The following is a 72,089-nucleotide window of genomic DNA, read 5'->3' as shown; positions in this document are numbered from 1 at the left end:
GAGGGCTACAGATGGCCACATAGCGGTCATAAGCCATGGCTGACAGGATGAAAAGTTCACTGACAATGAATACAATGAAGAAAGCCATCTGTATGCCACATGCAGAATAGGAAATAATATTTTCATCCACAATAAAATTTGCTAGCATCTTGGGACAGATGACAGTAGAATTTCCAAGATCAACTAAAGCCAAGTGCCTGATAAAAAAATACATAGGTATATGCAACTGGGAGTCAAGCTTGGTCAGAATGATCATGCCCAGGTTGCCCACCACTGTGATCAGGTAGATGATGAGAAAGACCCCAAAAAGGGGACGCTGGAGCTCAGGCTGCCTTGTGACTCCCATCAGAATGAATTCAGTCAGCACTGTTAGATTCCGTTGGACCATTTAGTTAAGTTACCTCTTCTAGGAAGAAATAGGAGGGTTGTTAATACCTTTAATGTAGTGTTATATAAATAAATTATAATATTTGTAGATAGAATGAAAGTTTTTGTTTATAATAATGAATATTCATTCCTACATCTGATTTTGGAATGAGAGTAAATGATAGAATTTTTTACTTCCCCAAAGTAGGGATCTAAATGGATACATGCAATATAAATTAAAATATTCGTTGATAAGAAAAACTGCACAGCTGTCAGTGTAGAAATATTAGACTTTATTTCATCTGCACAATCCCATGACAGTTTTTCTTAAGTACACTTTCATTTCTCCTGAATAATTCCAGTGGGATTTTGATGTTCTTAAAGAGAAAGGCATAAATTATATGAACCTAGTGAAGCATGAGGGTTAGGATTCCTTATCAGCACGTCTAAGGATTTTAGTTGTGTACTCACAAAGTGATGTATCTCTTTTAATGTGAAGATAATGTATTTAATCATAATTAAGTAAGCCTGTATTTTCCCATACAAACTTCCATTCTATCACACTAGTATACTGGTGGGTCTATTAGCATTTGTAGAAAACAACTCAGAGAAATTTAGTTAATAATATCATTTAATGTCTAGGAAGTATAGTTTCCAAATCAATAGCATTAATCATTGAATATTACCTATTATGGTGTAATGATGGCTTCTAAGGGCTCTCCTACTACCTGATATCTGAGGTATCCCTGAAATTTTATTAATAAAATTGTTGCACTTATAGATTTTATGATAATTGTGATCTTTAATTTGTTTAAAACTGAGATTTTAAAGTTATTTCTCATATAAACAAATACTCATATTTATATTTATATATTAACATGCATGAATAATTTTATTGATTTTTTTTTAAATAGAAAACCTCAAGATAGACTAAGCTTCAAGAAGCACAAGATATGAATCAATTCCTGCTACAGATATGGTTGTTTCAATCTTAAGAGATATTTAGTTTTTAATTACATATATTATATCTCTTCTACTATAACACTGTAGAGATGATAGGTCCCACAAATCATTTAAAAGCATTTATTTTAGCATTTATGACATTATTATAATTTATTTATGAATTATAAATAGAGCATTTGTAGAGTATAACACAGTGATTTTCAAATATTTTCTTGATTACTACCTCATCATTCATTTCACAAATTTACATTAGACTATTTCTATTTTCACAGCCAATTATTACCTCCTCTGAAGATGACTAGATTATTTTACTAGGTCTGTTCTTCTTATCTGGAAAATGCCTGTTGTTTAAATCTTTACACGTGGTGAAATCAGTTAGAAAATATTTGATGTGTAGGGATTGTTTTCATCATTCCGTAAGAGTTAAGTCATTTTATCATTTGCCAGTCTGCTCAGTGTGCAATGCCGGGTCTTCAAAACGAAGACAGCGGTGAGCATCCAAAAAGAAAGACAAACGACTAAAAACTCTGCAGCGTAGGTAGAAAAATTATTGATGTATATCACATATTGACAGGAAATACTTAAAATATTCTTTTTCAAATATTGCACTGAATATATTAATTCTAAAATAATTTGTTATTTATTAAATATTTCATGGGCCTTATATTGAAACCTATTGTTTATGTGAAAAGTAATTATAACTAGGACTATTGTATTGTATTTTGAAATCCTAATTTTAATAGATTCTAATATATGAAATTGGTGATCAATTTTCTTGTATTTCTTCATTTGCAATGTTCATACACCTGTATCAATACTAATAAATCATATATGTGTTGAACATCTGTTCATTTCCTAGGACTCAATGCTCTACAGTACTACTCCATACAACCCTAATTAACAAGGGAGAAAAAATATTTTTGTGGTTTATTTGAAGGAATTCGCTGTCATTTACCATAAGAAGGTCTATAGTGAAAATCCAGAAGTAATGAGAAATTACCAACAAAATCAATGATAGTTAATATCCACTTACCTTTAATGAAAAATTAAATTTTCTTATATCAGATTACTCTTATGGTTTCTTTGGGCAGAAAGAATTTGTTTCTCTTCTCTCTGTGTGATGATATCTGAGGAAGTAGCATGTAATTCACACAAATTATTACGTCCAAGAAATGTGAGGGACTTGAGAAAACTGCCTTGAAGTGCCTTATAAATACTAGAAAAACCTCCATATTCCCCGGTGAGAAAAATGTCAGGGAAAATTTAAGGAACAGAGAAAAACAACATAAATGATCTGTACAGTCCCACGGAGACCTGTAAGTAGGTATTCACTCACTCACAAAGTCAACACTAAAGTCAGTTTGGACAATAATTTGGTATTAGCTTTAGCCCAGTAAAACTGTAACACTGTCAATGTCATGATGACATTACGACTGACATCATTACTGCATACAATTTTTCTTTGAATGTGTTGTCCAAGTACAAATGTGTAGTGGGAAGTGGGTTAAAAATTTATCCCTTAGCCCTTACATGTGGGATAGATATTACTATTCCCATATTGAAAATAAATCAAGCTCTTATAAACTATGTAACTTGTCCAAAGTCATAAAATTGACAACTGGATTATCTTAAATCAGAGCATCATCTCAGTATATATGATTTTTGCTTTCATATGGCAAATACATTAACAATTATTATAAAGTAATATGTTACAGAAATGACCTCCCAATTACAGTAAGTTGTTTCTCCTGAGTTGGGATCTGACCACTGTTGTATAATGTTCAGTAGCACCTCAGTTTTTAAAATTTCATATTAATATATGAGTACAAACAATTAGGTTATATTGCTTGCATTTGTTAGGTAAAAGTCCAAGTCATAGTTAAGCCCTTACTCGGGAAGTGTTCCATAAACCCCTACATAGCATCCGTTAGGTGAGAGCTACGAAAACCATCTCTTCTCCCCTCTTCTCCCAGTCTCCTCACTACCCTGAATTTAATTGTGCTTTCTTTTTTTCTTGAGTGGGAGTAGTTTCATAGTAGTATTGAGTACATTAATTCCCTTTTCCCCCCATTCTTGTGATACTTTACTTAGGAAGATGTTTTCCAAATCCATCCAGGTAAATACAAAAGATACAAAGTCTCCATCTTTTTTTATGGTTGATAGTATTCCATGGTAAACATATACCTTAGTTTATTTATCCCTTCATGAGTCGACAGGCACTTGGGTTGTTCCCACATCTTGGCAAATTATGGATTGAACTATGATAAACATTCTAGTGTAAATGTCCTTATGGTAAAATGATTATTTTTTTCTTCTTTGTAGATATCTAGTAAATCTAGTAATGAGATTGTGGGATCATATGGAAGGTCTACATTTAGCTTCTTGAGCATTCTTCATACTTCTTTCCAAAAGGGCTATAATGATTTGCAAACCCACCAACAGTGTGTAAGTGTTTCTTCTCTTTATACCCACACCAGCATCTGTGCCTTTGGGACTTCATGATGTGGGCTCTTCTCACTAGGGTTAGGTGATATCTCAAGGTGATTTTCATTTGCATTTTTCTGATGATTAGGGACAATGAGCACTTTTAATTTATTTTTTTAATTTTCTTTTTTATTTTATTTATTTATTTATTCATTTATTTTTATTAAATCATAACTGTGTACATTGATATGATCATGGGGCATCATACACTAGCTTCATATACCATTTGACACATTTTCATCACACTGGTCAACGCAGCCTTCCTGGCATTCTCCCAGTTATTGTGCTAAGACATCAACATTCCACATCTACCAAGTTTCACATGTACCCCTGTAAGATGCACCGCAGGTGTAATCCCACCAATCCCTCTCCCTCCCCTCCCTTCCTCCCTTCCCCTTATTCTTAGGTTGTAACTGGGTCATAGCTTTCATGTGAAAGCCCTAAATTAGTTTCATAGTAGGACTGAGTACATTGGGTACTTTTTCTTCCATTTTTGAGATACTTTACTAAGAAGAATATATTCCAGCTCCATCCATGTAAACATGAAAGAGATAAAGTCTCCATCTTTCTTTAAGGCTGCATAATTAATGAGCACTTTTTCATGGGTTTGTTGGCCATTCATCTGTCTTCTTGGAAGAAGGTTCTGTTCATGTCTCTTGCCCAATGATAAATGGGGTTGTTGGGGTTATCTGTAGATTATTAGGCCTTTGTCAAGTTCATAGCAGGCAAATATCTTCTCCCATTCAAAGGTTGTACCTTTGCTTTAATTATTGTACCTTTAGTGTGCAGAAGATTTGTTGCTTGATCATGTCCCATTTATCTGTTTTTTGATGTTGCTGCAATTGCCAAGGAGGTCTACTTCATAAAGTCTCTTCCCAGGCTGATATTGTCATAAGTTTTTCTCACTCTTTCTTCTAGGATTTTTATCATTTTATGCCTTAGATTTAAGTCTTTTATCCAGTGTGAGTCAATTTTTATAAGTAGTGAGAGATGCAGATGCAGTTTCATTCTTTTGTATATGGCTAGCCAGTTTACCCAACACAATTTATTAAATGTGGATTCTTTTGCTAGTGTATGCTTATGTTTGGTTTATTGAAGATCAGATGGTGATATGTGGTTGGTTTGTATCTCTAGGTTCTCTATTCTATTCCATAGATCTATGTCTCTAATTTTATGCCAGTACCATGCTGTTTTGATCTTCTTAATAGATGCAGAAAAAAACATTCAACAAAATTCAGTATCCTTTTCCGATAAGAACACATAAGAAAGTCGGCATAGACGCTACATATTTAAATTGATTGAAGCCATCTATGGCGAACCCACAACCAATACCATATCAAATAGAGTAAAACTTAAATAGTTTCCACCTAGAACTAGAATCAGACAAGGATGTCCACTGTCACCACTATTCAACATAGTGCTGGAAGCTTTAGCAAATGCAATCAGGAATAGAAGGAGATCATCTTTGCTGATGATATGATCTTAGAAAACCCCAGGGGTTCAACCCCAAGTCTCCTGGAAGTGATCAAAAATACAATAACATCTCGTGATATAAAATCAATTTCCACAAATCAGTAGCCTTCATATATGCCAATTCAGTCAAGCTCAGACTCAAATCAAAGATACAATACTCTTCTCAGAGCTTCAAAGAAAATAAAATACCTGGGAATATGTCAAACAAAGAATATGAAGTATCTCTACAGAGAAAACTGTGAAACCCTTAGAAGAGAAATAACAGAAGACGTTCATAAATGGATGAACATGTTAGCTCATGGCTGTGAAGAATTAACATTGCTACAATGTTCATACCATCTAAAGCAAACTACAGATGTAATGCAATCCCCATTAAGGCACCAATGCCATACTTTGAAGAATTTTGGAAGATAGTTCTTCATTTCATATGGAACCAGAAAAAAAGCCAAATAACCAACACAATTCTAAAAAAATAAAAACAAATCACATTACCAGATTTTAGTGGTCAAAGTCTGTAGTGATCAAAACAGTACAATCTTGTTGAGAGAAAAATCTACTATAAGGCAGTGCACAGATAGACTGTAACAAAGTTACAGTCTACAGTCTATCTGTTAACAGTCTATCTGTGTCCTTTTCCTTTATGACCTTGACACTTATATAGGAATTAATAAAAGTATACACGCAGTGAAACACAGACCTAAATTGTCCAAGTTGATGAGTAAAAAAAATTGTTACATTTATGCCTGTTGTCTAATATCTAATTCAAGATATAGAACATTTTTTCACACCAAAGAAAATCCTCTTATGCTCTAAACACCCCCAAGGTTATTTCCATCATGAGGAAATATACCACCTATCTTAATGCCCAGGCATCATCTCATCCCCAGGCCAGTGAATCCTAACTCTAGACATTTTTTCTCTTCCTTAATTTCACATAATACAGAATCACACAATATATACTCTTGATCTCAGTTCTTTCACTTAGCATATTTATTTTAATTTATGCACTTTTTGTTTCACTGAGTGACAATCCATTGCATGTATATACCACATGTTTTTTTTTTTTTTTTTTTTTTTTCATTTAAGAGTATTGTGAGATAAAAGTGTTTTGGTAACATAGATTGCTGTAATACTGAATGAGTCAAAGTTATAACTGTGCCCATCATCCAGATAGTGCACATTGTACCCATTAGGTATAATTTCACCCATCTCTCTCTACCCCTCCCAACTATTTGAATTCCATTGTGTTTTACTTCCATCTGTGGTGTTTATTTTCTCATTTTTGTGATACTTCCCTTAGGAGACCAATCTCCAGTTCCATCCAGCTTCTTTCAAAGGATATTAAATAATTTTGTTTTATGGCTGAGTAGAACTCCATGATACGCGTATATCACAGGCCACATTGTATTAATCCACTCATGAATTGATGGACACTTTAGTTAATTCCACATCTTTGCAATTGTGCATTATGCTTCAATAAACATTGTAGTAAAATTTCTTTTGATAAAATGACTTTTTTTCCCTTTGGATGAATACTTGGTAGTGGGATTGCTGGACCTAATAGTAGGTCTACTTTTAGTTCTTTGAGGAATCTCCATTCTATTTTCCATAGAAGTTATATTAGTTTGCAGTCCCACTGATAGTGTATAAGTGCTCCTTTCTCTCTGCATCTCCACCAGCATCTATTATTTTGAGACTTCTTGATAAAAGCCATTCTCACTGGAGTAGGGTGATACTTCATGGTGGTTTTGATTTGCATTTCTCTAATGATTAGTGACATTGAGCATTTTTTCATATGTTTATAGGCCTTTAGTCTATCTTCTCTTGAAAAGCTTCTGTTCATACCTATTGCCCACTCTTTAATGGGTTTTTTGGTGTTTTTCTTGATTTGGCTGGGTTTTTTGCATAGTCTTGTTATTAGCCCTTTATTAGATATACAGCATATGAATATTTTCTCATATTCTATAGCTTGTCTGTTTGCTCTGCAGAAGGCACAGAGGTCAAGTGGATCCTTGTGAACTGCATGACTCCAGTGCCTGGGCATTCTGGGTGGGCAGCTTCCCAGACAGAGAGAGAGTGCGTGTCATGATTCTGTAACCATTATTCTATTGATGGGTATTTTAATTTGAGGTTGTTATTGAAAGTCTAGTATAAACATTCTTACACAAGTATATTTGTCTACATATGCACTATTTTTTTCTTTGGCAGGCTCTCTATCCCTGGACTTTGGATTACTGGTGAAATTACTAATGTATATTTAAATTTGGAAGACACTGTCAACTTTTCAAACATATTATAGCATTTTGTATTAACTACAGTTATGTGTGAAGCTCTAATCTTCTCATCCTTGCCAATAAATATTACATGTAGAAGGGTTTTTTTGGTGATTTTCAAAATAGAAATGGCAACTGGCATGAAATGGCATTTCACTATAATTTTAGATTTCATTGACCTGATGACCAATAATAATGAGCAGTTTCCTGTGCATTTGTTGGTCATTCATTTATCTTATCTCATTCATTTATCTAGGAGAGAGCTAATGAAGACAAAAAGCAGACCCACACAGCACCCTCCTAACACTGAGAAGGGAGTCAAAGAATCAAGAACCAATCTCTGTTCCAAATTCAAACATTACTCTAATTTTATTGTACATTTGTGTATCGAGAAATTATGGATTCTATCTTGGACGTTGTGATACGATACTATGAACATGTCTGAAGTTTGTTATATTCTTCTAGAGTGTTTTGTTTTCATTGTCGTTTTCATATTAGAAGGAAATTAACATGGTTTGACTCAGACTACAAACTCTGTTTTGTGGGTGATAATACAAATATTAATTCATATTTTTAACCTTTTCTGGTGTACTGCATCTGCCCCAGACCTACTTGGTTTATGATAATGAATTAGACAGAGTTCCACATGGAAAATGAATATCTCTTTCCCTGTATATATCTTTTCAGAGATTCATCCAAGTGTTTCTGTGATCATGTATGTCATTAACTCTGCTTCTTATTTTTTACTTCAGAAAGACTGAGTTTTTTAAATGAAATTTCTATCTAATGGTCTAGACTTCTATGTTTCCTCAAAATAAAAGTCACAAAATTGAGAAAATCAATCATCCATTCAGTGTCGAATGATTTTGGAATTTGTATTATTGTGTTATTTCCAAAATAATTTGAGGGATTTTTCAAATCCCCCCACATGGGGTGTTTAGTCTTATCACAACTTACTTGATAATTACAAGAAACTAGTTATGAAATCATATATTCTATTCAATTTTAAATTGTATGTTTGCATGAAATAGAGTATATTTTGCTATATTTTCAGTGTTTCAAAATAGGTGCTTACAGAGATTGACAACTACCTTCAGAAATGCATAATTTCAATTTGTCATATCAGTAAAAATTTTGACTGTATTCTAATTTTTCCCATTATGATTACTGTTTTTTCTCTGTGATCTACCCTACAAATTTGAATGTATATTTCTTATGTGTTTAGACCATATTTCTAGACATTCTGTTACATGTTTGGGGGGAAGTATGTTAATTCTGTAATCTTTCTAAAACTGATTATTTCAACATGTTTGGAAGCTCCTTTACCTCTAGTGTATAACATAATTCCTAATGTAGACCATTCATCAGTAACCTTAGTTTGAAGACATAAACATTGAATGTAAACAAACTAAGGTTACTGTGAATAATCTACATTAGGAATTATGCACGTATTGCAAGGGTACAAGTCAAATCTATCAAGTATTTAACATAAATGTCTTAACACTGTGATTAGGTAAATGAGGTGAAAGCTATGTTAATTAGTAGGATGTAAGGACTCCAATTTGAACAAATAATCAACACTTTGAATCCCATAAAGGCATAAATGTATTCATGATCTATGTATATATGACTTAATAAAAAATTAAAATATGAGCAGAGGAACACATGTTGAAATAAAAATAAAATAATTTGTTTACTTTTGGAGAATTTGAGGTATCAATACAAGAAGCATATGGTGGAAAAATATTTGAGGGGTTGGTAATAAGAGTCATCTGAGCTAGAGAATTGTTGGATTTGTGGTTGAAATCTAGTTTTTCATAAACTGATTATCTGTTTAATCAAACATATGTAATCTGTAAAAATGATAACAAGAAACAACCTCTATTTTGTTGATGACTATTTTGTGCAAATATGTATGATAGGTACAATTGTTCCTTATTGTATAAAAATTTATCATTTTCTCAAAGTATTACATTTTGTATATTCATTTATATTTTATCACCAGTGACTCACAGTCATTTAAAACATTCTCAGTGAAAGGATTTCAACATAATATCTGTTATTAATTTTTATATACACTATACCTAATGGCGCCTTAAATATTTTATGACTATGTTTTACACAGATTACCAATATGACAGTATAATTAAAGGCAAAAATTAAGATTAAAAAAATTTTTCCATCAGGCTGCCTCCAAACTCATTATGCATGTTAAAGTGAAAATGAAGATAGACAATCCAAACAGAAGAAAGTTGTTTGAGTCATATGTGTGTGTGTTACTTTTAATAATGACTCTATTTATATTAGCACTGTTCAAATTCATTATCTTATACATGACCATAAAGACGTAGTTGTAATTAATGTAGTAACATCTAACCATTTGTCACTTAGGTAATTAATAATCCTATTGATTCAATTATTTTCAACTACAGTTTTCATTATATTTTACTTCAAGAATCTTCATATGTTGCTTGACTTTTTTTCCAAGTGCTTATAGCATTTTAGTTAATTAAACACTTTAGGGAGATATATGAGTCTTGGGAAATTTCAACATCCCTTAAGAAAAAGTATGTTCTCTAAGGTTTTATTTGTTACTCTATAATGCATGAACAATGATTGAACTTACTAGTGGTTGATGTAATATGATGTATGATACACACACACACACACACACACACACACACATACATATAACCTGCGTATACAGGTCCATTTTTTTCCAAATTTTTCCTCTAGGAGGAAAAAAATAAGTACTTTATGGTTTTATTTATTGCTTTCTTTCTTCTTTTTGTTGTGTATTTAACGCTAGCATTACATTCAAGGTTTTTAACTGGAGTTATATTCAGCTCTATATTGCAAAAATATTTACTAACTCTGCAAGCCATACATGCATAATCATTAACTGAAATTGTTTTTGAGTACAAGGTGAGAAACCATGGAAAGGGCATGATGTTTCTAACTCTGAAATTTTATTATATTATCTTTTGGTAAGTTTATGCTGTGAAATATTTTCCTCTTTAGTTGAATTTCTCATATTTAGTAAATTTATTTTAAAAATTAACTTATAAATCTGATACAATCATTTGTATGTTAGGACTTCTTGAGGTTAGTTAATCCAACTGAACATCTATCATTCAATTCTCTACAAAATCACCTTAAATCTTCAGGGGATGGACCTGTCCTCACTTAGTGCATGAATGAGTGGACTTTGAAATTCTCATTGAAAAATCTCATCTCCTTACTTATACTTGGAATTAATCCTATCTGAAATATATACTCCTTCCTTGAGAACATGTTATTTATTTTTCTGAGGCAGAGGGTTAGAAGTGAGCTGAAAGATGATTTTCTGAAGTGACTGAAGCATTCTATAATCTGTGCTGGTCAAGACAATGTCCACAGGTGCCTATTGAATACTTGATTAGTTAAAACAATTGAAATTTCAGTTAATTGCAGTTTCTGTTTAAATATTTACATTAAGTGTAAGTAGCTGCTGTACTGATCATTTCAGATATAGTTGAATAATTCATTTTTGAATGCCAGTTTTAACATTATTTCTTGAAATTCATTGAAAGCACTCCTGCAATTTGGAAAATAATCTGATGACCTCATGGCTGCATAAGATAAATCATAATACAGGCCAATAATTTAAAAAAATTATAAGCCACCCATTTGTACTTCCAATTACTTATAATTTCAAATAAAACTGAGGAAATATAATTGGTTGACTAATATACTCTTTGCATAACTTTATATCTGCAGCCTCCCCCAAATTCTCAAATAGAAATTGTTCATCAGTATATTGCTTACCTAACTACTTAGCTACAAATCTATCTTAATGTCTACCTATAATTTGTGTACCTGTTTTGCACCTAAAGCAACACTTAGTATTTTGCATACAGTATTTCCTACTTTTTAATAATCCTGTGGTATAGGTGTACTTATGCCAACACTAAAAGAAAATAAATGAGTTTCCCAAATTAACTTAAGTCATAAGTAATAGCAGCAACACATCTTAATCCCAGGTAAGGCTAATGCCAACCATTTATCCTTGGAAACAAGGAAATATATTAAATAAAATTAATTAATAAAACTCACATAGATCATTCAAATTTTATCATTTTTATCTCTATTTTAAAGAATACATGTTTGTTCTCAGCTAAATATAGAATATGGTGGATTGTTAAAGAAAAGAGAGCTCTATCGTATTATTAGCATATGGATTTTAATGGAAACATTCAAATCAAAAATATAAGAAATAAAACCTTGCAATAAAAATTGGATTAGAGCATCATAATCACCAGATATATTTATAATTAAATGAAAAATACAAAAATATATTTAAAAACATAAGTTGATTGTAGTTATCCACATTTAAAATCTTATCTTTCACGCATCTATGTATATATGTTATATATATAATATATTATATATATGTCTTTATAGAAAATAATAAAAATAATTATATCCTACATATATTATCTCAATAGCATTTACATAGCCAAAAATAACTACCTAAAGTAGATACATAATTTATTTAAAGTATCAGAGAACCCATGAAAACTTCTAAGTTCTCCACTTAAACAAGACGTAGATATTTGTTTTCTCAGTCTCAGAGCTGAGTGATCCTCTGAGTGTCTCTCTCCACGATGCTTGTGAGATGCCTGAGACTTCTTCACTTTTCAGCACATCACACCATCTTTAGAGACCAGACCTCTCTCTTTTAATCTCTGTCAGTTCTCTGGTTATATCATAATTCTTTCATGCATTAACTATACATGCATAGTTCATAGCACAGCTGATTTTAGATCTTTTATCATTTTCTCCTTTTAAAGATTCAGAGAGATCTTAATGTTAATTTAGAGACATTTTTGATCACCATCAATGTCTGTATGGAGTCAGACCTTTTGGAGAAAGATTGAAATTTTTGACCACCAAAATGGTTTTTCCTTTATTTCCTTACAGAATTGAATTAGAACCAGCACTGAAGAGAAATCAAAAGACCATCTAGTAAAGCTCCTAAAATTTTAAGTTGAGAATTTAGTGTAGAAAAATAATATTTACTTATCCAAAGACAGAGGGGTATGAAGTCTTCTATTTAATATTAATATGTGTATACCAGATTCTCCTGTGTCCATGCTAATCCTCATATTTCTCACCACAGACTTCCAGAAAAGGAACTTGAAAATGGCTGAAGAGAATTTTACAGTTGTTACTGAGTTTATTCTTCTGGGATTGACGGATCGTGCTGAACTCAAAGTTGTGCTTTTTGCATTATTCCTGGTGATTTATGCCACTACCTTGCTGGGGAATCTGGGCATGATCTTCCTAATCCAAGTCACCCCACAGCTCCACACACCCATGTACTTTTTCCTCAGCTGCCTTTCATTTGTGGATGCCTGCTATTCATCAGTTATTGCGCCCAAAATGCTGACCACCTTCTTGGTTGTGAGGGAAACCATCTCCATGTCTGCCTGTATAGTGCAGCATTTGTTTTTTGGAGTGTTCATCACCACAGAAGGCTTCTTGCTGTCCGTGATGGCATATGACCGTTACGTGGCCATCGTAAACCCTTTGCTTTACACCACAGCCATGTCTAGGAGAAAGTGCATAGGGCTGGTCTGTGGGTCATGCATAGGTGGGATGATCAACTCATTGACACACACTATAAGCTTAGGGAGACTGTCTTTCTGTGGGCCCAATGTTGTGGGCCACTTTTTCTGTGATGTTCCCCCACTGCTAAAGTTGTCCTGTTCTGATACCTCCATCAATGAACTTTTGCTTTTAATTTTCTCTGGAGTCATTGCCATGGGCACCTTCTTGATTGTGATCATTTCCTACATATTCATTGCCATGGCTATTCTGAGAATCCGCTCAGCATCAGGCAGGCAGAAAGCCTTCTCCACCTGTGCCTCTCACCTGACTGCTGTGACCATATTCTATAGCACTTTAAGTTTTAATTATATTCAGCCCAGCTCGCAATACTCCGTGGAACAGGAGAAGGTGGTTTCTGTGTTCTACACACTAGTGATCCCCATGTTAAACCCATTGATTTACAGTCTGAGAAACAAGGATGTAAAGGATGCAATGAAGAGAGTCAGAGTAACAAAACATCTCTCTTGTTAAAGTCCCTGTTCTGCCTGCAGCATTGTTTCAGTCAGCCTTCACTCACTGATGTTCATATGAATCCGATGCTTTCTAGAGTTTAGATATTCTCATAAATTATTGCATCCTAAATATTCATTGTTCACATGAGAAAATAAGACTAAAAAATTGAAGTGACTTAATGTATAACTTCATTTTAGAATAGTGACTTAAAATTAAGTCCTGCTGAAATATTAGGACATTATTATTTAAATCAACCAGTCAATCTAAGAATTGCATACGTCTCTTATTGTTTGAAACAGGGTCTCACTATACTATCCAGGTATGTCTTGAACTTCTAGAGTCAAGGGCTCCTACTGCCTCAGCCTCTTGAGTAGCTGGGACTACAGGCACGTACCACCATACCCAGCTAGCACATCTCATTTTTGATTTTTGGATAACTAAATATAAGAGTTCTTATATACTTTTAGAAATGCAAAGAATGAAGGCTTTGTCTAAGAATTTTCAAAATGTAGTTATGCAGAAGATTGAAGAAATTGTATACTTGATATTTACTTTTATTTTTAAAATGTGCATTACATTTAAATATTCCTGAATCTCCAAATTAGCTAAATAGGAAGGTTTGATTCCTACTGAAATTTCTCATCATTTTTTCTCTGTTTTTTGTTCTTATTAGACACCCATGACCTGGCATCCAGTTGTGTGCGTGTATAACTCTATTATAATTCTCAGTCTGTGTTAATATACTTTCTCTAAAATGTGCACTTAAAAGTAGAAGTATGCATGCAAGGGCTCCATTTTGGAGTAGGTCAGAGGATTCTTCTGCCCCATGAAGAATCTTCTTCACACTCTTTCATGGTAATAAAAATAGAAATCTTCAAATGCTTTTTCTGCATCTATTGAGAGGAACATGTGATCTTTATTTTTGCCTCTGTTCATATGGTGGATAATGTTTATGGACTTGCGTGTGTTAAACCAGCCTTGCATCCCTGGGATGAAGCCTACTTGATCATGATGAATGACTTTTTTGATGATAAGCTGTAATCTATTGGCTAGGATTTTGTTGAGAATTTTTGCATCTATATTCATGAGTGAGATTGGTCTGAAATTCTCCTTTTTGTTTGGGTCTTTTCCTGGTTTTGGTATCAGGGTGATGTTTGCTTCATAGAATGTGTTATCATCTACAAAGATTACGTGTGTACTTCCCCCTACTTGTCCCTACAGATATTCAAATATATAAATGCTATTAATTAATAAGACCATCTTCTTACTGGTTTCCATCAATTCTTCATCAATTAAGAATACCATTGTCTAAAGCAAAGATTTGGATTTGGTGCTATCTCTGATATCCCATTGATCTATTTTTTGGTTTCTGTATCAGTATTTCATGAGATAAACTAATAAACCTAACATGCGCTTTTTCTTCTTTTCCCAGGAGGTAGTTATTCTTGATCCCCTATAATTTCATCTAAGTTTCATGATTAGTGCAGCGTGTATCATTGGAAAGTTTCCCTTTCCAATACACTGATGAGCCTGAAGAATAGTTATCTCTTCCTTCCAAATTTGAGAACTTGGTTTAGTTCTCAAACCCTATAGAAAGTACCAGAAATACATCACCTGAAGAACCTGCCACACATTTGAGTCTTTTCAGATCTCAAATTCGTCATGCAGGCCTTGATCACCAAAGCTTAGCAAATTTTCTGTCCTCATTGGAGTCTTCCTACCTGGGCAAGCTTGATTCAATGGTCTATTCCAGAATAGGCAGACACCCCAGAGAAAAACAATGGAAGATTCTCTATTGTTTTGAAAATAGTGCATTCATTTGGGATTTGGTTCACATAAACATAGTTGTCATACACCTCACCTTCCCTTTATAATAGGATTTTTAAAAATCACGTGGTCGTAAATAGGACTTTCGCTTCACAACAAGTTAATGTTACCTGAATGGATATGGAATACTAATTTAAAATATGCTTCTAGCTTCCAATTCTTTAATAAATTTCTCCTTCTTGTCTTTACCTTTTAACCTATCATCTATATTTTAAAATTCACGTGTAAAAATTCCACTTTATATTTAATTAATTCCTTTTTATCTTTATATTCTCAATCACATCCTGTCTTCTCATACATCTAGTTATTTAATGTTGTGTACCAGGCACATTTAAGAAAATTGTAGCAGCTCTAGTTGAAAATAAGTTGTTATCTTCTTCAGAAGTGTTCAGTATGACTTTTGGTGGACAATCCTTCTTCATATATTTTGGAGGTTATCCTTTGTTGATTTTATCACTTGAATAAAAATTTATCTTCTTCACTGTGCCTTGCTATCCTGTATTTTAATTAACAATAGTTCTCAATTATAATAAAGTGAAATTATTCAGTTTTGACTGATCAGCTTTAGCCGTTATGATTAAGGATGCTTTATAATAAACTACCCCAACATTTATGAGCCTGAAGAAACATCCACTTACTTTTGCTCTCTGCTGCTACGTGTCAAGAACTTACACAGGGAGCAGCTAAGCCATTCTCTCATATGATTGCTTATTTGAACCCAGCAATCCTGTTCTAACAATCACTTAACGCTGTAATCACCAGGATATAAAGATGTCAAAGCAGAGGATGCTAATTCATGCTTAAACTGCATATTAGAAAATTTGTATTTTCCATTTGTATCTGGAGAAAATAGACTGTCACATTAAGCCTACTACTATGAGGATTAAAATATGTGTGTGTATACTAAATCTCTTGTGGCTCTACTTCAATTTCTTCTTTCTTCTTAACAGCAGAAAGTCACTATTATTTCTAACACGCATTTTTAGCAGTCATACAATTTCTTTGTTTCATTTTCCTTTCAAGTGATAGGAATATTTTGCCATTATTTAGCCTCTTAAATGAGTTGAAATTACAGGTGTAAGCTACCATAGCAGCCTAAAATATTTTGTGAGGTAAGTGGAGCTAAATCTAGTCTTCACCTTATGGGGAGTACCACAATATTGGCTTCTTGATTTGTTCAATTTTGATAATCCATGTTCTTCTAGCATCTTAAAAATGTCTCGTTTGCATTTATTACCCAAGAAATATTTGTTAAATGAATGACAGTAACGAAGCTAAATGCCATATCCGATGGGAGCGAAAAATGGCCATTGCATTTGCTTTGTAAAATGCAGATGTCGACCTCCAGCAAAGGCCTGTGGATGTGGACAGTGGAATGATGCTTCCCACAAAGTGTTCTCAAATGCTGGCTGACTATTATCAAATTGGATTCCACTGCATTTTGGTCTTACACACATTAAGTGTGGTACACAGCTTATTTTAATAAAATGCTGTCCAATTTACGCTTATTATTCATAATCAATATTTCTACTATTTTCTCACTTCGGATTCTATGATTCCTTCCACTCTTTGTAACTTTTTTCATTGCACACCTTAGAGAAAACCAGTTCCCCTGAGAAAAGCTGAGATAGTCCCTGGAGAATCCAGAGTGCAGCCCAATGGATAATTTTGTCACTGCTGTGGCATTAGTTTCATCAGCGTTTGAACAACAGGGACCCTGACCTCATTTGATCACATAAAAATACATATATACAAATATGCCTGCTTGCCCACTCTTATAAATTTGTCCTCCTAGAGGAAAAATTAAAGATTTAAAGAACAAACCATTGTTCCTTGTACCTATTGTAATTGTTTTGTATCTAAGCCTAAATTGCATATGAATTTTTTTACTTATCTACCATTATGACATTGGGATTATTTTAACTTATCTACCATTATAACATTGATTATTCTGAATTTCAGAAAAATGTATTAATACTTTTATTTCTAAATAAGGAGTGAAAAATGGAGATGGATATGACAGTTATAAAGAAATTCATGTCTTAATTTTTTTTTAGCATTGGTAAGTTAAATTTATTCTTTTGAATATCATTCTGTGTTTTTAATCATTTTTGTATTTAGAATTTGTTCTGTAGATAACCAAAAGTTTCAAACATCATATTAGCCTATAACTCTGTATCTTATTATATAATTTCATTTACAATACTACTGTGAAACTTTTACTAGGAAAGTTTTATATTTGGATAGTTAGTTTGATTTATATTTCTTTAAACATGATATATGCTAAATTATAGTTTATAACAAAAGTCATATTTATGAGTGACCAATGGGAAAATTATCCAGTTAATGGTCTATACATAGCAGAAAACAGTAGAAAAAAGAATGATCTATAAAAGTACACTTCTGAGATACTCAGACTTATTTGTTGAAAATACTCTCCCTTATTGTTGGAAAATCTATAGATAATCTCTGTAAACAACACGTGTGGAATTATAAAAAGGTAGATGTTTAGTTTACCTTCCATTCAATAAGGCAAATTAGTGAATCACAGCTTAAGATGTGCATTTTATAACTGAAATAAGTAAAATAGTGCTTAAATATTGCAAATATTTTGCCATATTGGAATTATTCCTTTAGAATCTTTTCAAAGATCTATCCTCATTACCATGAACCACAAAATATCAAACAGAGTGTATATCACTGTTCCATTTCTATATAGATACTCCTCATAGCTGTGTAACCATCTAATAATTTTTAATTGCTTAATTTGTACTCAGAGAAATACACTAAATATTTTATTGTAATCGTCTCCTTCAATGTACTTAGTATTTGAAAAGAAATTGTATCTTCAGTCGGAGGAGTTAAATAACTTACCCAATCCAATGAAATCAGTTGCAATCTGCAGTAAGATTCGAACTTGACTCTAATGGACTCTCCTATTTACCGTGATCATTAAAATGCTTTAATTAAAGTTGGTAAAGGGTGCAAATTATACACAGAACAAATCAATCACTTTGTTAACTACATTTCAATTTAGTAGAGAATAAGGGAGAGGGACTGTTGATTCAGAAACAAATATGAACAGGTTGAATATAAGGTACATGTTCAACTATCCAATTGAAACTGCATTTTTTAAAAGTCTTAAATTGGCTAACCTACCTATCATCGTATGATGAAAGCTATGATGAGGTATCACAAAATAGTTGGAAAGCATAATTATTTATATTTTGAATTATTGTTTATTTGGTTGTCTAAAATTATTTGAAGTCTTCAGAGAAAAAAAAAAAACGGGAAACCTCCAAAATTGCCCAGGTATGCAAGATATATGGGATTTTGTGCTCCCAATCTCAGAGTTAGTGACTTTCTAGGGCTCCCCTCGCACCACGGCCATGGAAAGATTACACAGAAGCCAGGACAGTGATTTCTCCTAGGATGTATCATGTAAAAGATGGGCTGTTGTTTCCTGAGTTTCATATTGTCACCAGGGTCATACTCCTTGACTGTGTTAAATGTCATCACTATAGATGCCTGAGATGTCTTACTTATGAATATGGCCACTTTGCTGCCTAAAAGTAATGGAACTGTACATGATTTCCCTACATAATTACAAAATAAAGACAATCTCATGAACTCTTCTTATTCAGTGGTTTCATACTCCAAAACAAACCAAAAGTAGCAGAAGAGAGTTGTAGTGAGTGGCATTCTAATTATCCAAAATGTATACTTTTCATCCTAGTTAAAATTATCATTAGTGTTTTCTTGATGCTCTTTTACTTTGTCATTAAGGTAACATTGCATGAGGGGAGATATTTTCACGTATTATTTTTTGTGGAATATAATCATATGAAACAATGTTATTGGAAAAAAAAAATAGAGATCATCTAGTCTACTTGCCAAATTTGTCAATTGGAAAAAAACTGAGAATCAAAGAAAGGATGATATTTACCCCCAAGCAAAATCTATAGTTCTCTGTATTTTACCATAATGTGTATAAATATGTATAACATTTATATGTATAAACATTACATATATAATATGTATGTATAGCATTTATATATTTAAACACTTTCTATATATATGTATTATTTTCCCTATAAATTATAATCCTCTATCTTTTTTCTCAACAGATTTTTTTGAAAAGAAACAAACAAATGGCTAAAGAGAATTTCACAATTGTTACTGAGTTTATTCTTTTGGGATTGACAGATCGTGCTGAACTGAAAGTTGTGCTTTTTGTGTTATTTCTGATGATTTATGCCGTTACCTTGGTAGGGAATCTGGGCATGATCTATTTAATCCATATCACCCCCAAACTCCACACCCCCATGTACTTTTTCTTAGGTTGCCTTTCACTTGTAGATGCCTGCTATTCATCTGCAATTGCACCCCAAATGCTGGTGAACCTCCTGGCTGTGAAGGGAACCATCTCTTTCTCTGCTTGCATAGTACAACATTTGTGTTTTGGGGTGTTCGTTACCACGGAAGGCTTCTTGCTGACAGTGATGGCATTCGATCGTTATGTGGCCATCGCGACTCCCTTGCTGTACACTGTTGCTATGTCTAAGAGAAAGTGTGTGGGACTTGTCACTGGGTCATGGACATGTGGAATAATTAACTCACTAATACACACCATAAGCTTGGGGAGACTGTCCTTCTGTGGGCTGAACATTGTCAGCCACTTCTTCTGTGATATTCCCTCCCTGCTAAAGCTGTCATGTTCTGATACCTCCACGAATGAGTTGTTGCTTTTAACCTTCTCTGGAGTCATTGCCATGGGCACCTTCTTGATTGTGATCATTTCCTACATCTTCATTATGTTTGCTATTCTAAGGATCCGCTCCGCAGTGGGTAGACAGAAAGCCTTCTCCACCTGTGCCTCTCACCTGACTGCTGTGACCATATTTTATGGCACCTTAAGCTTTAGTTACATTCAGCCAACTTCCCAGTATTCTGCAGAACAGGAGAAGATGGTTTCTGTATTCTATACGCTAGTGATTCCCATGTTAAACCCATTGATTTATAGTCTGAGAAATAAGGATGTGAAGAATGCTGTGAAAAGGGCCACAGAAATGAGAAGTTCCCTCTGTTAATTTCAAGTCACTATTAATCCTTCAACATTTTATTCATCAGTTCCCACTCCAATAATTCAATGAATGACTTGTACCCTTGCAATATGCTCCATAGGTGTGGTGCCACCATAAACCCTCCCTCTATCGAACCACCCCCCCCTTCCTATCCCTTTCCCCTTCCCTCTTTAATCCTGGGCTATAGTTGTGATTCATCTCTCATATGAAAGTGTGAGTGATTATAAATTGGTTTTATAGTACTATTGGGTACATTGGATTTTTTTTCCATTCATGTGATACTTTACTAAGAAGAATATTTTTCAGCTCCATCCATGTAAACATAAAAGAAGTAAAGTCTCCATCTTTTTTTAATGCTGCATAGTATTCGATGGTATACATAATTTATTAATCCATTCATGGGTTGATGGGCACTTGGGCTTCTTCCAAGACTTGGCAATTATCAAGTATTGAACACAAATGTCTTAACACTGTGATTAAGTAAATGAGGTGAAAGCTATGTTAATTAGTAGGATGTAAGCCCTCCAATTTGTACAAATAATCAACACATTGAATCCCACAAAGGTATAAATGAATTCATAATCTATGTATATATGAATTAATAAAAAAAAACCTGGAATATATATAATTTTTTATCTGCTTTCTTAGAGTACTCAATATTATGTTTATGAATTTATCTACCCTGTTGCCTATTATAATACCTTGTCCACTTAATTGCCATGTTGTGTTCTATATGACTTTTAACAAGTTTAGTCCATTTTACTGTCAATATTTGGGTTGTTATCCATATCAAGAATTCATTCTTTTTTATTACAAAGTAGTATTCCATTGCATGGATATACCATAATATTTTATCTGTTTACCTATTGATGAGCATTTGGGCTATTAGAATAAAGTTGCTATAAACATTAAAAAAAAAAGGAATTTGGACTTTACCTAACAATTGCAATCAGTGTAACCTGGCTTATTGTACCCTCAATGAATCCCCAACAATAAAAAAATAAAAATAAAAATAAAATAAATTAAAAAAAAGGAATTTAATGAATGCTAAAAATTCTCAGGATCACACTGATATTCTCATTCTATGCATTTGGTTCATATGAAGAGGCAGCCTGAAAGGGGAAAGGTTTAAATTCACTTACCTGTATCACAAGAGATTATCACTTAGCTCTCATATGTTCTAGGTTTTTAATATATAAATTGGTGAATGATACAGCATTACATTTACCTCTTCCTGTTATTTTAGGCATAAATATATAATAATTTTGGATTTAAAGTTATAAAATGGGGTACTTACTAGGAAAAAAATTATTATTCTTTGGATTTCTAGACATGAACATATACCTGAAACTTGCTTTTACTGACTTTTATTTTAAATATTTTAAATGGTGGTAACCATCCCCCCCATAAAAATAAAATGGAAACGTTCTTTCTGCTCTTGCTCTTGCTAACCCATGAATTTTACTCGGTTTATCTACTTCTGTATGCCTTAAACTCTGAAGAATAAGGTGGCTGCCCCTATAATTACATCTGAAAGCATAATAGGAGCCTCATGACATTTCAACTTCAGATTTTAAAATTTTAATTATAAGCAAACAAGGACAAAAAGTAATTATGGAGGCTTTAAAATTCAAAACCTACGTTATCTCTCTTTTTAAGCATCCTCTTCCCATTCATTGAAAATTGAAAGCAAAAATTTTCCAAGAAATGGTTTAAAAATTTGCAAATATATACTTTACAAAAATTCCATTTATAAGTCAGGCTGTGTAAATTAACACTCCCTCATCAGTTGTCTTCCGTGTCTCAGTCACTCTGCTTCCTTTCTTTCTACAGTGTCAAACTTTACTGTTGGCAAAGGAGTCTTTATTCACCATTAACAGAACAAAAATATATGGGGTAATCATTTGTAGTAGTTCCATTAACAGGAAATTAATTTCAACGGAATACATTTTTCTCTATTTTTGAACTCTATTTACTAATAAGATTAGTGGAGGGAATATTGATATTCAAAGACTTTGAGAGACTTGAAGAAATAATCCAATAACTTTAAGGTTGCTATTTTATATAGTTGGCAAGTCAGTCAGACTCAGTTTGCTAAACGAAGTATATAAATATGAAAAATCATTTTACTTATTTCTATAACAGAAAATACACGTGCAAAATTCATGGTTTTTACAAACGAATTTTAGAAAATGTATATGATGGTATATGTCGATCAATTTAAAAATTATATGACAATCATTTGTAAGGCATAAGAAGCTAATGCCATAAAATCATTTCTAACAGGAATAATGATAACATCATAATTATATTACTAATGATACATAATGACAATAGGCATACAAAATGAATAACTTCATATTTGATAATGACAATCAAATATCCTTGTTTGCTTAGAGCCTCACTACAATTATGCTGTTACCTCTGGGAAAAATATATGCATGGAATTTAACTTTCAAACAAAAAAATATCAATTAGCTCAATCTCTTTATAAATCTTCGATTATATTTATGTTTAAATGACTATTTCACCTTTTTTAATTGTTTCTTATGTTTTGAATAATTAACTCCCACTTTGCCTTACTCTAAATGTTACAAGGAAGAAGAAAATATACTTTCATTCTCCAACTTTATTTTTTTCTCTTTAAAAAAATTCTTTAATGTATTCTAGTTCCTTTGCTTTTACATTTACATTTTAGAATCAGTTTATAGGTTTATCCAGATTTATTTCAACACTGACTTGCAATTTTCAACATGAAGATCTAGCACATATTTTATTTGAATCATATCTAAATATTTCACATTTTTGGTGTTATGATAACTAATTGTTTTTATTTAAACGCCCAATGTTTATTCCTTATTGCAGAAAAATGGAATTCTGTATATTAATCTTGAATACCTGACACTTCTCTACTCAGTTCTAGTAACTTTTGCAGATTCTTTTTCTATATAAATAATCACGACTTGTGCAAATAGAAAGCTTTGTACTTGTTTGTCCCAGATCTGTCTTTTCTTGAATTATGCATGTGACACATCCATTATAGTGTAAGAGAGGAGAAATGCCTTGTGTTTTTTCAAATATCAGGAGAAATAAATGCATTTGTTATTTTATGATTGATTATAGTGTTCCACTGTATTTATTTCATTAATGTTGGAGAAATTTTTGAGTAATACTATCAACATCAGGATTTTGCTTTGTAAGTTTTTCTATGGGGAAATTTATTCTTTAATAGATAAATAATCCTTCTGTTTTTCCATTACAAGGTAGAAATTTTTATTTTGTGTCACTTAAGGAATCTGTTCATTTTTCCCCACTGTCAAACAATTTTCCTCATGCTTTAGCCCACCGTGTTTCCCTAAGGCATAAATATCCCTAAACCATGTCTCCCAGGAGGTGGATTTGAGAGGTACCTGTGCACCTTCTTGCCTGGTAGCCTTGTGATAAAAGCTTTTCTCTTTTGTAAAACCTATGTTACAAAGTGATTGATTTCCAGTAGACAGGCAGAAAGGACCTGAATACGGCCAATAACATCACATGTACATCTTTCAATTGATTTCATCAAACTAGGAAAAAAATAAAAATCATTGTACATGTATACCACATTTGCTTTATCTAATCGTACATTGATGGACACTTAGCTTGGTAAACATATCAGTAAAGGTAGCTTTTTGACACAATGAATTTTTTTTTCCCTTTGGGTAGATACCCAGTAGTGGGGCTGCCCACTTTTAAAGGAATTATTTGTATTTTTGTTGTTGTTGAGTTGCCTGAGTTACTTGCATATTTTGTATATTAGCCCCCATTCTGTAACAAAACTGTATTTTCACCTCATAAAATTTCATAAATTAAAAGAAAGTCAATGAAAATATAATGCATAATCAATATAGATCAAAAATGAGAAAGTGAAAGAGAGGAAAAACAACTAGTTTATTATAGGTCAATACTCTTACCAAAAGATACAAAAGAACTGGATCATTACATTTAAGCAAAAGTAATTTTTTTTGTTGTTTTAAGCCTTGGTGTGTGCCACACTTTAGGGGGGCAAGACATGATTGCAAGAGGGACTTTACCTAACAATTGCAATCAGTGTAACCTAGCTTATTGTACCCTCAATGAATCCCCAACAATTAAAAAAAAAAGAAAAAAGAAAAAAAATAATAAATAAATAAATAAATTATCCAGAGCAAAAAAAAAAAGAAATGAGAAAACATAGCAATCTACCTAACCAAGCATCCAGTAATAAGTCAGGAACAACCACTGGGGGAAAGTATAAACCTGCAAGTTTCTGTGAATGGCTGCAAAAAATTATTTTAATTGATGTATCAACCAACTGGGCTGCTTAAAACTAAATAAGGTGCCAGTGGGAACCTATAGTTTTGGGGGGGTGATGGTGTGTGACACATCTTTTGGGGGCGGAACACAATTATAAGAGGTACTTTACAGAACATAACAATCAATGTAACCTGGTTCTTTGTACCCTCAATGAATCCCCAACAATAAAAAAAAAAAGAACCTACAGTTTATTGAACTGAAATTATCTTCAACTGATGGGCTATATCTAGAAAGAAAAACTTTGATGAAAACACAGTGGGACCCCAAGGTTTGGGGAGCAAATTCATAGGACGGAATATTTCAAATCTTCACACACCAGCTAGTGTCTTTTTGTAATGTCTTTGTAACAACCTGTTACAAGTACAAAATATATCTTTTAAAAAAAAGCTAAGGCTGAAACACAAGGAAAAAATGCCATATAGAGGGAAACACCACACGTGGGGATATATACATGGACACTGGAAATTTTATTCTAAAATGTAAGAAAATACATGACCCCTTGCCAGTTTACACTGCTCCTACCATGTCCTTACTCCCACTTAAAGTACTCACTCCCACTGGATACTTTTTTAGGTTTATATCCATCTGACACATTTTCTAGAACAGAAGTCCTATAAAATTGACTTATTTTGTAATCAATCACACAACCTCTTTAGGAAGGCAAATATTTTTACTGTTTTTTTTTTCTTTTTGTAGATGAATCTAGTTTAAATTAATATATCTTAAGCTGTTAGAAGTAGCTGAATGGTGCAAAAAAAATAGGAGTAGGTGTATGTGTTAAATGCGTTTGTGCTTGCTACTCATCACAGATGTACACAGAGAAAATGTTGATATCCATAACCTAATTTATAGGCAAAATAATGTATGTGGGCATTAAGAAAATAGTTTGTATACATTTTTCACATCTTTTCAGGGAATATTTTACATTTTGTTCTTGAAGTTACTGGTCAAAGAAATCAACATCAAGATAGGGAAAGTATAAACCATGGAAGCCACTTCATAAGTTTCTAAAAATATCTAGGCTTGAGCTGTACGTATGTAAATATCAAAGACCCTTAAAATACTATGACCACTGTAGGACTGAATTTTCAGGGGGCTTGTCCCTGCCCTCGGCAGGGTTTATCTATGAGGATGATAAGACAATACACAAGAACCATCAGAAGGAATGGAACCAAATCCAAATTACCAGTTCAAAGTCAGGCAAATGTGAGCAGAGTAAAGATAGAAAGAGGATAGTGTCACGGAAATGACTAAAGATGTTGCACCCACAGAACGATTAAGTAAACATTTTTAAAGTGATTAAAAAGCAGCAAATATGCTGTGGAGTTAGAGGATTGCCACGATAACTCAACATACCAGGATGCTGCTAACAGAATAAAAAGTTTGCTAATGAAGAACATAAGAAAGAAAGCTCCTGTGTAGCCCCGAAATCACAGGAGATTGTATTCTAAATCAAGATAAAACTTGCCAATACTGTGAGTCACATAGTTCTTGAATAACCAAGATAGGTGAGATTCAGGTTTCAGAGAAAAAAGTACATGGGGGGTTGGAGACTGGGGTCCACTTTGGCGAGGATGATCACATCTTAGTCTCCTTCCACTAAAATGATACAAGTGATGAGGAAGAGCCCCCCAAAGGGAAGTCTTCAGCTCACCGCAATCCGTGATTCCTCCCAGAATAAATTCCCTGACCACTGTTAGGTTGTAATTTCCATGCAGGTTTATCAGAAAAGCTTATCTGGATGGAGACATCATCATACTCTGTAGCTTTTGTATATTGTCCCCTGGGACATTTTTCAGTACGCAAAACTAATATTAATAAGACACAATTAAGTTATGTTAGCACCACTGTACAAACATCTCAGTAAGGTTTCAGAAGCTCGGTGTATCTGTGTGTCACAGGTGTGTTCCTGTCCACATGTGGTTGTGTCTTGCTGAGTGCATTTATCATTGTTGTTGCATAGTTTTGTGTGCTGTCACTAGAATGTCACAGCTTTAATTAGAGCAACAAACAAACATTAAATTTCTTGTTAAACTTAACAAGAGTGGAAGCAAAATCAGGGACATGTTAGTCCAAGTTTATGGAAATAATGCCATGAAGAAAACAGCCGTGCAAAATGGATTAAATGTTTGAATGAAAGAAGAGAAAGTGTCACTGATGAAGAGAGTTCAGGGTGGAACCAGCAGAACTGAAGAAAACATTGCAAAAGTCATTGAACTTTGCATCAAACTGCCAGCTGTGCGTAGCAGACCAGCTAAACTTCAGTAGAGAAACAGGAAAATCTTAACAGAAAATATTGGCATGAGAAAGGTGTGTGCCAAAAAAGAGCTCACCAATGAACAAAAGCAAAGAGTTCACAGGGTACTGTCCGTGAGGGAGTTTTTAGCCAGTAAACAAATAACTGTATTGGAACACTCTCCCTACTCACCTGATCAGTCTCACAATGCCTTTGTTCTTTACTTGAAGATAAAGGAAATATTGAAAGGAAGACACTTTGATGACATTCACAACACCAAGGATAATGCCACACATGACGGCTGTGATGGCCACTACATAAAAATAGTTAAATAGTTCTTGAAGAAATGACTTACTACTTATTTTGTGGAAGAAAATACATTTCATTTTACATCATTTATGTAAGCCTATAATTACAGAGCCAACAAAAATATCCTTGATCAAAGGATGCCTTATCAAAAGTGGTATAGCATTTTTTGAGGATGTCATTCTTCTATCTACTTGTGAGCTGAGTGTGTCAGGGGAGGGAGGCTACCAAATGTTTTCATCATATTTTAACTGTGATACTGACAATAGCATATTAGTATTTAGTGATATTGCATAATTTATTCAATTAGAAAGGCATGAAATACTTTTGACTTTTTTAATGAAACATTCTGAGATTAATTAACAAATATCTAAGGGTCTCTCCCTCAGGCAATCTGTGCAATTTGTGTATCCTTGAGTCAGATTAAAATTTGCACACAGTAAGTCTCAAGGGGGCAGAAAAAACTTACATTTACCTGTAACAACCAGTGAGAACTAGAACAGTAGGAAGCCAAAGCAAATTCTCCATTGAGGTAAGTAGAAATATGGCTTTGAAAATTTCTAAGGACATAACACAAGGAGGTATTTACCAAAGATATCGATGATCCCTGTACTCTGCAAAACTATTTCTTCCCCTGGAATATACCTTTCTGTCCCCAGTTTTTTTGTTTTTTGTTTTTTGTTTGTTTGTTTTTTTTTGTAGAGACAGAGTTTCACTTTATGGCCCTGGGTAGAGTGCCATGGCATCACATAGCTCACAGCAACCTCCAACTCTTGGGCTTAAGCGATTCTCTTGCCTCAGCCTCCCGAGTAGCTGAGACTACAGGTGCCCACCACAACACCCGGCTATTTTTTTTGTTGCAGTTTGGCCGGGGCCGGGTTTGAACCCGCCACCCTCGGTATATGGGGCCAGCACCTTAGCGACTGAGCCACAGGTGCCACCCCTGTCCCCCGTTTTTAATGTGTAGGACGAACCCTGTTGCATAGTTATACTGTCTTCAATATTGGTAATGCTCATTATTTATACTATCTTGGTTTTCAAATTAACTTCATGCTTCAGTCAACTATTTTAACAAAGATACATATGTTTATTAACTTAGTGGCCTCCTGTCACCTTCTTTATTTCCTACCTGTGCAGAGTGCCCTTAATAGAGAGATGACATGCGATTGTGTTCACGAGAATATTTTCTGAAGGTAGAATGACTTCATTTGAATTCTAACTCCACCACTTACAATCTAAGATACCTTTGTTAAGTTATTCACCACTTCATGCCTCAGTTCTCTTGCCTTTTAAATGAGGATGAAATTATTACATATTGCTTAGTGTTATTGTGAAGATCATATGGGTTAGTTAGAATATAAAGTGCTTAGAAAATCAGCTGGCACAGAGTTCCTTCTGGTTCGTGATATTAATTTACATTTTTCTTTCTGTGGGGTCTTTTTTCATAATTCTCCATTAAATGTTCATGAATAATCAAAACGGCCAGGTCCTTTTCATGCAAAAGAGAGATGAATGATTGGGGGAGATCATTAAAAATAGCTACTCAACAGGAAAAAAGTGGGTCTGTAGTAAACGCAGACTATGATATTATCAGCCAGTTCTACATATGACATATTATAACATAAAATTTTCTTTGGGATGAACAAGTTGAGTTTATAATGAGATATATTAAACATATATTTAATGGGGATTTCTTTAATTACTGTCTTACACCTTACTCCATCAATAGTTTGGAAAATCTGTTATTGTCTTGCTTCTTTAAACAAACATGATACTTGGCAATAGGGTAATGTTTATGGTTTACGTATAGATATTTGTTTTACAAATTAGTTAAAATTTTAAAAATCCAAAATAAAATTTATCTTTAATTTGACATCCTTGAAATGGCTTGAGGTCAAAAGAGTTAGGTCATAGTAGCTGCATCAAAACACTCACTTCAAAATCTCTTGCCCCTTTTCAAGCACACTTTAGCAAGGTTTCAGTGAATGTGAGTGTAGCTATGAATTTTGACCTGGTAAGAGAAGGAATCCTACTGAAAATATGAGATAGAGATAATTTCTCTATAGCTTCTGCATCATATTGTCAATTTTCTTAGAAGACAGTGCTTCAAATATAATAAGTATTTATTTTATACCTTACACAGATTACCAAGATACACCATATGGAGAGACGCAATCACACTGCAATAACCAAAGTGACTGAATTTATTCTCATGGGGATCACGGATAACCCTGGGCTGCAGGCGCCACTCTTTGGAATCTTTGCTGTCATATACTTGGTCACAGTGATGGGCAACCTGGGCATCGTTATCTTGACCCATTTGGACTCCAAGCTACACACCCCCATGTACTTCTTCCTTAGACACCTGTCAATTACTGACCTTGGTTACTCTACTGTAATTGGCCCAAAAATGATGGTCAACTTTGTGGTGCACGAAAATACAATCTCCTACAATTGGTGTGCCACTCAGCTAGCATTCTTTGAGATTTTCATCATCACTGAACTGTTTATTCTGTCAGCAATGGCTTATGACCGCTATGTAGCCATCTGTAAACCCCTTCTCTATGTGGTCATCATGGCAGAGAAAGTGCGTTGGGTGCTGGTACTGACTCCCTATCTTTACAGCACATTTGTGTCACTACTCCTCACAATTAAGTTATTTAAACTGTCTTTCTGTGGCTCTAACGTCATCCACTATTTTTATTGTGACTGTCTGCCTCTGATATCCATGCTCTGCTCTGACACGCGTGAACTAGAACTGATCATTCTGATCTTCTCTGGCTGTAATTTGCTCTCCTCTCTTCTGATTGTTCTCATATCCTACATTTTAATTTTTGTGGCCATTCTCAGAATGAACTCTGTGGAGGGGAGGTCTAAAGCCTTCTCCACCTGTAGCTCCCATCTGACAGTGGTGGTCGTGTTTTATGGGACATTACTGTTTATTTATCTGCAACCCAAATCGAGTCATGCTTTTGATATTGATAAAATGACCTCTGTGTTTTACACCCTGGTAATCCCTATGCTGAATCCATTGATCTACAGCTTAAGGAACAGAGAAGTAAAAGAGGCTCTAAAGAGAACATTAACTATTCAATTCAAAATAGCCACTTAATATCTTAATATTCAGTTGCATAGTAGGGTCCAACCACCTTCGTTTAGTACTTGATCAAACCAATTATACCTTCAAAAAGTAGACATATTTTACCTGCTTAAGTTTTGTTCCCTTTCTGAACAAAACACTGCCTCTTATATCTTCTCCACCTCAGTGGAATAGATAGATAAATACTGTGGCTAGTTACTATAAGCTCCAGGTGATTTTCACAATCATAATAGAACCTATATTATTTACAAATAAGACAAATCATACAAAATTTTTGTTGAACTTAGATTTGTAGCAGTAAAAAAAGTCTTAAATAGCTAAAATAGGACAAAATTAGCTATAATATTAGTAATAGATATTGCAGTCACTGGGTATTAAAGATGAATTGTATTGAACCATGGAGAACGTGTAGGCTAGGAAGATAGCAAGAAGCTACGTAAATAGGGGGTTATAATATAACATGCAAGGACTGTTTTAAAAATGTGGATAAAGTATGAAATAAAGCATGCTACCTCAGAACAAAGTTTACAGTCAGTCATAACTTAATAGTTCATATGTCAGAGATATAGTTGGCATTTTGGAAGACTTTTGGGCCCTGTAGAAAAACATTGAATAATTCCATATTCTCTTTGATAGATCCTAACATTATAGCAAATTTGGGTTTACTATAGCCTCCCATCATAAGCTAATTTAGAACAGCCAAACTCAAAATAAATGAGTCATTTGGCATTTATTATAATATAATCTAGATTTTGAATTACCTGTATCAGTGACCAGACAGTTTAAAGAGAACAGATAGACTCGGGGTTTAATTGCACCTGCATTCCTGTCCCCTTCATGTCCTTCAAGAGCCTGTATACACAGTGAGATGGACTCTGTGCTAAAAAAATATTCATTCAGACTGTGGTCTCACTCAGCCAATAAATGGATTCTTCACGTCTTAGTGTTGTCCTACTTGTTTAAATATGCCTCCCTTTTCAGATTTTAAAAATATACATGCATTTCCAATTATGTATGTTTTGATACAAATTAATATGTAAAGCAAAAACTGTGAGAAAATTGAATCATAAAATGAATGAAGATGCCTTTATCCCAAATCCATTCATTTTAGTCTACAACTATATTATATTTTACTTTATCTCAAACATAAATTGAACAAAAGAACTATCAAATTCATTTAAATGAATCCTATCAATCTAGGATTAAATCAATCCTATAAAATTCATTTTATTGTGATAACTTCATGTCCTGTCCCTAAGCAGATTTATTTTTATAAATAAATTTTAATTTCTAAGGTAATATTTTATATTACACTGCACAGACTTAACTCTTTGACTTTATATTTTAATTTGTATACCTTTTTACAACTCATGGGTTAAATGAATTTAATAATATTCTCTAATATCATCCATACCAAAAAGGCTTAGTAATCATGTTATACTTGCTTACATATCATGTCTCCTGCAACTTTTTCTTATTTGAGAAGTCAGCAGCAGCATTTTTCTTAGCCAATAATTCTTAAATTCTTTTTTTCATTCTTTCATTATTTATTAAATCATAACTGTGTACATTAATGCATTTATGGGGTACAGTGTGCTGATTTGATATACAATGTGAATGATTACATCTAACTGATTAATATGACAGCCTCCTTGCTTACGTATTTGTTGTGGTAAAACATTCATACTCTATTCTTAATAGTTTACAAATGTTATCATTGCATTATGCTCATTATGTTGGATACCCCCAAATACCCTCCCTCTTCCCTGCCTCCCCCTCCCTTCCCCTCGCTTTCCCCTTCCCTCCTTCTTTCTGGACTATAGTTATGTTTTACCATTCCTATGAATGTGTGGGTGATTATAAACTGATTTCATAGTAGTATTGAATACTTTGGATACTTTTTTTCCCCATTCTTAAGATACTTTACTAAGAAGAATATGTTCCAACTCCATCCAGGTAAACACAAAAGATGTGAAGGTTCCGTCTTATTTATGGCTGCATAGTATTCCTTGGTGTACATATATCACAATTTGTTGATCCATTCATGGGTCAATAGGCACTTGGGATGCTTCTGTGACTTGGTAATTTTAAATTGGAATGCAATAAACATTCTGGTAAAATAATTTTTGACCATCTTGGTAAATATCTAGTAGGGGGATTACAGGATTAATCGGTAGGTCCACTTTTAGTTCCTTGAGTGTTCTCCAAACTTCTCTCCAAAAAGGTTGTATTGGCTTTCATTCCTGCCAGCAGGGTAAAAGTGTTCCCTTCTCTGCACATCCATGCCAATATCCGTAGTTTTGGGATTTTTTCATGTGGGCTAATCTACCCTCTTCTCTCACCATTAACAAAGATTGATTCTCACTGGATAAAAGGTCTAAACTTAAGACATGAAACTATAAAAATATTAGAAGATAGTGCAGGGGAAATGCTTGAACAAACTGGCCTGGGAGAACTTTTTTATGAGGAAGACTTCTGGGCAATTGAAGCAACACCAAAATTATATTACTGGAATCTGATCTAATTAAAAAGCTTCTGCACAGCCAAGAGCACAGTAAATAAAGCAAACAGACAGCCTTCAGAATGGGAAAAGATATTTTCAGGTTATGCTTCTGATAAAGGTTGACAATTAGAATCCACAGAGAGCTCAAACTAATCAATAAGAAAAATACAAATAACTCCATTTCTATTGAGTTCTGTTTCTACTTGAACAGAAGCTTCTCTGGAGAAGGCAGGTGCATGGCTTACAAACACATGAAAAAATGCTCACCATCTTTAATCACCAGAGAAATGAAAATCAAAACCGCTTTGAGATACGATCTAACTCCAGTAAGAGTAGCCCACATAACAAAATTCCAAAACTATTCTTTATTTTTAATATCAGCAGACAACTCCAGAGATTAGAACTATCAGTTTATATTTGTTTACTCCTTGATTAATGGACATTTGGTTGATGGAAAAAAATTTTTTTGGTTACTACAAAGGAACACTGTAATAATTTCATAATAAACAGACATGTTCATAAAGTGCTATATTGTTGCTGTTATATATTAAATTAAATGTATAAGTCTTCTTCCCCATTCTAATAATGTACTGTTGGGAACATGTTTTGCATGTATATATAATAATTTGAAATATTAAATAAAACACTAAGGGATAATGCTATGAATTGTGGTAGTTTCCCAAGGAGTGTTTATTTTTTTATTCTCCATGGTAGGATATAACATTTACTTGCATATCAGTCTCACTCTATAAGGGTAAAATTACAAAATGTAATTAAAAGTATGTAATATCAGCTATTTGATATTATAGCTTAAAGGTAAATGGTTCTTAAACATTCCCTTCTTTTCTACCACAAGTTTATAGTATTTGTAAACTATACTATAGTTTACAAATAGATACCACTGGATACCTCCATTTTCTTTAACAGTCATGAAATACTTATTATCATCATAATTATAAAGATGAGCAGTTGAGAAATAATGGTGCCAGACTACGTGAAAATCTTTCTAGTGTGTAAACATACATTCTCCAACTTCTTCCCAGAGTGGGAACATTTAGCTTTCCTTGGTTTATTTTCACTGTGTCTAAGTAATGGCCTCATGCACCCAAAACTTTTACCCGGAAAATTGAAATATATTTGTATTGATATTTAAATGACAAAAAGTGCAAGGCTCTAATCATTGGATTTCATATAGCCAATCTAATTATTTCTAAAGACTGACGATTTCTAAAACTTGGATTTCATACATAAGTTCTGTAAACAATTTCTTCAATTCGTATCCCATGATTTCCTTATTCAGGCACAAAATGCATATTCTTTCTTGAAGGGATTTTCTCACAGACATCAAATGTTTTGCATGAAATAGGAGCTATTATGGTTTTAAGAGTGGAAAGAGTTAACAAAATTACCATTTTATTCTCAGCATCCAAGTAGTTCATTTTAAATTTAATGCCACAGGGTTGAGAGCAAGAAACAATTTTTAATAAGGCCTGACTTTAACTAAATCATCAAATTTTAATGTTATTTTTAATTTCATCTATCAAAAGTGACTTCTCAGAGAGGACAGCTCTAAATCTAGCTTCACAATACACAGTTAAGGTCCCCCAGTCTTGCAGTAGGTCTATTTCTATACTTTACAGTTCAGAATAGCCAAAAAGATCTTGCAAAAGAACAAAGTTGGGCAACATAACACAGAATTCAAGAATGACCATAAAACTACAGCACTCGAGATAATGCAGTGTGTTATAAGGATAGATAAATAGATTGGTGGAACCAAATAAAGAATCCAAAATATATGCACCTATTTATTTTCAATTGAGTATTCATTAAGAAGCCGAATAATACAATGCGATCCCAGATATCTGTAAATATACCCTACAAGTGAATAAAGGCAACGTAGGAAAACTAAAAAGAAAGATGTGAAAAAATTCTTCACAGAATAAATATTAATGGTCAATAAGCAGATGATGAAGAGGTCCAACATCTTTAATTATCAGTTAAAATTATAGTAACAGTAACATAGTACTTCCTACTCTCTAGTTTGGTAAAATTAAAAATATTGCATCACCAAGTGCCAAGTATCAAGTCGATAAGAAGAGTCAACTATGTTTTTCATCTCCTAACATGATCATACAATGCCAATTGGTGTGTACCATGGTGAAAAACAATTGGTTAACGTGGCAAACAATTTGCAAGTTTTAAATAAAGTTAGATGCACAACCAACAGGAAGTCACCTTCTGAATGTTTACCCAGGAGGAATAAATACATGTCCCGAGTAATAGGTGCACATTTATACAAATAGCTTTATTCAAAAATACGACAAATGGAAATGTTTCTACTGTACACTGACAAAAAGATAAATTGTGATATATTCTTAAAATAGAATGCCACTCAGCAATAAATTTTCATGAACTACCACTGATACATGCGGCAGCAAGGATGAGTTTCAGGAGCATTAATCAGACACAAATTCAGTATTATTCCTTTTTTATGAATTTATGGAACAGATAAAGTAAAATATAGTGGTAGAAAATCACATAATGGAATTGAGAAATTTACTCCAAGGTGACATTGAGGAATATTTGGGGGTTGTAAAAATACTCTCTTAACTAGAAAAAGAAATAGCATTTTGCATATGTCATCCTTGTATGCATGACATTTTACTGTATTAAATTAGTGCTCTTTCAACAGAAATTAATGTAACATGTCCAGTTCAATTATTTCAGTTTACTGCATTATAACTGACTAATAAAAACTATGTTAAGGTGCATAACATAAAGTTTTCTTAAATGTGTACATTGTGAAATGATTACCACCATCAAACACACATAGTACACTTTTTTTGCGTCTATATGGTGAAAGCATTTAAAACCTATTCTGTTAGCCCATTTCAAATGCACCATACAGTATTATTAACTATAATCACCAAGCTGAATATTAGACCCCCACACTTATCCATCTTGTATGACTTCAACACTGTGCTCTTTGATCAAAATCTTCACGTTGTCTCCACCTTACATTCCCTGGCAACTGCAACCACCATTCTAATCTCTGCTTCTATGAATTTTAATTTTTTAGATTGTACATAAATGTGTGAACATGTAGTAAAATATGACCCTTTTAATAATACTTTTTGTCTCTTAGAAATTTCTCTCATATTTCTATATAATTCCTACAAACAAAATTTTAAAAGAATATGTCATATACCAAATGTATGTGTATAACTTACTTAATACATTTCCAAATTGTGCATTTAGCTTTCAGTATTTCACTGCACAGAGTAATGCAGATTTTATTTGTGTATTTTAATAACTTGTATTACTTCTGCTGAACAAATTTCCAGAATCTGGTTTTCTGCCCAGTAAAGGGATCCATCTTTTCAACTCTTTATGGGTCTCTAGTGAGAGATTTAGAATGATCATGCTTCTCAGTTCCTGGCACATTGCCACTAGTGAGCTGGCAAAGCCACTTTCTTATTTGTTTTTCAGTTTCTTGTGTTATGAGCTAAATTGCGTTCATTCAAAATTCATATCTTGAAGCCCTAACCCCCAGTACCTCAGAATGCATTTGAAAATGGAACCTTTAAAGAGGCAATCAGACTAAATTGGGGTCATTACTTGGGCTCTAATTCAATAAAACTAATGTCCTTATAAGGAGGGGAGAAAAGGACAGAGAGAGGGAGATGGGCCAGTCACATGCACGGGCCCAGACTATGGGCCAAGGAGATGAAGGCACAGTGAAAAGGCAGCTACCTGCATGGCAAGGGGAGGGGCCTCACTACCAAACCTGCTGACAGTCGAGGGGAGGGGCCTCACTACCAAACCTGCTGACAGCCGAAGGGAGGGGCCTCACTACCAAACCTGCTGACTTCTCGTTCTGGGATTTCTATGCTCTAGAATGGTAAGACAATAAATTTCTGTTGTTTAAGCCATGAAGCCTGCAATATTTTGTTAGGACAGTCCTCAACAGGTAAACACCATATTTAATGTGAATATTGCCATGGTCTTGTGTTCGCCCACGGTGTACAGTATTGTCCCCATGTGCATGAATTTATGTTTTATTTAAATATCAACTTGCCTTTTACCTTGGCTTTCAGCTTTAATTTAAGGCCTACAGAAGAAGACCTTGTAATATGCAAAAAGGTCTCCAAGGGAAAGAATTTCCCCAAGGTATATATTACTTTCTACATAATTCTATTAGTCATCACATGCTTAAAAAGGTATATACCTAACATGTTCAAGATTTAAAATAATACATTTGTGCCTCAGAAAAACTAGAAATTCAAAATAACACGAAATACTCTGGGTCTTCACCAGTGGTTGTCTTCTATTATTTCTCACCTGAAATATAAACATAAAGAAAAACATAAAATAATAATTTTAATACATGAGGATCATTTCTTGGAAAACACATCCTTCTTTGAACATCCACATCACCCAATTTCTTTAAATAATTACATAGCCAATTTTACACTTTGAAGTAGGTCAGTGGGGAAGCCAATAAAGCTAGTAACTAGATAAAATTAGAACTAATTTGAGTGCTAGACCATTAGTTCCTAGATCGCACATACTCCATTTTTGTTATAATGAATCTCTGAAGAGAAAGAAGTTACTCTGACAAAGACACATTAATCAGATGTCATTGAATTGAACCCAACGTCAATAATAATGAACTCAAACCCCCACAAAGAAGACTCACAGGGGGTTTTCACTGAATTCCTAGAGGGAGACCTTGTTAAGGAACCAATCCCAGGTGGCATCTTCACCGGGATGTAAAAGGCAACGTGTGTATTGTATCTTAGATTACTAATGCTCAGACACAGGGTCTCAAAGGTTTATAGAGCCTCATCCTCTCTTACTGCTGCATCCATGTAGACCCTCTCACTGAGAACCCGAGCAGATTCTCCACTAGAGGTGGGTTAAAAATATTTATTTTTATACACTGGTTTTTAAAAGTAAAAAAAAAAAAACTCAGTGAAATATTTTATAGCACGGTTTCGTTTTGCAATATTTTACAAAATATTTTCTGAAATATTTTGTAAAAGATCATGCATAGGGCAGCAACTGTGGCTGAGTGACTAGGGCACTGGCCCCATATACTGAGGATGGAGGGTTTGACCCGGCCCTGGCCAAACTGCAACAAAAAAATAGTCGGGAATTGTGGTGGGCGCCTGTAGTCCCAGCTACTCGGGAGGCTGAGGCAAGAGATTTGCCTAAACCCAAGAGCTGGAGGTTGCTGTGAGCTGTCACCCAATGGCACTCTACCGTGGGAGATAAAGTGAGACTCTGTCTCTAAAAAAAAAAAAAAAAAAAGATAATAGGATACACAACTACCCAAAATCTAGATGATACCCCATTTTGAGAATATGAATATACATTGTAACTTTCTCTGAAAAAAATATTTATTAAATCTGATATCCTTCAGGCAAAGATATATCTCTACATTTATACATACATGTGTATGCAGGTCTGTATGTATATGTACATAAGCATATAATATATATGTGTGTGTGTGCATACAAGGTGTCCACAAAGTTCATTTGCAGTTTGAAATTTACAACCTTTTTAAATTGCACATGAACTTTATGGACACCGTGTGTGTGTGTGTGTGTGTGTGCGTGTGTAAGCATTATGTAATTAGTATAATAGTGGGACATGTTTAGTTAAACTATGGTAAATAAGTCTGCCAACATTTTAGTAAAGAAAATACCTCAAAGAAGGATTTCTAGGACATATCAAAAAGAAGGCTTCTATTTGAAGAAAGGTGTTTGCATAAACAGGAGTAAGACTGCGAAACTTGGAACCTTAGATTCTTGGTTTAATAGGTCATAACCTCTGCTCTGTAATCAAAGAAAAAATAAAACCCAAGAAGCAAATATTTATTTGCTGGATTGCCATTAATTCAATTGCCCTAAATGAGAATGTTTAAAATAAGTGCTCTTTCTTTTTCTTCTACCATAAATTTTATAGTAAAAAAGAACGCAAAGTACATGGAAACCATTTCTGAAGTATTCTTGTTATAGTCTAATATTGTTACCCACTGGTTGCAGAACAGTGGTTCTGTCTTAAAAATAATTTATCTGTCTACCATTCAAGTTAAACATTAGTATTATTAAAAAGATTGACCATGGCTAGAGAATGATGAGGAATGATGTTCTAAATTACTACAAAACTCAAGTTTAGGGCTCCACTTGACACCATGTTCATTTCTGTTTTGTGATTGCATGGGGCTGTTGCTACAAACAGTGGGCAGACTTCTTTCAGAGATGTTATCTTTCACAAAAAAAAGGTAGTAATTTCAGAAGAATCACTAAGCTTAAGAATACAGAGGATCAGAGTTAAAAACATACTTTCACTGTGCACCTGCTAGGATAGCGTGATTAGAATATTAATATGGACCTGATTGTGAAATGTATGAAAGACGAGGCCAAAGTGTTTTTCAGTTATTCTGCAATATTGCTCAGATTATACATCTTAACAACCCAAAAGCCTGATAACTGGCATTTCTGCCAATAAATCTCAGAGAATCATCACTTAATGACCAGGAAGGATAAAATAGTCAATGACAGAGTTAATGAAGACTTGACCTAAGGAAGTAGAAGAGAAAGGTGGGTAGGATGGGAAATTATTCATAGAAATTAGCAAATAATGCACTCTGAAGCTTTCAAAGAGAGTATTAGGGAACGCATCTGATGTTGCTGTTAAAATGATTGCTTTTAAGATGTAAATACTGCATTTTCAATAAAGCATAAAGCAGGTCATACACTAGGTTTCAACAGAATCAGGGTAGATGATACAATTTGGAAAGGTTAACGTTGGCTGACAGTTGATATGTCTGTTAAGGGAGACATGGAGAGACTGAAGGTTGCAGACAGACTACTAAACACTGCAGTCCCTCAGGAGGCAAGGTAAGGAAGAGCCATGGAGTATTTTCTATGGCAGAGTAGTATTTGCAGCATAGAATCCTTGTCTAGAATCCCAGAATGCTCTTCCTGTCATTCACTAAGTAGCTAGTTCCTTAGATTGAATTGAAGTACCAACTTCTTAGAGAGGGCTTCCCTTAACATTCTTTGTGAAATTATCCTCCCCAGTTCTCCTAATCTGTGTTCTTGTTTAAATTTATTATACGTATTTTAATATGTAATTATCATGTTTACATGTTTCTTGGCCAGATTTTTGTCCCTTCCCTGTCATCGGAGGAGCCAGTCCATGATGTGAGGGATAAGTAATTTATCCCTGAACACTGAGTTCAGTTTAAGCCTGAACACTGCTTAACATAGAAGTTCATCAATTATGTGGTAAATAAATAAAAAAGAAGATGATTTAAAGAAACTCAGAAAGAGAATTATGCTTGATATCACAAAGAAACTGATATCAGATAACAATTTTAGCAATTATTTTTGTCTTATTTATTTAATTTTTCATTTTTTTCTGGCAGAATAATTTTGTATTTTTCTTCCTATTTCATCCCGTAGAATGAGAGAAAATGTCAGCAGCTTTAGATATTTTTCACTGAGATATTTATGAGGTTATGGTCTTGACTCCTCAGCACTTATCTCTGCATTTTCAGATAAGGGACTATGAACAGGATTTCTTTGGGCCAGATGCCCACCACCAATTAGCAGTTATTCATAGAAAGGGACTCTTAATTGGCTTATATACAGAAAGATGATTATTCCCTAACAACAAAAAAAATCCAAGAAAGTATTCAGCCATATTAAAATAGCATGTAATTTTATGAAAATGTGTGCATTGCAATTATCACAGAAACACTATAAAATATATTTATTTTTATTACAACAATGAAACAAATCAAACATGATAAAATAACTATAAAAAAGATTAAAATCAAGAGGAGATAGATTTTTCAAGTTATAAAAATTATATTATAAAGTTTTATAAATAAAATAATTGAAATAAAATACAATAGAAAATCTATGAGCAATTGTACGAACTTGTAGGACAAGAAGAAAAAGACCAGTGAGAAGGACGGTATACGAAATAGAATCTATAAAGCATAACATCAAGGAATTACAGAAATGATAAAAATATTCAATGATGTTATTTACTGAAAGCCAAAAAGAGAACCAGTAACTTGAAAGAAATAAACCTGAAGGCACATCTTCATGTATTTTTATCTGAAGTGATGAAATAAAAATGAGGAAATATCCAGAAATGGATGTTAGACCATATAGGTTTAATTTACATCTACTGTACATCAGATAAGAATAAAATGAAGAAAAAGGGTCAGGATAGTGTCTAGAATCATCTATTCTTAAGAGAACCCAAGAATTAAGAATTAATTCTCAGATTAATCTTCTCAGACTAAGAAATCATAAGGAACCACTAAATGACTTCCAGGTACAAAATCCCACATGCTCTTTTCACGCTTAATGCAAAAAACATAAAACATAAATCATGGCTTCACATGTTTGCAGGCTAACAGCATATGTAAAATTCAGTAAGATTGTGAAAAACTACTGAAAATGTTGCATGATGCTGGATCTTCTATGTGATTCACCACACTTAATTTTCCAAATTTGCTGTTTCTCTCTCCTAAATGATTATAAATTTTATTGATTAGACATAGAAGCTTGAGTTCTATTTTTTTAATTAAATCATAGCCTTGTACATTAATGCATTGAGTTTTAAAACTAAGCAAGCTTAATATGCAATTGAAGGAAATTCCTCTCAGCAGATGCTCTTGCTATCTAATGGCAGTCAAGAAAATAATTCTTTAAAGTCTGTAAACACTTCTTTTCTTGCCCACACAGATGAATTCCCAAACTCCTCCATGGCTTCTGGGAATCTCACGCGGGTCACTGAGTTTATTCTCACTGGTGTCTCTGACCGCCCCGAGCTCCAGATTCCCCTCTTCCTGGTCTTCCTGGTCATCTACACCCTGACCGTGACAGGGAACCTGGGCATCATCACCCTCACCAGTGTTGACTCTCGGCTTCAAACCCCCATGTATTTTTTCCTGCGACATTTGGCAATTATCAATCTTGGCAACTCTACTGTCATAGCCCCTAAAATGCTGGTCAATTTTTTAATAAAGAAAAAAACTACCTCCTACTATGAATGTGCCACCCAGCTGGGAGGGTTCTTGACTTTCATCGTCTCTGAAGTGATCATGCTGGCTGTGATGGCCTATGACCGCTATGTGGCCATCTGTAATCCCCTGCTGTACACAGTGGTGGTGTCTCCCAGGATCTGCCTCATGCTGGTGTCCCTCGCCTACCTCTATGGCTTTTCTACCGCAATTGTGGTTTCATCTTGTGTATTCTCTGTGTCCTATTGCTCCTCTAATGTGATCAATCATTTTTACTGTGATAACGTGCCTCTGTTAGCCTTATCCTGCACAGATACTTCCTTTCCAGAAACAGTAGTCTTTATATCTACAGCTACGAATTTGTTTTTTTCCATGATTGCAGTTGTAGTATCTTACTTCAACATCGTTTTGTCCATTCTAAGAATGCGTTCATCAGAAGGAAGAAAAAAAGCCTTTTCCACCTGTGGTTCACATGTGATGGCTGTCACCGTCTTCTATGGGACACTGCTGTTCATGTATTTACAGCCTAAAACTAACCACTCCTTAGATACTGATAAAATGGCTTCTGTGTTCTACACCCTGGTGATCCCCATGCTGAACCCCATGATCTACAGCCTAAGGAATAAGGACGTGAAGGATGCCTTAAAGAAATTCATTGCAAATCTATTTTCTCCTTGTAAATCAATGTAATTTTGGGATGTTTAGGTAAACAAAAATTAGTTAGGATGTCCTGCCATTCTATAACACCCAGAAAAGATTAGTTGGCTGACTTACAGGTTTACAAGAATTCCTGATAATTACAAATCCAGGATTTGAAGATTTTTCTATTTTTAAATTTTTGAATTGAAAAGCAAACTGAACCTCTTTGAATTATAAGGTTAGTATAGAGAAAAAAATTATTACCAATTTTGCTCAGAAGCAATTAGGTAAATTTGAAAAAAGATTTCCAAAAGTCAAAAAAAATTTTTTTGAAAAGTTAAATAAATTTGAATGAAGCAAAAGAAAAAAATGTGACAAGGGAAGTATAGTGGTTTTTTTTTTTTATTCTTTAATATCTTTTTTTTTGTTTCTTGCTTGATATATTCGGGTATACTAGATTAATGCATCTTAAAAAATTGTTATTATATACAGTTATAGTCCTTTTTTTGAAACTGAGTGACAAAAAATTAAATTGACTATTATATTAAAAATAAAGCTTCCTAACTTTCTTTTAAAATTGTTTTAATGGTAAAGGAACACTAACAATTAATTTATATCCTGAATGCAAAGCAGAATAAGATTAAAAATACTTTATTCCAATTGTGAGACCCAATATCCACAAAAAAAAAAAAAGAAAAAGAAAATAAAACCCGGCCAAGGCATCATGGCAGGTGCCTGTAGTCCCAGCTACTCAAGAAGCTGAGGAAGAAGGATCACTGGAGCCCATTGCCATGAGCTATGATGACCCCACTACACTCTCCCCAGAGCGACAGAGTGAGACTGTGTTTCAAAAAGAAAGGTTTGTACACTATTCTTCTCTACTTCATTTTTCAAAATATTGGTTCCATCCTTTGCTATGAAATCAATATAGTAGGTTAATATTTTAGAATAAAAAAATTAAAACTATGAAGAACACAGTTTATGTAGCCAACTGTAGTATTTTTCTTTCTCACAGAAACGTGAAACATTTTTTATTCTGAGAAAAAAAAAGATGAACATCTTGGGTCACCAGGAAATAAAGGTTTTATTCTGACAAAACCACTGAGTGCTTAAAAACCAAGATCTGGGCGTTAGGTGTACTGGTTGCTATAAGGGTATCACTGTTTCTAACCACTTTCTGCCAACATAGACACAAATTACATGCATATGTAATAACCAAAATAAATACATAAGGCTATGTTTTTTTTACTTATCTACCTACCTATCTACCAATTTAACTACCTTTCTAGATAAACTCGAGTACACACTGATTACATGACTCTAATCCAATACATAGTGTTCCTTCCATCTTCTCTATTCATTATTTTCTACTTCTATCTTTGGCAATGGTAACCTGCCTCTCTTAACCATAATCTAGTTACTTGTCTGGTCAAGCTTAGTATAAATAGTTTAAGAAAAGTCAGCCAGTGATCACCTATGTATAATTCAAATACTCTCAACACTCAACAAAGCCGTTTGAAGCTGTTTTACAACCTATGTTACAGTACCATCTAGTTTAATAATTTTCTAACACTAATTCTCTAAGACATATCCAGAAACTCTCCTTTGCCAAACTCCTTTTTACAAATACTTTGTAAACTCCTTTTTACAAATACTTCTTCTTGAAAATGATAGAATCTCCATTTAAAAAATTTATATCTAGGCCAGGCGTGGTGGCTCATACCTGTAATCCTAGCACTCTTGGAGGCCAAGGCTAGTAGATCATTGGAGTTCAATGCCAGTAAAACAAGCACTAAAACCTGTCTCTAAAAAAAATAGCCCAATTATGTAGTGGGCAACTATAGGCCCAGAGACTAGGGAGGTTGAGGCAAGAGCATTGATGGAAGCCCAAGAGTTTGAGCTTGCTATGAGCTATGACACCATGGCACTCTATGAAGAGCAACAAAGTGAGACTCTAAAACAAACAAAAAAATTAGGTTATAACTGGGTTATAGCTTTCATATGAAAGCCAAAAATTAGTTTCATAGTAGAGCTGAGTACATTGGATACTTTTTCTTCCATTCTAGAGATAGTTTACTAAGAAGAATATGTTCCAGCTCCATCCATGTAAACATGAAGGAGGTAAAGTCTCCATCTTTCTTTAAGGCTGCATAATATTCCATGGTGTACATATACCACAGTTTATTAATCCATTCATGGATCTATGGGCACTTGGGCTTTTTCCATGACTTAGCAATTATGAATTGGGCTGCAATAAACATTCTGGTGCAAATATCTTTGTTGTAATGTGATTTTTGGTAAGAATATGGGGAATGTGGAGAGGGAGGGGAGGGAGGGGGAGGATGGGCGGAGGGAGGGTGATAGATGGGATTACGCCTGCGGTGCATCTTACAAGGATATATGTGAAACTTAGTAAATGTAGAATATAATTGTCTTAACACAATAACTAAGAAAATGCCAGAAAGGCTATATTAACCAGTGTGATGAAAATGTGTTAAACTGTTTATAAAACCAATGTATGGTGCCCCATGATTGCATTAATGTACACAGCTGTCATTTAATATTAATAAAAAAAAAATCAGTGTACTCAGTACTACTGTGAAACCAATTTAGGATCACTCACACTTGTATATAAAGAATGAAACACAACTATAGCCTAAGATGAAGGAGGAAAGCGGAGGGAGAGGGGAGTGGAGGAGGGTGGGTTGATAGAGGGAGGGTTAGTCGGGGGACCACACCTATGGAGCACATTGCAAGTACAAGTTGGATCTATCTGGTGTAGAACACAAATGTCTTAATGCTGTAATTGGGTAGATGAGGTGAAAGCTATGTTGATTAGTAGGATGTAAGCACTCCAATTTGTACAAATAATCAACACATCAAATCTCATAATGGCATAAATGTATTTACGATCTATGTACAAATGACTTAATAAAAAATAAATAAGTAAAAATACAAAAAAAATTATACCTGCCTATACTTGAAATCTGGGGCCATTTTATTGATTACAGTATCATTTGTAAGACCTCAAGTTTCACTAGAGCTCATGTGTCATTTGTACATCTTGCAACCGAAACATAAATTTATTAATTGACCTTAGTAGATGTATATTCCTCCATATTTCTTAGAATAAGAAAATACATTTATCTAAGAAATATGAGCTCTTATTTAACATTTGATAACTTTCCTAGTGATAATTATTTGTCTCTTGTCTAAAATATGATTTATTTAATTACTGAAATAACATTTCATGGACAGACTTGGGAATCTAAGAATTGTATACTTGTTAGTGCTATCATAGGTTTCCCTAAATATGAACGCCTAAATTATTCAACACATTTAAATAGCTCTACCTCAAAGTTCTCACATGATAATCCTCTCTCACAATGCATAAGGGAATGTGAAATTAATAACAATGTTCTGCCAAAGACTTCTCTAAGGACACAAAAGTAGATCTTATGTCAAACTCTCCATGGATTAAAAATGATGATTAAAACAAATGATTACACCTCATAATCTCCACCTCCCCAAGTCAAAGTGGAAAAAATGCTGGGGAAATATAGATTCTCCATTAGAGAAGTGCAGAGACCACGAGACTTTGCTTACAAAAGGATTAATGAGAACTCCTCTGTGGTTATGAAAGGCACTGGCTTCAGTACATTACATGGAGCCACTTTCTACCTTTGTAAACACATGGATCACGTCTAAGAACAGGTACCTTTATCTGATTGTTTATTATTTGTTTGTTCATTACCAGAGTCGAATCTGTATAACACAATGAAACACGTTCCTATACTGCCATAAGGCTTCTGAAAATTCTGCATTTTGATGAAAAAGAAGCTGGGGCTTCACTCTCTCAAAAATAAAACCTCCATCTATCAAATACAGCTGCCAGGTGAAACTAGCAAAAAGGTATTCTGTATAAATTTGATAAAAAAGGGAATTTGATCATTTTGATAACAAGTAGCACAATGCCTGGTATACCACACACTTGCTAAATGATTATTGATCAAAGGACATTGGGTTCATTAAGTTGGACTAAGTAATTTCCTTGAATGGATTATCCAGGGGTCCACAGTGAAAGAAACCATGATAACTCTTTGTACATAAAATAAAGTTTAAAAAAATATTATTTATATTACTGAATAAATATAATACTAACAATAAAAATAAAACATGGTATAATACAGGATGAAAACATTGCATTATACCATCAAATTCATCCAAAAACATATAGTCTTAAAATTTCTAAGTGTGATTTTTTAATAACTCCCTCAAAATCAAGTCTATGACTAAATATTGGTCATGGATTTATTTATTTTTTATTTCCACAAATTAGTCAAAATCACCAACCTTATAATATTGTCTATTTCAACAAAATGACTCCAGGATATAGATGATTTATAGTTTGAACTCTTTCAAAAATATCCTTTGGGTACTTGATTTGTACAAGATGGTGTAGTGATTAATCAAACTCCACTTCCCATATGGGGTTTCTATTCCACTGGGAAAACTGATAACAAATGAATATATAATATAGTGTGAGGGAACAAACAGGGCTTGCAAAAATGTGAATGAGCAATCCAGAGTAAACAGCAGGTCCAAAAACCTTAAAGTAGAAATTAAGACCATGTTTATTTTTTTATGACCATGTTTTAGATATACAGGAGTGACAATGTAGCTAACCTGTAGTGATCCTAACTGAGAAGTAACATGGATAATACCACAATGAAAAATAAGATCCTTTGAAAAGACGAAACAAAAAGCACCATCCTAGAGTCTTGACTCATTACTGAACTGCTGAGTGAAGCAAAGAAAGTCATTAAAATTCATTGAGTATCCTTATTAGGGGGAAGTAATTCCGCTGGAAGCCAGCACACTGGTCAGCAATGTTGGTTCCTTCCCCAAGTCAGAAGAGAATGCAATCTATGAAACATTCTCTCAATCCTTTCTTTCAATGGGAACGTCTAGCCATTGGACAGGGAGTGAGAATAAATTAAATGAGCACAAGGAAAAGAAGCTCTTGTCTAATAAATTATCTTTATCAATTGGTAAATTTTACAGAGTATGATTTTCTAAATTTTCTAACCAAGAAAGAAAAAATCTGAGGCATCCCAGATAAGAGTTTTATTTTATTAGTGAAACTAAAATTTAAAATTGATATTAAGAATCATTTCTTTAATTTTATCACACAGTTTTGGATGAATTGCAGCTACGGCAGATGTTTCAGTGAACAAGAAGGGCCTGCCCATAATCCTTCAGTTTATTTTTTATTTATCTGAATTTTAATAAATCTACTTAGGTAAGAGAACTCAAAAATTTATAAAAATAAGAAAGAATAGAATTACTAGCTTCTTTTAACAAATATCTATTCATTAATCAATGTTAAACACTATATCAATCTAGTCTAATTTTACATGATGAAAAAATGATTGCACCATGTTAAGTTGTCGACTGAGCAGCCATGATGTTATGACATATTTATTCAAGGATACTAAATCTAATAAATTATTTGTAATGAGCTATAAGAGAAAAGAAATGGATGTTGCCGGGTGAGCTAAGCCATGAGTTACACATGACACTTGTTACATCTCTGACTAAACAATCTAGGCTTTCAGGTTAAACAGGGCGGTCTGATGAAATACACGCAGGGGTCACATCAATAAATCTTCAGCCTGCATTGGAATCCCAGTGGAGTGCAGAATACAATTTTTCTGATAATCTCATTTGCATCACGCTTCCTTTGGCACAGAGACACTGACAAAATCATGGATTCTCAGCAGTCTACACCCAGTTTGATGAAAAATAGAATCATGTTCTACCTGGGTAGGTTAAAAGGGTTTCAAATAGCAAATTTTAACTTATTTATGGATAATAAAATCATTCTAATAGCTGGAGATAAGAATTTCAACACTAAAATCCAGTATGATAATTAAAATGAAAACTCAGAGTGTGTTTTGTAAAATAAACAATGTTGTCTCCAATTTTATTTTAGTTTTGTATGAAAGTATTTATTGTGAATTTAAATATTTCTTACTAGATTTAAGCAAATACACATTCCAGTTTGGAATCCACAAAGAGGTTTGAAAAAATTCAGGCCCATTGTAGACCAGATTATAACCTATGTCAGATGTCTACATTCTCCTCTTGCAGTAGCTACAGATTTTACCCAGGATTAGTGGCGAGCACTCAAGTAAATCACTGATTAAGAGAATGAGTGAATTGGAATATGTTCCTAAGAAAGGAGAAGCTGAACTCAATCAATGGAAATAAGTGGTAAGGGCAGAATGTGAAAAGTCTTGATAATTGGTGAAAGTGGGAGGTTTATCCAGGAGCTGGTAAAGTGCCCATCTACCCATGTCAGCGAAAAAGATGTGGTGTCTGGGGGATTAGTGTCTAGTTTTTTGAAACTGTGCTTATAGATCATGCTTTTAATTTTTTGTATCTGACCAGAATTACTTAAATTACATAGCATAGTACAGATTTCAGTAGAACGCCAAAGAACATATAAACGTATACCAGGTAATAAAAGTAGTGTTTGGGCCATGTTTATTAGCTCCTTGTCATCTTATTGCAAGCATTTATTTCTATAGCTTGTGGTCAAAGCGTTTGAATGTGAAAGATAGTATTCTGGAGAACGGTCTTAGTCTGAGAACCCCAATAAACAAAAATTCTATTTTTATTTTATCTCAGTTTTTCCTTTCTTTCATTTGTTTTGAAGGTAGTGCTCAAAATGGACTCATTTTTTAGCAAGCAAATAGAGTTTAGAAATTTAATAATATCAATATTAATGATATTAATTTTTCATACTATATTTAATGTTGGACATTTTTCTATGTTTTTTCTTATTCATTTTTGACTAATTTTGTAATTGAATTATGGAATATTCACATAATGACCAATGTCTTATCCCTCCTACTTCTTTTCTTCTCTCTGTCTCATTCATATCTGTAAATTGAGAATAAAGCTTTCATACAAAACTTTTAAATTTGGGGGTCCTTATTTCTGTCAATTTTCATGTTATCATAATTAGATATTAACATTTATTCTGTATTAGAGTTTAGGATAAATACTTGTATACTTACAAATTCTATGTATAATATAAATAATTATTATTATTATGTGATAAATGTATATGAATCTTATATATAATAAATACAATTTACATAAGATATAATTAAAGTGAATAAGTATTCCTTAAAATTATTTGCTATATAGTATTGCTCAATAAACATGTTTCATTAAAACAAACAACTAAAATTCATTTCTAATAATTGAGCAATTACTACTACATAGATGTGGTAGTAAATTTTGAAGAACTAAAGAAACACAGGCTATTATTTTACTTATGTTTATTGAGAGAATAATGTTAGAGAATTTAAAGCAATTTAAAAGTTTTGTATGAGAGCTTTATTTTCAATACGAATGACAGAAGAAAAAGGGGAGGAGAGGTAAGACATTTGTCATTATGTGAATATTCCATAATTCAATTACAAAATTGTTAAAATTAATAAGAAAAAACATAGAAAAATGTCCAACATTAAATGCAGTACAAAAAGTTAATATCATAGAATTCAAATCTGCATTTGTAAATGAAAAGGAAAACCATTAAAAGACCTTGTCAATTGACTTGTAAAGACATATAAATTTCCAAATCTCTTGGAAAGCAAGTATCAATCTTATTCTACTTTGCAATATGTTACAAGATTATGTGAAGATTCCTTCCCTCTGGTTAAGCTCATGGTTTAGGAATAAAAATGTTTGTGTAGTATTTACATAAATGACAATCTTCAAGTAATTTAAAGCAACAAAATAAACAGAATATATTATACAAGAATATATAATGATGAGATGTAGACTCCTGAGTCAGAAACAGGTGAACTGGTAATACAATTGCACTCATACAAGCAATCCGACTTCATTCAGATCTTTCCATTTTATTCTCCTAGTAATCATCTGGAAAATGGGGATAGTACTGGCACTTTTACACTAATGTTTAGTGAGATGAAGTGAGGCAAATAAACATCTAATTGTGCCTTCCATAAAATTATCCATTTTCAGTTTTATATCATTCACAGACCATTAATGTAATATTGCAACACATAGTGACCAATAAGTGATAAGTTACTAACGTAAAATTAAAAAAAATACAAAACTATACTTCTGACAGCATTGGGACAATGTGAAATTGTGTTTACATAGGTAGGATGACACATTGGTCCAAGCCACAGGCCTGCAGAAGACTTATTTTATGCTATTAATGTCAACATTTGTTCAATAAGAAAATAGTTTAAGCATTTTTGTAAGTCAGGTTCTTAATACGCAAAACCTTTAAACAGAAACCAAAGCAATATGAACTGTTTATGTGTTTCCATCTTTATATGTGCAATGGATGGGGGTTGGGGGATTAATACGCTTATTCAATTATCTCTTTCTGCTCGCTATCATATAAACCAAATCTCAGTATGCTAACATTCATTATATAAGTAAATAGATCAAAAATAAAAACTAATGAAATAAACAAAACATATAATAATAAAATATAATATGTTAAATATCCCACATGGGATTTAGAGTATAAAAATGCCACTTGAACTTAACTCATTTCTCTACTTCCTCATCTAGATGAACCGAAGAGATATGGCGCTGATAAACTGCACTCAGGTGAGAACATTTATTCTTGTGGGCCTCACAGATCGCCAAGAGTTGAAGATGCCCCTGTTTGCGATATTCTTATCCATCTACCTTTTCACAGCAGTCGGCAACCTGGGTCTGATCCTTGTCATTAGAGCAGATGCAAAACTCAATACACCAATGTACTTCTTCCTCAGCAACCTGGCTGCTGTTGATTTCTGTTATTCTTCTGCAATTACACCCAAAATGCTCGGGAATTTCTTGTACACACAAAATGTTATAACCTTCCATGCGTGTGCTGCTCAGTTAGCCTTCTTTCTGACCTTCATGGTATCAGAGTGCCTGCTACTGGCTTCCATGGCCTATGACCGCTATGTGGCCATCTGTAGCCCTCTGCTGTATATGGTCACGATGTCCCCAGCCATCTGCATCCAACTGGTAGCTGTACCTTACAGCTACAGCTTCCTGATGGCACTGTTTCACTCTGTCCTTACCTTCCGCCTCTGCTATTGTGGATCCAATGTCATCAATCACTTCTATTGCGATGACATGCCTCTCCTCAGGCTCGCTTGCTCAGACACCCACTCCAAACAGCTGTGGATCTTCGCCTGTGCTGGTATCACGTTCATTTCTTCCCTCCTGATCGTCTTTGTCTCCTACATGTTTATTATTTCTGCCATCCTGAGGATGCGCTCAGCTGAGGGAAGACGGAAAGCCTTCTCCACGTGTAGCTCCCACATGCTGGCAGTGACCATATTCTATGGGACCCTGATCTTTATGTACTTACAGCCCAGCTCCAGTCACTCTCTTGACACAGATAAGATGGCCTCTGTTTTCTACACAGTGATCATTCCGATGTTGAACCCCTTAATCTACAGCCTCAGGAACAAGGATGTGAAGGAAGCTCTGAAGAAAGTCTTCATTAATAGAAACCAAGCTTTCTTGTTGATAAAATTAAGGAAATGACTAAGAAGCAAAAGTGGACTTTCCTTCACAATCAGCTTTCCCCCCCCCACCAAATTAATAAAACTGAGTGCTTTGCCCTCAGTTGGTGATCAGTAAAGATTTTTTTAGTGCAAAGCTAGATAATCTCTATGTTTCCAAGTGATTTTGACTTAGAATTTTATTTTATAAGCAGATAGTACCATAAGAATTGACATTCTTTCTCATTTCAAAATATATTTACAGGCTTGGTAGCTAGGGTGTCAGCCACATACCCCAGGGCTGGCAGGTTCAAAACCAGCCCGGGCCTGCCAAACAACAATGACAACTACAACAAAAAAATAGCCGGGTGTTGTGGCAAACGCCTGTAGTCTCAGCTACTTGGGAGGCTGAGGTGAGAGAATCCCTAAAACTCAAGAGTTTGAGGTTGCTGTGAGCTATGACACCAGCGCACTCTACTGAAGGCAACATGGTGAGACTCTGTCTCAAAAAAGAAATGTATATATATTTATAATATTTAATAACTCAAATGATATCTATACACTTAAATAATGGCCAAGAACAAACAAAAGTGAAGGCATGTTGAATGCCCAATATGAGATTGTAAGAGTTCTTTACTATACATTCCTAATTAAATTTAAATAACATATTCTAAATTAAATTATTCTTTATTCAATTTCATGTCAAGCTACTGTTAACCAATGCTTTTTCATGAAGATGTATTTTCTTTCCAGAGCATATATGGTAACACATTGAATTATTATTGATTTTCACAATGATAGGGTGCTGCAAAGGAAAGCTATTATTATTTAGAGGGTTAAGGCCAAGTATGGTGCAAGTTACTCTGCAATTTACCTCCATCCCTTCACACACAAAAAATTATCTATTCCATAATAGTAATAGTGCTAATGTTGAAAATGCTTATAAGTAATTTTATTCTTAACAATTATTTTATAGATTTTGTTCAGGTCATGCTGGTTGGTAGTGTTGCTCAAGACTTTTATAACCTTGCTAGTTTTCTCTTTATTTATATTAATTATCAGGATATATATTAAAATTATGACCTACATTATGCTTTTACCTTCATATCTGTCAGTTTTTTAGTTATTTGGGGGCTTCATTGCCTTCAGTTGTGTATAAACTATAATTATTAACTGATTTTTCTTATTGCCATTCTAAATAACCTCCCCCAATTTTTCTGATAGCAGTTAATGTCTTGAAATCTATTTTTTTCTGACTTTACCATTACCAGTCTAGTTCTCTGTTTATAATTTGCATCAAATAGTATTTGTGTTTTTCAGTGTAAATTTTATTACGTATAGAAAGCCAATAATTGGACCTTGCCTTTGCCTTTTTAATAATTTTTAAATGCCTTGCCCTTTTGATACAAGTTGATCAATTACTATTTATTGTTAATACTGATAGGGTTTTATTTATGCCTGTCATTTTGCTAATTATGTTCTAAATAGCTTATATCTTTTTTTTTTCTTATTTCAGCTCTACTTCCTTCTTTTTTGATGAAGGATTTCAACTGAAAGTTTAATTCCAGTGCTGTTGAATAAATATAGACACACACACACACTGTCATGGATTTTTGTAGTTCTGGAAACACCTATTTGCATATGTTTACAAGTGTTTTTTGTTAATTTTGATAGAGAGATACATTCATGGAAATCTTCACTTCCCTGTTCTAGAAGTCCCTCACACCTATATTTTCTAACTTGAAAATATAAGAATCACCTATGATCTCTCAGTTCATTAGGATATTTCATGATTATGCAGACCCATGTGTTATCATTATAACTTGAGTAATCCCTAGTGGAAATGTCTCAATATCTCTATGATTGGAATGTATGATTGCCTTATGACTATCTGGTAATGAAATTTTAAAAGGAAACTTAGTGTTTTGCAAAGGAATAATGTTAAAATTTCACCATTGAAAAAGATAAAATGTAATTTTTGCCCATGAAATGTATTAGTTAGGATATCCAGAAAAGCAGAATCAATAGAGTGTGTGTATGGGGGTATGAGTGTACGTGTGTTTGTGTGTGTGTGTGAGGAGATTTATTATAGAAATTGGCTGATGTGATTACAAACGACAAGAAGTTCCATGATCTGCTGTCTGTAAACTGAGCAGCAAAAAATCTGGTTGCTTAATTCAATCTGAGTGAGAAGACCTAAGAATCAAGAAAATTGATGGTATGGTTTCTAGTCCAGGGGCAAAGCATGGGGACCAGGAGGGCTGTGGGGGTATCTCCTGCAGCCTGAAGACCTGAGAAACAGGAGCCTGGAAGCAGGAGGCTGAGGATAGTGCACATGGTGAGAGGAGGACCTGGAGTCCAGAGGCCCCAAACCAGAGGGCGGGAGAAAAGGATGTTTCAGCTCAATAAAAGAGAGTGAATTTGCCCTTCCCCGACCTTTTGGTTCTATTCAGGCTCTCAACCAACCAGCATGGTGTTTACCTCCATGGATAGGGCAGATGTTCTGTGCTCAGTTTAGTCAGTACTCCAAAGAGAGAGCACTTGATCCTCAAATACTTTGGAATAGATGCTTGGGAGTTGGACATTATTTCTATGAAAGATACATTAAAAGAATTTTCACAAGGTAACTCATATCTTCCTTTCAAGGATAAATTCATACCCTGTCACCAATCAATAACAGCAGAAATATGAATAATAAATAAATATCATTATCAATAAATAGCTTTGTAATAATGAGAACATCAAGGAAATAATGTGGTGCTAAATGCAGAACTATAGATTTATGGTTCCTCAAAATCAAAGAAGAAAATTAATTGATCACCAGACTGCTTTAGGGTCCCTGTAGACATAAACTGTAATTTTTCTGATGATTTTATTTGCATCATCCTCCTAAATAATGTCCTTTGGGACAAAGTCGTTGACAAAATCCTGTAGTTTATTGTTGCCCAAAGCCATTTGGAAAAGGAATAGGAGCACCCTCCATCCAAGTAAGTTAAACTAGTATGTTTCAAAACCAAGGCTGGACAGAAATTTTATAAATAAAGTAGGATAGAATAGAATGGACTATAGAATAAATTACTTTAGGTGGCATTTTCTGAAATAAGGATCAATAGTGGTTCCTATAATTATATTTTAATTATATATGTATGTGTTATTATATAAAATATATGTCTCATTGGTTTGAGATAGAAAGAAGATGTGAGAATTCCCAGACAGAATTTATCAGACTGGGTAGAAAGGATAGGTGCTAGACCAGACTGACTAGATTATTAGTATGTTGAAAAATGTCCTCCCCATTTTTACAAAATCTGGTCGTTTTACCTGGGTTGAGATGTGAGTACATCAAAACCAAATAATCAATATTCCATTTAATAAATTTGATAAAAGAACATTCATTATGAACAAGGGAAACAAATACTAAGATGTTACCGTAAGAATCAATCGTTACGTTTCCATTTCCAAGTGTCCAGAAAGGGTTACCAGAGGAAATGAATGAAAAAGTTATGGCTTCCTCTTGTGGAGTTTGAAATCTATCAAGAGAAAAACTATGGAAATAGGTGGCTGATTAGTATCAACTAATTTACATGAGATAGGTAAATGAGTTACTTATAAAATGTTTTCCTAACACAAAGATGAAGATGTTAACATAGCATGAGAATTAGAAATCAGCGAAGCTGTGAAATCTGTACAGGAGTTCTCCCACCAACAGTCCATTCACCATTCACCTGGTAGGGCTGAGGGCAGGAAGAAACCATGTACAAAAGCAGGGAAGCTCATAAGAACATGTTGTATTTGAGGAATGGAAATCAATTATTCTAATTAGATGACTGTGGTTGTTTGTGGCAAAAGGAGAGAGATGGAGCTGGAATTGAATGTGAAAATCTTGGGCTGTATTGTAAAAGGTCATATGCAATATCTTTTCAAATATAATGCATACTTTACTTTTGAGATAAGATGGGGTGGCATACTGGACAACTTATGGAGGCCAAATAGTACAGAATTACCTGGTATCTATAGATGGGAAAACCGAATTTCCAACTGAATAGTTTCTTAATTATTTCAAAATAGAATCTATGTATACATACTTAAAAGTTTTTATTTTTTTATTTCCATGATTATTGAAGAACAGCATAACCACTTAATATAAATTATATGCATAAGGCTATTATTGACTTTCCTCTTATTAATTTTGTCTATGCTGAGATTATGTTTGAGGAGCTAAAATTTTTAGGACACTCTTCTCTGTATTTAATTTAAAAGACACATTGCACACAAAAGTTTAACTATAGCTACTTGCTTCCATTGGCTAAGAAATTTTTTTTTTCTTTGCTCAGATCCTCAGAATCCTGGAGGTAGTCTACCATCACCCATAAGCACTAACTACTCAGCTGTCATGAATTTTAAAAGTGATTACATTGACTTCAACATACATCTACCTTTTAATATAATATGTCAGAGAAGCAAGTTGTTTTTTTTAAAAACAAATTTATATAATTGAAATTATATTTATATCTGCTATGTACAGAATTTAAGAACGTCCCTTTGATTAAATAATTATTTTAGATATAAAATAATACCATTTACAGATTAGGAAACTAATGAGCAACCTGAATTTTTCACATACTAGAGTTTATGTAGCTAGAGAATGATAGCAACAAATTCAATCCATCCAGAGTTTTTTTTATTAAATCTCATTTAATTTAAATATCAATCAAATGTCACCTCTCAATACTTATCTACCACTGGAGATGCAATTATTCATTATGGAAGTCAGAAATGTAAGTTTTGCTCAAAAAGCTACTATATTTTCTTTCTTATAGATATCCCGGCAATTTTACATTACTCTTTAAGGACGTGTGTGCGTGTGTGTGTGAGTGTGTGTCAGGATTCTAAGACTGAATATGATACACATATTTAGTATAAACTAATGGTGCATTAGCATACTTGAAAAGTAATTGTCTACCACAAAGTAGTTTTTAAATAAGCTTATTAAAGCAAAGAAGCATGCAGAACAAGATTCTATAATCTAAAACTCTTTTGAGATAAGTTAAGCAAGAGCTCTTAGTACATAAAAGCCACTACTCAAAAAGGAAGGTAGAAAATATGTATGTTGTTTGTGTAATTTCTACCAAGTATAATTTCCAGTGTGTATAAAACAATTAATATGTTGTTCGCAAAATTGTTTTTAATATTCCATATAAACAGAGAGAGATCCCATATTACATTATGAGATTTAGTAGAAAGAACATTTATATATGTTATCCTGTCCTAAATCAAAGTTTATATTGATGTTAATTTTCCAATTATGAATAATGTATAAAGGAATAGGTGAAACTTATTCATATTCACTTAAAATAATACAGTAATGACATAAAATCAATATAGATATAATTCAAATATACAGCTGCCCTTTTTTTATGGGGAATTAGTTCCACGACTCCTACAGATACCAAAATTCACCATGCTCAACTCTTGTATAAAATGGTGTGCTGTTTGCATATAACCTACAAACAACATGACAATAGTTTAAAATATTTGAATAGTTCAATTTTTTAAATTTTTTTATTTTAGAGTATTAAAGGGGTACACACATTTTAGTTATTGAGTTTGCATTTGTACATTTTAAGTCAATATTACAAGTTGGCCCCTCACCCAGAATATGTGGATTCCCCCACTTAGGTGTGAATTTACCCTTCCCCTCTTGCCCCCTTCTCCTGACTAGATTTCCATATATGCACGTAAGTGTTAATTGGCTAGTTCCAATTTTGTATTGATTACATGTGGTGTTTAAATAATGTAATGCATGGAACTTTGAACAAATACAGACTATGGGTAGAAATACAATGCAGGCAAACACTCTAGAGGAATCGGGCAGGAATGGCTTTTGGTGTTGCCCCTTCCCCAGTGGCCTGAAGTGGCAAGGGGGTCAGAATACTTGCTCATATAGACAGAAAACCAGTTTACGGACATCTGAGTAAAATCCAGCTGCTTAGCTGAGACAGGATATCAGCAGAGTTAGAAGAGGGTTAAGGGTATCACTGTAACTTTTTCTCTCTCCTCTCCTAAGTCAACTTTCTTTGTTACCTACTTAGTTCTGCCCTTGAGATTGTTCTACGATTTAGTGCCTCCACCCTGATGACCTTTTTCATACTCAAAAGACCACTCACATGATTGAGTCAGTAGATTATTAACTCTTTACTTCTTCATTCTAAAAACATATGCCCTGAAATCCTAATAAAACCTCTTGAGAATTTGGTTCAGGGCAGCACCTATCTACCTAGCTACAGGTTGAAAGGGGTCTGCCTCTACAGTCTCAGCAGACTTTTTTTAAAAAAACTCTGCTTGTTGATTTCTCAGTGCCATCTCTCCTTCTGCCTCTGAACTCTGGGTGGTCAGGTAAGTCCCCTTTTGGAAAATTTCAGTCCACAGTGTTGGGACTCTTTCCAGCACTGCCACAAAACACTTCCTTTTGCTTTTTATCCCATCCCAAGACTCCAAATAAACTAATACTTTTAATATTAAACTGGTACTTTCATATAAAAATAAAAATTATTTTAAGTATATTAAGGTATAAAAAGTATTTATAGAAATAATAAGTTTGATTAAGCTCTCCACTCTTCATACAGATTCCCTGAGGAGAAATGGCTCAGATCAACTGCACCCAGGTGGCAGAGTTTATTCTTGTGGGCCTCACAGATCGCCAAAAGTTAAAGACGCCCCTGTTTGTGATATTCTTATCCATCTACCTTTTCACAGCAGTAGGAAACCTGGGTCTGATCCTTGTCATTAGAGCAGATGCAAAACTCAACACACCAATGTACTTCTTCCTCAGCAACCTGGCTGCTGTTGATTTCTGTTACTCTTCTGTCATTACACCCAAAATGCTTGGGAATTTCTTGCACAAACAAAATAGTATCTCCTTCAATGCATGTGCTGCTCAATTGGGCTGTTTCCTGGCCTTCATGACAGCTGAGTGCCTGCTACTGGCTTCCATGGCGTATGATCGCTATGTGGCCATTTGTAACCCTCTCCTCTATATGGTGGCAATGTCCCGAGCAATCTGCATTCAGCTTGTAGCTGTCCCCTACAGCTATAGCTTCTTGGTTGCATTATTTCACGCCATCCTCACCTTCCGCCTCTGCTATTGTGGCTCCAATGTCATCAATCACTTCTATTGCGATGACATGCCTCTTCTCAGGCTCACTTGCTCAGACACCCACTCCAAACAGCTGTGGATCTTCGCCTGTGCTGGTATCATGTTCATTTCTTCCCTTCTGATCGTCTTTGTCTCCTACATGTTTATTATTTCTGCCATCCTGAGAATGCGCTCAGCTGAGGGAAGACGCAAGGCTTTCTCCACGTGTGGCTCCCACATGCTGGCAGTGACCATATTCTATGGGACCCTGATCTTTATGTACTTACAGCCCAGCTCAAATCATTCTCTTGACACAGATAAGATGGCCTCTGTCTTCTACACAGTGATCATTCCCATGTTGAACCCCTTAATCTACAGCCTCCGGAACAAGGAGGTAAAAGAAGCTCTGAAGAAAGTCATCATCAATAGAAACCAGACTTTTGTCTTGACAAAATTTAAAAAGTGACCAAATAAATAACAATGGACTTTATTGCCTGATTTTTTTCCCACCAAAAATTATCAGAATATCTATCTTTTAGTGTGTGAGCTGCACATGACTCTTCACCGTATAATAAAATTTCTAGATTTTACTTGGAATGTGCATGTATGTATAAAAGTAAGAATTTATACCTCTTCTCTCAAGATGTATAAAAAATCATTTTCTTCTCCATAAGATTTTATACTAATTTTCTGATTTCTCCAGTGAAGAATGCACAAAAAATTGTCATCAGGATATATAACTAGCTACAGTCAGATCACAGAAAAAAGGTCAGGCTCCCATTCCTCTTTGTGACATTCTTATCCATCTCCCTTTTCTTAGCATTAGGCAACCTGGGTTTGATCCTTGTCTTTCAAGCATTTGAAAACTCAACCCACCATTATGTTTCTTCCGCACCAAACTGAATTCTTTCTATTTTTTCACAAAGCTTCTTTAGCAGATTTTAAATCTGTAATATATATATAGAAAGGTTATAATTAATTCCTTTGGTCATTATACCCAAAATACTTGAGAATTTCTTGTAAAAACAAAATAGTATATCTCTCATGCATGTGCTGCTCAATTAGGCTGTGCCCCAGCCTAAACTTTCCAATTTCTAAAGCTCTATGAACAACATCCCATGTGAAAAATTAAATCATAAGTTTAATTATTTTTTTCCTGAATTCTCAATTTTTTGGGAAAAAAGTATTTGGCGATATAACACTGTTCCATATATATGCATTTAACAAACTGTCTTTTATTAATAACAATACAAGTCCATTCTAACCTCGCCTATGTCACTAATTGAGTATGGCCTTCTACTGTCCTGGAAGTCTTGTTTGGTCTCTAAAGACTATCTCTTTAAGTGAGATGCTTTGCTTATGCTTATGAGACTTTATTACATTTTTCCCAGATATCTGCAAAAAAAAAAATGGAATTCAGGGATGGAATTATGGGTGGGGCAACATATTTTTAACAGGTATTTTTAGGCCTAGGCTAAGGTGGAAGAATACCAGATAACTCCTGGCAAATTTTCAGGCCACAAGCTCTCGGCAAAATGGAGTAAGTCTAGTTCACCCCCAAGATAGATGGGAAAGTACTAATTGATTTCTTGCTTGGCTAACTCCCTGTGAAATGGACCAGGAGGTACCAACTGTCCCCAGACTGACCTTTAAGAAATACTAGGTGGGGAAAGTACTGAAATAAGGATGTATGACTAACCACAAAATTCTACTTCTGTATAATGCCTGCTAACCAACCCAGATCACGTGGGCAGCCTGTGTGTCAACCAAGATGCACACCCAAGCCTTAAAAACCCAACCCCCTGAGCAGTTGGTACTACTCTCAGAGACCCCCTGTTGGGCCTGATGGCTGGCTTTTGAATAAAGGACATTTTGTGAATTTGACTTGTGTGGTTGCCTGGTCTTTGGGAATTCCTGGGCAAAACAATTTATTTATGAGAATTAACACATCATAAACTGTTTTGCCAGTAGCAAACATTATATGCAGTTAGGGTGGGCAACACTAGGTAAATTGGTCATTATTTGTTAAGGTAATGTTTGCAACATTGTGAACCCAGTTGGCAACATGGCCCAGTGAAAAGAGATGTGTCTTGTAATCAAAGAGTGTGGTTATTGGATCCCACACATAGTGTCCTGTTCTAGTGAGTTCTCATTAGTTATATTACAATAATGTTACTCAGGGGCTTATCTAGGACTAAATAATATGAAATGTGGGTAATAGTTCATGGCATGCATTTGTGTATCATTTGTGATCCTTCTCTGAGCCTGGAGATCTGAATTCCCAATTACACTAATTACAAGTCACACGAACTTGAGGTAACAGTTTATAAATGAGAATCACTACACACCGCAGTTATAACTTAATAACTGATAAAGGTAAGTATGAATATCTGCATACGATTCAAAAAAAGAATGACAATTTAATAATTTTAATTACACAGAAAAGATTTCACATTTCATGCCTATCATTTAATGTTTTGTTTCCTTTTTTTTAATCTATGGACCATTTGAATGCTTAGTGGCAAAAGATAGAAAGATAATATTAATGTCCAGAGAGAGGAGACTATTAAAACAAAAATATCTTTTGAAAAATCTGCCTTAGGTCAAAGTCCATTTTGATTATTTTGTCCTACTATATAGCTTATGAGATTGCAGACACACAGGGATAGTATGATCTATGGTTCTCCAAAGTTTATTTCTGTGTTTTTCCATTAAACACGTGCATCTGTTCTTTGAATATTTCAGTTGCTTTCTGTTCTCTCACAAAGATTCTTTAGCAGGTTTTGAGTCTGTAATATATATATTAAATGGTTATAATTCAATTCTTGAATTGATGAATTATTTCTTTAGTAGGGTAGTGGATTCACTGCCCATCAGCTGTTCTATTAAAGAGCACAGATTCTTAAGGATTAAAGCCTGAAAATAAATTCTCAGTCAAATGTTTGATGAATTAAAAGATCTCAGGCAATTTATTCCACTTTTGTATTCCTCAGTTGCCTCAGCTAATGAAGAAGTATAAAGTATGAAAGTAAAGAAAGGTGAAAAAATAAATACCGGGTGTTAAATCAGTATGATGAAGCAATAAGCAAAATGAAGGTGAAAAACTACATATAGCAACCAATAATCAATTGTCACAAGAATTAAAAAAAAAAACTTCTCATTGAGTAAAATATTTTTTAAATATTTTAAGTTTGTTATTCTAAAATTTAAAATAATAAACATTTACAAAACCATCCAATCTCTGTAAAAATCTCAGGTTAAAACTGAGGATTTGCTATGTAACTCTTACTGTAAGAGAGAAAGATTCATTACCACTTCTGATTAAACGTTTCTGATGATTTTGTAAGTGTTTCAAACCCATTAATCCACCTGTGGGCCATTATCACAAGGAAATATTTCTTAAAAAAATGTGTAATTAGCAGTTTATTTAAGTGGAAAATAATTGGCAAATAATCTTTTGTGGCCAAAAAATTTACACGACCATATAGCACCAGATGAACCCATGTTATATGAATGTCAATATTAAAAATTAATTCATCAATATGCATAAATGTGGAATATGTTGCAAATACGAAGAAGCATTCCAATCACATTTCAATTTCATTTGTTTTTTTAAACTATACAATTGATCTCCTAATAATACTACTGTCTGTTCTAAATCAGCCAATTCATTATGAATTTTAGTATCTATCTGTTTTTGAGATACCCATAATTTGTTTGCATCTTTATGCCAATTAGACACAAATTTTTCAGTCTTTATAGATTCAGTAAGCGCTATTCCAGCAGTGGCTGCAGAGGTGGTGACGGCTATAATCCCAAGAATCGCTGTTATCAGCAGACCAATAAACCTCTTGCTCCTCTTTATCAGCTTCTGAGCCAGATTCACGAGAATCGAGATGGTAGGGGACTCTTCCCAGGGTCTCATCATCTTCACTGGCAACCACACCCCTGTCCAGGCGTGCAGAAGAAAGATCCTATCTTGGGAAAAATTAAATCTCATAGAAATGTTAAAACAAGCAAACAATTGACAAGTTCCTGGGCAATAAATTTTTCCAGTTTCTTCATTCCAGGAAATGTTGCCCACAAACCAAACAAAAGGCAATTTTACACAAGCCTGAGTAAAATGCACTTCTTGCCAATTAAAGTGAAAAGTATGTTGGAAAGGACGATGGCATGGTTTGTAAATGTGGGAGCCCCTCCGGGCATGAAAACCAAACAAAGCTGGTCCAATTTTCCATAAATCAAGTTGGGATGGATATCCAGAAATGCCTGGGGCTGGTGGTGAAAACCCACTCTCCTCCCACATTAATTCTTTAGAATATGAGTATATAATATTAGTTGCATCTTGCTGGTATTTGAGATAAGTAGCACCCAATTCAAGTCCTTCCCTAACATAAGCAGGTCTCCAGTCAACAACAGATCCAAATTTAGTCTGCTGTAAAATATACAAATGAGACCCTTCACATTTAGACCAATAAATCCAATCTGTAATATCAGCAAACACATGAGGCTTACAGTAGGCCAAATGAGACAACAAAGAAGGCTGTGTTACTATTGATTTAGTAAAAGTTCTAGTAGAAAGCATATACATGTTTTTATTTCTGGAAGTCTGTTTGAAACTAACCCATTGCTGAATTCCTACAGATAAACAAGGGGGCTCAGGCCCCACACAAATAGGAGGTCCCATAACTCCGGTAGAGTAATTCTTAAGCAGTGTGCCTTCTTCCTCAGGTTTAAATGGACCACAATCATCATACGGCCCAGGAAGCCAAGAGGTTTTATTAACATAAATGGGAACTGAAGACTCAAACCAGGAGACCCCTCTGAGTAAAGGAGGGTTAGAGACATAGCTCTAATAAGTATAATTTGAATTAGCACTTACCTGAGTGTTAAGAATGGCTATCATTGCAAGAAAACAGTGTCTGGGGAGTCGTCGGATGGTTGCTCACCATCACTATTGCTTGTGCTTCCCTGCATAGTTGAGAAATTCCTGTCCATGTTATTTGAGGGTATGGAGTCTGTCCTCTCCTGTGCCACATCCTTCGGATAGGTTGTTGGTTTTGCCAAATCTCTCTGTCCCCCAGTGTCAGGTAAGACATTCATACCACCAGGTTCATGGCCCGTCTCGGGTAGTTTGATGAGTTTGTCCAGGAGCCAAAACTCATGGTCCCCTGTGGACAGAAGAGCATACCCTCTACCCCATCATACTACTAGAGCAGGTATCCATTTATTTGATATTAATGCTTTGTAAAAAACTGGCTGATTAATTGGAAACGGTGGCTTTTTCACCCATAATTTAGAAGCAGGCATGTCACCTTTCGTATCTGAATTCAAAAAATTTAATGTGAATAACATTGAATGTAATCTATTTCTGGGGGAGCTATTATATGCCATCCCTCCTTTCTGTTCAATCAATAATTCTTTCAGAGTATGATTATGTCTTTCAATAATTGTTTGCCCAGTACAATTCCCTGGTATTCCAGTTATATGTTTGATATTGTAAATCTGAAAAAACTGTTGACATTTTTGAGAAATATATGCAGAACCATTATCTGTTTTAATAATTTGAGGCACACCCATAACAGCAAATGCTTCCAACAAATGTGTAATAACTGAATCAGCCTTTTCTGATGTAAGGGCAGTAGCCCAAGAGAAGTTAGAATAGGTATCAATTGAATGATGGATATAGTTAGATTTTCCAAATTCTGCAAATTGTGTCACATCCATCTGCCATATTTCATTAGGATTTTGTCCTCTAGGATTTACTCCTGGAGGTAAATGAGGAATTGTAATTATTTGACAAGTAAGACAAGAATGAATAATCTGTTTGGCCTTAGAATGCCTTTGTTTTAAAGATGAAGGATTATTATGATGAAGGGCATGTTCTTCCTATGCCTTTTGAACAGTGCCTATTAAATTATCAATAGTATTAATACCAGAAACTAATGGACCAGGTAGATTAGAATGAGCTCAGATGTGAGTTATAAAAATTGGAACATTTCTATTTCAAATCAATTTCTGCAATATATGACAAAGATAAGATAATGCACTATGATTATTAATTAAAGTAGTATTTTCTATATTTTGGACAGTATACATTGAAAATTTTGAATCAGTAATTATATTAATGGGAATATTGGGAAAGTCCTGTAGAGCTAGTATAACAGCATATAATTTTGCCTTTTGAACTGACTTAAAAGGGGATTGCAGTACTTTATGAAGATGGCCACTAATATAGCCTGCCATACCAAATTTGTTAGAATCTGTAAAAAAAGTCTGAGCATTGGAGATTGGATATAGAGAAATATTTTTAGGAAGGATCCATGATGTCCTTTTTGGAAATTGTAAACGTTTATTAGGAGGAAAATGATTATCTATACAGTCTAAATAATCAGCCAAAGCTATTTGCCAATCCTGGGATAATATATATAAATCTGAGATTTGTTTATTTGTTAATGGAACTATAATCTTCTCAGGATCCTGTCCAACTAATTGACGAAGCCGGTGACGACCTCAGATAATTAGACTAGCGATCTTTTGGACATAAGTTTGCAATTTCTTAGTAGCTTTATGAGGTAAAAAACACCAGTCAATAAAAGCAGATTCCTAGGTTAACAATCCTGTAGAGGAATGCTCTGAAGGAAACACATAGAAAATAAAGTTTTGATAAGTAACAATTCAATCTGACTGTGCATCCTGAGTATGTTTCTCTAGCCATTGTAGCTCCTTTTCAGCTTCTGGAGTCAATGTACGAGGGCTATCTAATTTAGGACTTCCTTTCAATATAGAAAATAAATGTGTTAAAGAACAAGTAGGAATTCCTAATGAAGAGCGGACCCAATTGATATCAGCTAAAAATTTTTGAAAATCATTTAGAGTTTTTAAAGAGTGTCCTCTAATTTGTATTTTTTGAGGAATTATATTTTGAGCTGTCATTTTATAACCCAAATAACTCCACAGATCAGAACTCTGAATCTTCTCAGGTGCAATGTGAAGCCCATAAGTATCAAAAAGCTGACAAGCTTGTTTAACAATATCATTTAAAATGGACTGATTTGGATGAGCAAATAATATATCATCCATATAGTGATAGAAAAGTCCATCAGGAAATTGTGAAGTTAATTTCTGTAAAGGCTGTTGTACATACATTTGACACAAGGTGGGGCTATTTAACATACCTTGTGGCAAAACCTGCCATTGGTATCTGAAGGTGGGGGAACTATTATTCAGTTTATGAACTGTGAAAGCACACCTTTCAGAATCCTTGGAAGTGAGAGGAATGTCAAAAAAAACAATTTTTTAAATCAATGATAACAATAAAATAATTAAGAGGGATTAAGGATGAATTGGGGAGCCCCAGCTGAAGGGGTTTCATTGGTTGGATGATTGAATTTAATTTTCTTAGGTCTGTTAACATCCTCCATTGTCCTGATTTTTTCTTAAGGACAAAGACTGGTGAATTCCACGGGCTTAAAGATGGAACAATATGATTGAGTTTTAATTGTTCCTCAACTATTTGATGAAGCGCCTCTAACTTTTCCTTGGGGAGGGGCCGCTGTTCAACCCAAATAGGGGTATCAGATTTCCATGAAAGTGGAATGGTAAGGCGGTCTACAGTGGTCCGCGTGGTAAATCCTGCGGAAAAACAGGAAAGCCAAGACCTGAACGGTCTTTTCCTACTCTAATAGTTTCTGATGGTTTAGGAATAATTCTTTGAGAAGAATCAAGTCTCATATCAAACATCATATTCTTTGCAGCAGAAGAGATCGTAGGGATTGATTAAAACAGCTCCACGTTGTAATATGTCTCTTCCCCACAGGGTAATAGCAATGGGAGCCACATAAGCTTTTATTTTCGCTGGCTGCCCATCGGGTCCTTAACAGGGCAATGTTTCAGTACTTTGTTCAATATCTGACATTGTCCCAAGGCCAACAAAAGTAGCTTTAATATGTTGTTTTAGCCATTGCTGAGGCCAAGCAAAAGATACTATTATTGACACATCAGCTCCTGTATCAACTAGGCCCTTTATTTTAGTACCATCAAAGAATGTAACCTGGCCTCGGGGTCGGGTATAATTTAAAAAAGCATGCCAAAACACATGAGTTCCAGTGCTGCCGAAACCACCCTCTCTTTTAATTGGTGCAGCTTTTCCTTTGTGATAAGGCAAAATTAAATTTAACCCAGAGATTAAAGTCATTGGTTGAGTAACAGAAGCAATAATAGAAATAGTCAGCATCACTTATGCCGGCATGGACATGAAGTCCTTTTAAAGAGGAACTGCTCCATCCTAAAATAATTCCAACAGTTCCTTCAGGGACAGGCCCATGTACTCCAGCAGCCAAAACGTATGGGAGGTCCCGGGGTACTAAGGAAATATTGTTAACAAGAGGCAAATCGAAAGCTGCACTATTATGAGTAGCATGAAATAAATCTGAAACAAGAAGTTTTTCAGAGCTTTTAGCTGGTGAAATTTCAGAACTTTGAGCTGGTGAAGAATCAGCTCTCACAAACTTTATAGGTTGGAAGGTTTGAGTTTGAGCTTGGGCCTGATCTACTCTGCTGCTCACTGGATAAATTTGACTCAGTTTCCCCATGTTGTTTGAATCCGGGCCCCAGGTCTGGCCCACTGAGAAGTTTCCTGAATCTTGAGGAGGAAGACTATTACCATCTTTATCTTTTACAGATCTATATTCCTGAGTCCAATGCCTCCCCTTTTTGCACCTTCGACAAATTCCCAATGGAGGAAGCGGGTTACTAACCTCTTCCACACCCTTTCTACAGTCCTTTTTTATGTGCCCTGTCTTTCCACAACTATAGCATTTTGGGGTGCTGCGTTGTTTCATAGCAGCAGCCATGTGGATTCCAATCTGATCTCTCATTACAGTTGCTTAAAAAGAGCTAGATCCCACGTTTCTGCAAGCTCCAAAGAACTTATCAATAGATGCATTCTCCTCAATTCTAATGCTAATATGGTGGCAATCATCATCAGCATTTCATAGGCAAGGGAAAGTAATGACATATCTTGGGTTGCAGTGCCTGGAATTGAACGCTTGATAGCAGAACAGAGCCGTGCAAGAAACTCAGCATAAGGCTCATTAGCTCCCTGTAAAATTTTTGTAATCCTAACACTTTGACACATTAATCTCAGGAGAAGGTTTGAATGTTATGGACTGTGAAACTTATTTTTATCCTAAGCTTTCTAAAAATTGCTCCTAAATACAAGGTAGGTGAACCAATCTTTCATTTTAAATAAATGCCTAATTGCAATATGAATTCAGTATAACAAAAATCAAAATCAGTATATCAAGTACTCAAAGCAGTACAGCAATTAATCAAATTGTTTTCCCAAAAGAGATCATTAAAAGGTTTCTCAACTCTAGATTCTTTAATTGACTAATAGCCAAAAGAGTGATCTACCATTTCAAGGAAAACAGTTTGGTCCCTAAACACTAAACATCGAATAACTGCCTGTCTGTGAGTACATCATTATGTTGTTTTTCAATGAGTGTTAAAAAAAAAAAAAAAAAAAAAACACACAAAAAGTTTCCAGAGGGATCACACCCATACACACAAAATACAAAGAAGTCTCATAATATCTAGGTAATTTGAAATACTATTGGCTTCACAAAGATTGCTTGTAGGTGCAATGTACTATTTAGAGGTTTGTTGTTGAACTGAAGGTAGTTTATTAAACACAGAAAGACACTCAGTCAAAAAAATTTAATCTATGTTGGTGGGAAAGTCATTGGACTCAGATAACTATAACTCCTATTTGTGTAATCATTGAAGAGATAGTTATTAACAATCTTCTTGTGCTAAGTACTATAGAGGTAAGTGATGAAACTGAGTATGATATAGTTTAAAAATTAAAAATTGCTTGCAAAATAAAAGTTTCAAGTTTAGAATATGTTGCAAACTTGTTAACAGTTGGTTGTGATATAGTGCAGCAAGTGTTATCCTGCTCTGGCCTGGAAAACCAAAAAGCTTCCAAGAGGAAATGATTCAACAAAATATAGAAATTTAAGTAAAGAAAACAATGGCAGAGGAAAATGCTTCAGGGCACAGAATGAAACACATAAAATTTTGGATCACATTTGAATAGCTATGGTAGTTGATAATATCTGGAAGACAAAATCTATATAAAGAATGTTACAAGAGATAAGCCTGGTCTGAGATGCAGGTACTAGATTTTCAAGACCTGTGTCAGCCATATTTAAAGAATTTTGGATTTATCTTGAGGGAAATTGGAAAGACATTAAAGGGTTTATTCAGGAGAGTAATGGAATAAAGTCATAAAATTTTATGTAAGCTGCAATGTGAGGAACAGAGAGAAGTAAGACCGGAAGCAAGGAAATAAGTTACGTGTCATTTATAATAAACCCAAAGTAAATCATTGTGGTAGGGTCAAAAAAACAGCATCAGTGAACAGATTGTAAAGGTCTGTGCTATATGAAATTGTTAGGGATTGGGGACAAATTAAATCTTGCCATGAGGAATAGGAATGCATAGTAAAAGATAATTTATCTCTGATTTGGAAACTGAGTGGGTGATGAAGCTGTTCATTTAAAGAAAACATATAATCTGGGGGTTTAATGTTAGGTCCAGAGAAAAGAGATGCCAAGTTTCTTTTCTGTGATACTTTTTGTGAATATCTAGGATATCTAATTGATAATTTTCAGGAAAATTGATAATAAGTCTGGAATATATATATGCATAATAAGCCTATAGATGCCAATTAAGTACATAGGATTGGATAAGATCACTGAATAAGAAGGTGTAAGGAAGAAAGCCTGGAAGCCTTAGAGGGAAGCTGAAGCCTAGATAATAGAAGCAGAGTCTCCAAGGTGGAAACCCAAAGTGGAGAAAGAATTAGGGCAGAGACTGCTTTGCTCTGGAAACCAAAGTGGTATTTAACAAAGTTCAGTGCTACAGAGCTACCAAAAAAAGAAGAGGCTGGACTGGATTCGGTAACGAATAGTGAGGTTGATGGTGAAACTTGGTGAGAAGATTTCTTGTTTGAATGGATTACATTTGCTTAAACAGTTGCAAACCAATGTGAGGGGTGAGAGGGGGTCTGGAACAGTGAAAACAAATGGTCCCTGACTCTGCCCCCATGGTATGTAACTGTTTAAGTTATAAATGCAATTTAAAAAGCAGAATAGGGGCCTGCTCTATGAAATGAAAGGGAGAGAAAAGAAAGGTAAAGCAGAAGCCAAGAAAAATGTTTACAAGTAGCTAACAATTAAAGGTTAACAAAAGAGAGGCTTTTTTTATATTTTATTTTGCTTGCCTTAAAAATGTGTGAAGTACATGGGAAAGAACTAGAGGTAATGTAGTGTGGAAGGAAAATCAAAATAGATCTGCCATTCAATCCTGTAATTCCTCTACTGGGCATATACCCAGAAGACCAAAAATCACGTCATAACAAAGATATTTGTACCAGAATGTTTATTGCAGCCCAATTCATAATTGCTAGGTCATGGAAGAAGCCCAGGTGCCCATCGATCCACGAATGGATTAATAAATTGTGGTATATGTACACCATGGAATATTATGCAGCCTTAAAGAAAGATGGAGACTTTACCTCTTTCATGTTTACATGGATGGAGCTGGAACATCTTCTTCTTAGTAAAGTATCTCAAGAATGGAAGAGAAAGTACCCAATGTACTCAGCCCTACTATGAGACTAATTTAGGGTTTTCACATGAAAGCTATAACCCAGTTACAACCTAAGAATAGGGGGAAGGGGGAAGGGGAGGGGAGGGAGGGGGAGGTGGGTAGAGGGAAGGGGATTGGTGGGATTACACCAGCGGTGCATCTTACAAGGGTATATGTGAAACTTGGTAAACAGTCTGTGAAGCTAGTGAATGATGCCCCATGATCATATCAATGTACACAGCTATGATTTAATAAAAGAAAAAAAAAAGAAATAAGGGCAGTGATTGCGGTTCTGTGAGGTTTCGGGTATTTAGAACCCAGTTTGGATTTGTGGAAATGTTTTGTAGAACTTAGTTCTTCTGAACATGTCCCAGATGCCACACACTTTGAACCATTTAGATAATCGAGGATAGGTTAAATGCTTCTTAATCAGGGAAAGCTATTTATAACCTATAAGATTGTTCACTGATGTGTATTCTCCCAAAAAGAAAAAGCCATAAAATTCACAATCTCATTTTTCCTAAGTGTCAATGAGATATGTTTACTAATGAAAAAAAGAAAGAAAATGGAAATAAGCAAATAATAATAATAATAAATCATACCAAACTGGATGCCCAAAGATAGTGTTACTATTTCGATTTTGGTTTTTCATATTACATAGTCCTCATTTCATTCTGGTAACCTGAAATAGCCACATGCATTGTTATATCCAATTTATAATTTTAAGAGATAAACTTACTACTTAGAAAATGATTTTGATATATACTGTCAAACCGCTCACCTTCTTAGCATTGCGAAGTTTTAAAGAAAACTTTAAAGAAAAGAATAACATAGATTTTACTATTTTATGAATTATAGTATTTTAAAGAAAATTCTTTCTTTTTATATTTTTAAAGTAAAGAATAACGTAGATTTTACTATTGTATGAATTCTATTATTTTAAAGAAAATTCTTTTTACACATTTGTGGATTTTTGTATCTTGGAATTTTCGTCTG

The 72,089-nt window shown here is 34.2% G+C and overlaps 7 protein-coding genes across 7 annotated transcripts in view; 6 read left to right on the top strand and 1 right to left on the bottom strand.

Annotated features, from left to right (window-relative positions):
• The window catches only part of LOC128564318 (olfactory receptor 8K5-like), a 924-nt gene extending 536 nt beyond the window's left edge, over positions 1–388 (bottom strand). Inside the window, exon 1 of the mRNA XM_053559812.1 lies at positions 1–388. This exon is cut by the window's left edge and continues 536 nt beyond it. Within this exon, the coding sequence (XP_053415787.1) occupies positions 1–388 (388 nt within the window).
• A 12,346-nt stretch (positions 389–12,734) lies between these two features.
• On the top strand, positions 12,735–13,682 carry LOC128564317 (olfactory receptor 1052). The gene has a single exon (XM_053559811.1). The coding sequence runs from the start codon at positions 12,744–12,746 to the stop codon at positions 13,680–13,682; it is 939 nt and encodes a 312-aa protein (XP_053415786.1). The 5' UTR covers positions 12,735–12,743.
• A 5,948-nt stretch (positions 13,683–19,630) lies between these two features.
• LOC128566032 (olfactory receptor 5J2-like) lies at positions 19,631–20,581 on the top strand. Its single transcript, XM_053562938.1, has one exon. The coding sequence runs from the start codon at positions 19,643–19,645 to the stop codon at positions 20,579–20,581; it is 939 nt and encodes a 312-aa protein (XP_053418913.1). The 5' UTR covers positions 19,631–19,642.
• An 8,932-nt stretch (positions 20,582–29,513) lies between these two features.
• LOC128565754 (olfactory receptor 8K1) lies at positions 29,514–30,588 on the top strand. The gene has a single exon (XM_053562464.1). It carries the CDS (start codon positions 29,611–29,613, stop codon positions 30,559–30,561), a length of 951 nt encoding a protein of 316 aa, XP_053418439.1. The 5' UTR covers positions 29,514–29,610; the 3' UTR covers positions 30,562–30,588.
• An 11,258-nt stretch (positions 30,589–41,846) lies between these two features.
• On the top strand, positions 41,847–42,794 carry LOC128565683 (olfactory receptor 8J3-like). Its single transcript, XM_053562322.1, has one exon. The coding sequence runs from the start codon at positions 41,847–41,849 to the stop codon at positions 42,792–42,794; it is 948 nt and encodes a 315-aa protein (XP_053418297.1).
• An 8,589-nt stretch (positions 42,795–51,383) lies between these two features.
• On the top strand, positions 51,384–52,343 carry LOC128565767 (olfactory receptor 8U8). Its single transcript, XM_053562476.1, has one exon. It carries the CDS (start codon positions 51,384–51,386, stop codon positions 52,341–52,343), a length of 960 nt encoding a protein of 319 aa, XP_053418451.1.
• Positions 52,344–58,941: 6,598 nt separating this feature from the next.
• On the top strand, positions 58,942–59,901 carry LOC128565563 (olfactory receptor 1044). The gene has a single exon (XM_053562102.1). It carries the CDS (start codon positions 58,942–58,944, stop codon positions 59,899–59,901), a length of 960 nt encoding a protein of 319 aa, XP_053418077.1.
• The last annotated feature ends 12,188 nt before the right edge of the window (positions 59,902–72,089 follow it).

Source organism: Nycticebus coucang, chromosome 14, assembly GCF_027406575.1.
Source record: "Nycticebus coucang isolate mNycCou1 chromosome 14, mNycCou1.pri, whole genome shotgun sequence".
Classification (NCBI taxonomy): domain Eukaryota; kingdom Metazoa; phylum Chordata; class Mammalia; order Primates; family Lorisidae; genus Nycticebus; species Nycticebus coucang.
This window is presented reverse-complemented; position numbering and strand designations above follow the sequence as displayed.

Bases quoted from the DNA above. Each gene is read 5' to 3' on its own strand.
- LOC128564317 (XM_053559811.1), top strand. From the start codon at position 12,744: ATGGCTGAAGAGAATTTTACAGTTGTTACTGAGTTTATTCTTCTGGGA.
- LOC128566032 (XM_053562938.1), top strand. From the start codon at position 19,643: ATGGCTAAAGAGAATTTCACAATTGTTACTGAGTTTATTCTTTTGGGA.
- LOC128565754 (XM_053562464.1), top strand. From the start codon at position 29,611: ATGGAGAGACGCAATCACACTGCAATAACCAAAGTGACTGAATTTATT.
- LOC128565683 (XM_053562322.1), top strand. From the start codon at position 41,847: ATGGCTTCTGGGAATCTCACGCGGGTCACTGAGTTTATTCTCACTGGT.
- LOC128565767 (XM_053562476.1), top strand. From the start codon at position 51,384: ATGGCGCTGATAAACTGCACTCAGGTGAGAACATTTATTCTTGTGGGC.
- LOC128565563 (XM_053562102.1), top strand. From the start codon at position 58,942: ATGGCTCAGATCAACTGCACCCAGGTGGCAGAGTTTATTCTTGTGGGC.